The sequence below is a fragment of the Nicotiana tabacum genome, chromosome 5, assembly GCF_000715075.1.
Source record: "Nicotiana tabacum cultivar K326 chromosome 5, ASM71507v2, whole genome shotgun sequence".
Taxonomy (NCBI): Eukaryota; Viridiplantae; Streptophyta; class Magnoliopsida; order Solanales; family Solanaceae; genus Nicotiana; species Nicotiana tabacum.
The window spans coordinates 35,491,588-35,563,676 of record NC_134084.1 but is presented as its reverse complement, the minus strand read 5'-3'; the positions used below and the strand labels follow the sequence as shown (position 1 = coordinate 35,563,676).

The 72,089-nt window shown below is 38.8% G+C and overlaps 2 protein-coding genes across 4 annotated transcripts; both read right to left on the bottom strand.

Moving 5' to 3' along the window:
- Positions 1 to 16,938: 16,938 nt before the first annotated feature.
- LOC142181134 (uncharacterized) lies at positions 16,939 to 32,159 on the bottom strand. Its single transcript, XM_075253469.1, has 8 exons — positions 32,033 to 32,159; positions 21,033 to 21,141; positions 20,226 to 20,361; positions 19,751 to 19,806; positions 19,373 to 19,672; positions 19,159 to 19,281; positions 18,297 to 18,986; positions 16,939 to 17,442 (listed from the first exon to the last, which is right to left on the bottom strand). The coding sequence occupies exons 1-8, from the start codon at positions 32,146 to 32,148 to the stop codon at positions 17,269 to 17,271; spliced, it is 1,704 nt and encodes a 567-aa protein (XP_075109570.1). The 5' UTR covers positions 32,149 to 32,159; the 3' UTR covers positions 16,939 to 17,268.
- LOC107783362 (uncharacterized) lies at positions 21,033 to 69,809 on the bottom strand. Of its 3 annotated transcripts, XM_075253472.1 has the most exons (11): positions 69,719 to 69,760; positions 66,088 to 66,239; positions 62,635 to 62,874; positions 59,529 to 59,675; positions 58,805 to 58,883; positions 44,588 to 44,771; positions 40,563 to 40,628; positions 33,930 to 34,160; positions 32,946 to 33,152; positions 32,416 to 32,789; positions 21,033 to 21,187 (listed from the first exon to the last, which is right to left on the bottom strand). In XM_075253472.1, the coding sequence occupies exons 2-10, from the start codon at positions 66,215 to 66,217 to the stop codon at positions 32,442 to 32,444; spliced, it is 1,632 nt and encodes a 543-aa protein (XP_075109573.1). In that variant the 5' UTR covers positions 66,218 to 66,239; positions 69,719 to 69,760; the 3' UTR covers positions 21,033 to 21,187; positions 32,416 to 32,441. The 3 variants fall into 3 exon arrangements, with proteins under 3 accessions (XP_075109573.1, XP_075109571.1, XP_075109572.1); XM_075253470.1 differs by lacking the exon at positions 21,033 to 21,187 and having other exon boundaries at positions 32,397 to 32,789; positions 69,719 to 69,809; XM_075253471.1 differs by lacking the exon at positions 21,033 to 21,187 and having other exon boundaries at positions 32,397 to 32,789; positions 69,632 to 69,726.
- Positions 69,810 to 72,089: the final 2,280 nt, after the last annotated feature.

Here is a 72,089-nt window from a genome sequence, read left to right as displayed (position 1 = left end):
TTACACAAAGTCAACGCCCGATAAATGTCTAAGAGAATGATCGGGGCAAGAGTGTGATGTTCTTTGGTAGTGAGGACTTGTACGACTCTGGCTATGCGAATATCAATCATTCGCTGTTTGTTTTGCAAGACCATGATTCTCAGAAAAGCCACCATAAAAGTGAAGTGACGGTGAATCTGCCAGGTGTCCTTGTTTTGTTTATTAGTAAGGCCCTTTTCATGAATTTCAAATCCATCCGGCTTTCCGAACCTTGAATATAGGAAGTTGAAAGAACAACACCCTTTGACAACGTTGCTTTTTTTTATTTGATTACTGATATTCAGAAGACCAAAGAATCGGTGTACTGAGGGAGCCTTTGGGAATATAAGATTCTGGCTTCTCAAATCTCCGTCAAAACCGGAATATCTAGCTATTTCTTCTAATGTGGGAGTAAACTCGAAATCAGAGAAGCGAAAGACATTGTGAATAGGGTCATAAAAAGTCACTAGTGCCGTAATCAAATCATCGCGTGGTTTAACTTTCATAATATCTGTGAGAGCTCAATACTTAATGACCCATTTCTGACCATCTCCTCCTAACTCATACCACCACATCTGAAGCCGAAATAGAAACTCATCTACATCTGTGAACGGTGGGTTCTGGATGGTGCTCATTTTGTACCTGTGAGTGATTTTAATTTTAAAAACCAAGATCAAGACTAATTTTGAAAAAATAATTAATATTTCTAAAAAAAAATTCATATAAAAAAACACTCCGATGAAGAAGATTTAAAGGTTGTGTTTGCTAACAGGCAAAAAAAAATTGAAAAAAAAAACGACCAAAGGCGGCTGTTCTTGCAAAAACAGCCTTCCGGCGCCCTTTTGGGGACATTCGGCATATTTTGGACAAGAATGGCATCGCCTTACTTATGACAACACAATGACATTTATGTACACACATTTTTATTTATTTATTATCTATTTATTTTTATTTTTTTTTAAAATAGTTGGGCCCGATGTGGGTTGCCTACGTATCTCACACCCGACGAGAATCAAACTTACGTAGTTCGTATAATAAAACTATTTTTAAAAGAAACACAACATTTCCTTCTCTCTTTTTTTCAAAATTTCGACAGAATTTCAAAATATTTTGGAAATTATTTTTTTTCGAAAAAACAACCAATTTTCTTTCTCGGTTCTCACATTGATTTTCCTTTTCTAACTTTTTCCTATAAGCTGGTTAACATGCAAATCCAAAACAAATGAATGCACAAGTAGCAAGTAAGATACATCAGGATGGTCTTTTCATTTCGGGTACACCTGTCCTAGATAGACCCAACCCCTGTGTTGCGTCTCCGAAGTCAAATGCACATGATGCATACAAACATTCCTACTAGGGATCCGGCATGAAGCTGAGTTATTCTAAGTGTAAAACCTGGGGTATACTGTTCTAGACCTGGCTTACCCAAGCGGACGGCTTGAGCCGAAGTGGGGGCAACGTACCGGGAGCAAGAAAGTCTACCCGGCCTAGTTACTTGGCCCAACTTCGTTCTATTTGGTATGACTTCTAACAGAAAGGTGGGCCACGCGCACGTGTGCACCATAAATTCAGAAGACTCAGAAAGAAGAAGGGTTTCATAACAGTTTATATATACAATTCAGATAATATCAAAGCGGTAAAAAGCAAAATTTCGCATATTAAGCACAAACGTGTGAACAAAACTAGATAAAACAAATAAAGCCAAATATAACAATTATTCTAAGCTCAAATTCTTGAACCCTGAACCAAAGATTCTGGGTTCGGTCCCCAGCAGAGTCTCCAGAGCTGTCACACCTCCTTTTTACTACACCCCGTAAAGGGTATAAATACAAGGGAGTTTTTCCAATTGAAGGACAATCGAAACGGGATTATTTACGTTAAATTCAGAGTCGTCACTTGGGAGATTTATGGCGTCCCAAGTCATCGGTTTAAAATCTCGAATCGAGGAACGGTTGACTCTGTAATACAGTCCGCGAATACAAAACTTTGGGTAAGGAATTCTATTAACCCGGGAGAAGGTGTTAGGCATTCCCGAGTTCCGTGGTTCTAGCACGGTCGCTTTGATCATACTTGGCTTAATAAAATTGTTTAGTTACTGATTTTTAAAAAAAACCTATGTGCATTTACCTTTCAACGCTTTTTAATCAAGAAAATTATCTTGAAACTGGTTACGCGCACGTATACCCCATTTGTTTGATGCGTCAAAAATCATGTCACGCGAACGTGTCCACAATTAATAACGTTTTATTAATGTTAAGAAAATTGGGCCGAAGTTGCGCATATTCCGATTTTGCTTTTAGAATGGTAATTATGTTACACGAACATGTACGCAATCACGATAGTATTTTATTAAGATTAAGATTGTTTCGCTCAACATTGCGCGAACGCATACGTTGGTCTTGATTCTGGAACCCGTAATCGTGCCACACGCAACAGAAAAAGTTATTAAAAGGTTTTACGCCTATCAAGTTCTTTCTCGACCTATTCATTCATAGAGTTTAGCCCAATAGACTTCTCTTTATTTCAATATCTACCAGATTAGCTCACAAAAACAAACCAAATAATCATTCTAACAGGCACATCATGCGGTATTGAATTTAGAAGCTCTTTGTGATCAAATCACTTTGAAACTGCCTAGGAGGAATTAACAACATATTGAGATTTGAGACCAAGAGAAGTCCGTATCGTTAAGCGTACGAAATCATTAGCCTAATTACTAAAGCTCAAGATTTTTTGCATCAATATGTAGTACTTTAGATATGAGCAAGAATCAAAAATATATTTTCTTCCTACTAATTAGCAACCATCAAATTAAAGGGACATAATTATTTGCCCAATTGGTATGGTAATCCCTTTTAAAGAAACTAACACAATTGATTTGTAACATTGGGGAACTGGGCCAATCTTAAAACGAAATTGTACCAACCCCAACTAACAGTGAAGAACCCTGTTTTGAAGTAAATAAAAGAAAACTTATGCAGCAGGGCCTATCACTTTCATTTCTTATTAATTTTAAAATTCTGGGCCCAAATTGAGCCCAAGCAGAAGGTCCAAATTCTTTTAAAGCCTCAGAACCAACACCAATTAGACTCGACATCGAGTCTGTATCGTGATCCAGTGATGGCTGAGCAGCAAAAGTTCAGAATGAACCTAAACAGCTAGTCACAACATACAAACACCTCCAAGATTTTGAAATAGAAAACAATTAAGGATCCAATTCTTGAGAAACTATACAGCATATGATTCTAAATTTTCAAGGCCCTAAATTAACTTGAAATGCTGATATTTGAACCTTAACTAAACCTCACGTTGACAAAACTTGTAGAATATAAAACAACCAAATCTACTCAATTGACATACAAACAACAATAGATAACCAGTGAATTATTTTCAACATAACTAAAACAACTTGAATTTCCCCTAACACTGATAGTCACCAAACCAGTACATTAGAATCTGGTTCTCTCATGAATTCCAGAAAATCATACTAAAGGTTTCAATATAATCCTTAGACATTTCAAACCCATTCAGGAGCAAATGTAAACACAGAACATGCTTGCAAAATACTTCGAACCATACTGATCTCAAATAAGAATCATACGTACATGTCTAGTTACCTATACATACAACTATTGAACATACACAACAGAATCATATATACATGTCCAATTACCCATTCATATAACTACTGAACATACACATCATTAAATGTGCAAATGATAGCTTAGATAACATCTAAAACTACATATCTATTACAGAATATTAAAGTTGTATGAGAAAAGGGGGAAATTAAGTTCAAATGCAGCCTGCATCCAATTAGTATTCCACCTGATTTACATGTTTACAATCAATCATTATTCAAGAGCTAAGAAGGTACCTGAGATTGAAGGGACAAAGAAATTAAGAATGATCAACATTTTTTAAAACAGCAGAAATCGACAGCAGCAACAACATAGCCCTAATTCAGCAAATGAAACCATAAAATTGATTTACAATCCAATGGAACAGTAGTCTTTAACACAATTTGATCAAAACCTTCTCAAAAACTAGTATCAAATCAACTCAAATCCCATCACTGAACATTATTGTTTCCAGAGCTTAAAAGAATCAGGAATTACTGAGGTTCAATGGTACAGTAGAGAGTTTTCAGCTGATTGATTGGATTCTTATTTCTAAAAAAAATCTGTATTTTTCAATACTTTCAGAATATCAGAATGCTCTTCTCCTCTCTGTCAGAATGTTCTCCTATGTGTTTCAGAGTACCAGGCTCTCTCTTCTATATCTCCCTGTGTGTTGATGTTTAGCCCCTTTAAATAGGCATTTAGCTTAGTGCCTTCTCCATTACCAATTGACTTTTTCATTTCTTTAATCATCTACTCAATTGTCCACTCAATTATACACTCAATTATCCACTCCATTAGTGCAATCCTAACCCTACTATGTACTAGAAACTTCTTTAATTAGGTAAACACTTGAATTAAACTTACATTAATCAGTCGATTATTATACATATTTAACTAAAATCAAGCTAATCCTTAATTTAACTGACCAAATTATGACACGAGATATGATTTCTAAATTCTAAACAAACTGACCACACGAACTTATGAAACCAAAAACAAATTTACCAAACATTCTGAAAAACAAAACAACGAATAGAAGATAGCTTATACCAGAAGATTGGTTGAGTTTTCAATTGAAATCGACCGGAGAAAAAAAAGATGGGGAAAGACAAATAATAGAATAATAATAACGAAAATAAATAAAAACTAGGAAAGAACTCACCAGCTAAACTTGAATTTACCCTTGATACTCTGACTCACCCCAAACTGATGCTAATAATTTGTTCTTTATCAAGAACAAATGAACAGCATCGGTTTTGTAGTGAATCGATCTTCTAATCACGAAAAGCTAGAGGCTTGGATCGATGCATGTCATCAGGTTCAACGGAAACTGATTTTGAACTTTTAAGGTTCGAACTTAGATATAAAATTCAACGGGTTCCGGTCAGATTCGAAGGAAACCAATGATGTATTTGGTATGAGGGATTATAGGGGTTATGTGGTGTTGATTTGGGGTCGATTGGGTAAGCTAGGGTTCAGGGATTTTGGGACCAGACAGCTTCAATTGAAGATTCGAGAAGTACTAGGGTGATTCGAGGGAAACTAACTACAGATTGGGGACGAGGGGACGTAGAGGGTCTTGGGGTGTTATTTTCAGGTGGGTAGGAGCCGGCGCCGCCACCGGAAGGTGGTGGGGAAGGGTGGCAGCTACTAGGGTTACTCGTCTCTGAAGAGACGTCGTGAGACGAGTGAGAGGAGGGGGTGTTCTGAGGGGGGTGGGGTCTGTTTGGACAAATATATACTAGGGGCGACGTTAAATCCAGGCCGTTCGATCAAACGAGATCAACGGCTTGGATTATTTGATTAATTTGAACGGTGTCGTTTGTTAGGGTTAGAGGCTGGATCGGGTTTAGGGGGAAATGGTTCAAGGTCGGGTTAAACGGGTAATGGGTTAAGTCCTGGCCGTTGGATGTGGGGAATAGACGGTTGAGATTGGTTGACATTGAAACGACGTCATTTGAGTCGTCTTTGAGGTCTGAATTGAATGGACCGGGTATGGCATGGGTTTGGGCTGGTTTTGGTTGGGTATTAGGTGTGTTTGATTTGGTCTTGGGGATTAAATTGAATTGGCCCAAGAATTCTTTTCCTTTTCTTTTCGAATTAATTCCCCTTTTTCTTGTATTATTTTTTCAAAAATTAAAATCCTAAATTAATTTATAAAATCAAAATTAATCTTAAAAATACTGATTAACTCTAAGATAATTATCACGAATAATTAAATACTAAATTAAAAGAAAATCACACAATTTGATCAAAAATACAAAAATATGTTATTTTTGTGAATTTTTATTTTTGTAAAACACCTAATTATTAATTAATTCCAAAAGATGTAAAAAATCAAATCTTAAATGCAAATGCTATATATTTTTTGTATTTTTAATGCATTAGTTAAACATGCCTACAAATATATGCAAACAATCAGGAAAATCACACAATAATTCCTAAAAATAACACATAATTAAAGAAAAGACCTAATTTTGGGAATTATTTTGGAGTAATTCGTATGAGGCAAAAATCACGTGCTCACACTCCTACTATTTATTCTGTTCCAGTAGTGTGAGACTTTTCAGATATCTTTCCTGCAGATCTGCCGGGCATACCACCCGATAGGACATTGATTTTGGTATTGACTTGGTGTTGGGCACTTGGCCCATTTCTATTCCTCCGTACTGTATGGCACTAGCAGAGTTGAAGGAATTGAAAGAGCAGTTTCAGGAGCTTCTTGATAAGGGGTTCATCAGGCCTAGTATGTTATGCACCGATTTTATTTGTGAAGAAGAAAGACGGTACTATGCAGATATGCATCAACTATATAGGTAGTTGAACAAGGTTACAATTAAGAACAAGTATCCTTTGTCGCGCATTGATGGCTTATTTGACCTACTTCAGGGAGCTAGAGTGTTCTCTAAGATTGATTTGAGGTCTGAGTATCACCAGTTAAAGATTCGGGACTCGGATATTCTGAAGACGACATTCAGGACCCGTTATAGTCACTATAAGTTCCTTATGATGTCTTTTGGGCTGACCAATGCCCCAGCAACATTCATGCATCTAATTAATAGTGTGTTCCAGCCATATCTCGATTCGTTTGTCATAGTATTTATTTATGATATCCTGGTGTACGCACAAGATCTGAGGATTGTACTACAGAGGTTGAGGGAGGAGAAACTTTATGCCAAGTTCTCCAAGTGTAAGTTTTGGATCAGTTCGGTGGCGTTCTTGGGGCACGTGGTATCCAGCGAGGGGACTAAGGTGAATCCAAAGAAGATAGAGGTAGTTCAGAGTTGGCCCAGACCATCTTCAGCTATGAAGATTCAGAGTTTTCTCAGCTTGGCCGAATATTACAGTCTCTTCGTAGAGTATTTCTCGTCCATTGCATCGCCTTTGACCGGGTTAACCCAGAAGAGTGCTCCATTCATGTGGTGAGGCGAATGTGAGGAGTGATTTCAGAAGCTCAAGACTGCCTTGACCACAACTCCAGTACTAGTTTTGCCTTCATCATCGGGTTCTTATACAGTGTATTGTGATACTTCTCGAATTTGTATTGGGTGTGTCCTGATGTAGGCGGGTAGAGTGATTGTTTATGTTTCACGCCAGTTGAAGCCTCATGAGAAGAACTACCATGTTCATGATTTGGAGTTAGTACCATCGTTCATGCATTGAAGATTTGGTGGCATTGTCTCAACGGTGTGTCTTGTGAGGTATTTACGGATCAATGGAGTCTTCAGCGCTTTTTCAAACAAAAAGATCTAAATTTGAGGCAGTGGCAATGGTTGGAGCTGCTGAATGACTATGATATTACCATTTTGTATCATCTTGGGAAGGCCAACATAGTGGTTGATGCCTTGAGTAGAAAGGCAGTGAGTATGGGTAGCCTTGCATCTATTCCTATTGGTGAGAGACCGCTTGCATCAGATGTTCAGGCCTTGGCTAATCATCTTGTGAGGTTAGATGTTTCGGAGCCTGGTCGGGTTCTAGCTTGTGTGGTTTCTGGGTCTTCTTTATATGATTGCATCAGAGAGCGTTAGTATGAAGACCCCCATTTTCTTGTCCTTAAGAACACGGTTCAGCACAGTGATGCCAAGGAGGTTTCTATTGGGGATGACGGGGTGTTGCGAATACATGGTCAGATTTTTGTGCCTAATGTAGATGGGTTACATGAGTTGATTCTTGAGTAGGTCCACAGTTCACGGTATTTCATTCATTCGGGTGCCGCAAAGATGTACCAGGACGTGAGGCAACACTACTGGTGGAGGAGAATGAAGAAAGACATAGTGGAGTTTGCAGATTGGTGCTTGAAATGTCAGCAGGTGAAGTACGAGCATCATAGGCCAGTGGTTTGCTTCAGAGGCTTGAGATTCCGGAGTGGAAATGAGAGCAAATCACCGTGGACTTCATAGTTGGGATCCCACGAACTTTGAGGAAGATTGATGTTATTTGGGTGATTATGGATCGGTTGACCAAGTTCGCGCATTTCATTCCAATTGGGACTACCTATTCTTTGGAGCAGTTGGATGAGATCTATATCCGTAAGAGATTTTGCTTTCATAGTGTGTCAGTGTCTATTATTTCAGATCAGGGCATGCAGTTCACATCACAGTATTGGAGAGCAGTGCAGCGACAGTTAGGCACACAGGTTGAGTTGAGTATAGCATTCCACCCTCAGACGAACGTACAGTCCGAGCGCACGATACAGATATCGGAGGATATGATGTGTGCTTGTGTCATGGATTTCGGGGGTTCTTGGGATCGGTTTCTGTCGCTTGCAGAGTTTGCCTACAACAACAACTACCAATCAAGTATTCAGATAGCTCTGTATGAGGCCTTGTATGGGATATGGTGTCAGTCTCCAATTGGTCAGTTTTAGCAGGGTGAGGCTAGGCTATTGGGTACTGACTTAGTTCAGGATGCTTTGGACAAGGTTAAGTTGATTCAGGATCGGCTTCACACGGCACAGTCTAGACAAAATAGTTGCACCGATCGGAAGGTTTGTGATGTTGCTTACATGGTGGGAGATAAGTTATTGCTTAGGGTTTCACCCATGAAGGGTGTTATGAGGTTTGAGAAGAAGGAAAAGTTGAGCCCTCGATATATTGGCCCCTTTGAGGTGCTTGAGAGAATTGGGGAGGTGGCTTACAAGCTTGCATTTCCACCTAGTCTGTCGAGTTTTCATCAAGTGTTTCATGTTTCCATATTCCGGAAGTATTTTTGTGATTCGTATCATATTTTGGACTTCGGCACGGTTCAGTTAGATGGGAATTTGACTTATGCTCTGGAGCAGATGGCCATTTTGGATCTACTGGTTCGAAAGTTGCAGTCAAAGAATATAACTTTAGTGGAGGTGCCGTGGAGAGGTCAGTCAGTCCTGGAGGCCACTTGGGAGACCAAGAGGGAGATACGGAGTAGATATCCACACCTATTTGAGACTCCAGATATGATTCTAGACCCGTTCGAGGATGAATGTTTGTTTAAAAGTGGGAAAATGTACCGACCCAAGCAGTCGTTTTGAGTATTTTAGCCTTGTTCCCCCATTTATTGCCTATTCAGTGCTTGTTTGTTGTTATATGACTTGCTGGGTGGTTGGTTTAGATCCGGGTATGTTTCGGAATGGATTGGGACACTTAGTTCCAAGGTTGAAAGCCCAAGTTGTAAGAGTTGACTGGATATTAACATTTGTGTAAATGACTCCGGAATGGAGTTTTCATAGTTTCGATAGCTCTGTGTGGTGATTTTAGACTTGGGAGTGTGTTGAATATTGATTTGGAGGTCCGTAGGTGATTTTGACTTGAATTGGCAAAAGTTGGAAAAATAGAAGTTTGGAGAGTTGAGAAGTTTGCTCGAGAGTTGACTTTGTAGTTATCGGGCTCGGATTTTGGTTCTGAAAGTTGTATAGGTCTATTGTGTCATTTATGACTTGTTTGCAAAATTTGAGGTCAATCGAAGCTGGTTTGATAGGTTTCAGGCTTGATTGTAGAAGTTGGAAATTCATTCATTTCAATAGGCTTGAATTGGGGTGTAATTCGTATTTTTGATGTTGTTTGATGAAATGTGAGGCCGCGACTAAGTTTATATCATGTTTTAGAACTTGATGGTATATTTGATTGAGGTCCCGGGGCCTCGAGTGGATTTCGGATGGTTAACGGATTGGAATTTGGACTTAGAAGATTGTTGATTTTCTGTGTTCTAGTTTCCTTCTTCGCGATCGCGAGGATAGGTTTGTGATAGCGAAGGGTCTTTGAGGATTGTTGGATTTTTTATTCGCGGTAACAAGGTGAGGGACGCGATCGCATAAGTTAAGGAACTTGTGCTTCCACACGTGTACAGTGGATCACGTTCGCATATAAGGAAGTGAGGTAGCTAGGGAGGCACGCGATGTTCTTCGCGTTCACGAATGTTGGACCGCGATCGCATAAGCTTGGAAAGGTGGTTATCCGCGTTCGTGACTGGGTTCACGCGATCGCAAAAGAGGATTTGTGAGCTGGGCAGAGTTATTCTACGCGATCGCGATTGTTGGTTAGCGATCGCGAAAGCCAATAACTAGGCACCATAGATAAATTTCAAAAATGAGGGTTTGAACCCATTTTTCATATTTTGAGCTAGAGACCTCGGATTTGGGCGATTCTTGAAGGGATTTTCAAGGGGTTGATTGGGGTAATTGATTCTAACTCAATTTTTATTGTTACACATGAATCCATCATTATTTTTGCCATTTAATTAGTGAATGGAGTTGGAAAATTTGGGGGAAAATGGTAAAACTTCTTAGACTAAATTTTGGGGATTTGAGGTCGGATTTGAATAATTTTAGAATGGTTAGATTCACCATTGAATGGGTGTTGGATTACGAGACGTGGGCCTGGGGTTGAGTTTTTGACTTGGGTTAAAGAACTTAGCTTTATCATTTGGAATCAACTCATATAGCTTATATTAATAGTATTGCATTATTTTTTATTAGGTTTGAGCCTTTCGGAAATTGATATGCGTGGAAAGGGCTTGCTTATTGAGTGATTTGATTTGTTTGAGGTAAATATCTTAGTTAAACTCGATTGAGGCATTAGTTGCCTGAATTGTTGTGTGGGTTGCGTGTTATTGGGTGCGCACATGCATGGGGATGAACCCATATGTGGGCACCGAGATTATGTATTCATGTTCGAGTTGTGCTCAGGCTCCTATAAGCCTTGAATTTGACTATTAAACCTTAAGCTATGATGCTTTGCCCATTTGTGACAATGTTGTGAACTATTTGAGCCATATTTGAGGCTACATAGGGGCTTAATTCTAGAATGAACTGATAAATGTTATTCTTTGATAAAATTGTTGGTTTGAGTTATAATAGTACACTTGCACATGCTTACTCTTAGCATATCGTTTATACTAGTCCCGGAGTATGAGATTTGTTATTCACTCATTTCATACATGTATACTTCTTTATTTGCTCCTGTATAATATGTTTGGACTGGGGGCCTGCGATCACACCAGACGGATTGTGTTGTTGTGCTTGTGACCATGCCGGGCGGATTATGTTGTTGGCACGTGAGTTGTCTGTGCAGGTCTATTTATTAATGTCATTACCGAGTTTATTTACGATACTTATTGAGTACATTGGGTTTGTTGTACTCATACTACATTCTGCACTTAACTGTGCAAATCTTGGTGTAGGGACCAGTTATTAGCAGTAGGTTGCTTTTTGGACTATCTGCTAGAGACGAGGTAGAGTTGCATCCTTGGTTGTAGTTTAGCCTGTATTTTACTTTCATACTATTGCTATAGTTCAAACCGTATATTTAGTGCTTAGTTTTAGACTTGTATCTCGTTATACATAGTAACTCATTACTTCGTACTTACCAGTTTCTACGGGGGTTTACATTGTATTAACAGTTTTTATAGTATTGAGACTTCTGGTTTATGCTATTTCTATGAATTTTATTATTATATTGCCTTCGTTATCCTATTTCAGCTTGCCTAGCCGATGTGTTAGACACCATCACAACGAGTTGGGATTTTTGGGTAATGACACTGCTCTTGACCATTTTTCGTATCCATCATCAAATAGATATTCCTGCACCCTCTTATCAATTGTTTCAATCTCTGCCATTTGGTCACTAAACTCGTCAATTAGGTATGCTTTGGCCATTTTGAAGAATATTTGCGTAAGTTGATTATGACTCTTCTTGAACTTCGCCTTAATGTTGTTCCAGAGGGGGAAATACAGAAACAATGGGGTACCTCTAGAAAGATAGTAGAAGCTCCCTTTGTGATACTCCCATGCATATCTGACACTATGTATATGCCATCCCTAAGGCCATGTGTATCCCTGAATTGGCTGAAGACTCATTCTTAGGATGCATTGTTATTGAATCAACTACTGAATAAGCAAGAGGAAGAATTTTACTTGTATAAAAAGATTTCAATTATTAAAAGTATATCATCAATTTAAAAAAATAACTTTATAAACAGTATAATATTTGATGATCTATATATTACCTGATGCATCTTGCGTGCAAGATGTGATTAAGGTTCCTCTATGTGATGCTTTCCATAAAGTCTCATCAACTATTAGAGTAGGCCAATAATATAGCCATCCTTTAATTGTTGCATAAAGTGCCATAAATAGATACATGAAGCATCCATCTTCCGACTTGTGTAGCTTGGTAACAGGTCTTAGATTACTTACCTCCAACATATAAAGATATTTTGCCAATTTCCCATATGAACTACTTGGGTTTCCTCTCAATGGTCAAGAGTCTTTTCCTTTATTCTCCATGTTTGCTTGTTTCTCCAACAGTGTATACTGGCTTGGGTCAGTATACTTGTATTTTACCAAGTTCTCTATAACTATTGACGAATCCTGATGTGTATCAAACTTTTCATCAATTGGGCATGTGTGAAGTTTGTTGAAGCTTCTAACTTTGAAAACATGAGATTTCTTTAGCCTTGATACTTTAAAACCCCAAAAATAATTCTGATATACACAATCAATGAAGAACCTGACATTTATATAGGTATGGTGTTAGTTTCTAACATATGGCAATTAAAATATGATATACTATCATAACTCTAAAAGTTAACAATAAACAGTAAACCTAACTTGGTGAAACTAAGACAACAAAAACTACATTAGGCAATTACATTATTAGCTAGTATCTTTGGTGGCAGAGTCATGTGTTGGTAAACTCATTCAAATTCTAATCTCATACACACCTTCTCGAACATGATTTTCGAACATTAAATTGAAATTATTTTTGATTGCATGGTATTTCATCACATTACGTATGGTCTCCTTATCTTTGAATAACTGACCCACTTCAACTTTTTTGTGTAAAGTATTTGTAATTATATTCATATCATTGACTTCTATATTCTTATCACTCTCTGATTTCTCTGTTGTTAACATATCAACAGCTTCAATGTCATGGTGTGATGTTGCGTTCATAGTCATGCTTTGTATTGTTATCCTTGGCGTTACAACTGATCATATAGTCGAGCAACCCGCATATGTATTATTCTCCTTGAATGTAAGACATAGGGGAAAAAGTCACATTTGAATTTGTCTCTTCCATCATAATATACACCTTCAAAATCATATCACTATTTACTGTTAATGGTGGATAACCATCTTAACAGTATACTTGACATCAATTGTAGACGTACACTTCTTATGAAGATACTTTACAATCTCGAACTGAAAATCATCAATATTCCAAATCGATTTAATCAACATTTCATCAGCTTCAAAATCTATAAATCGATTATCATCAGACATATACCCATTGTGTTGTAACAATGTAGGTATTTCTTCCATTGTTATATTTCAGCTTTGAATAAAAAAATTTAATCCGAAATTTGTCAGAGCGTCAATTTTCCTCAAACGTTTTGCCCAAATTCGTCTGCTCACCAACAAACGCGCAGACAGTATGAAATCAACGTAGGTATTTTAGCCATTGTTATATTTCATCATTGAATCCAAAAAAATATCGCAAATTTGTCAGAGCTTCAATTTTCTCCCAAGTTCCTCTGCTCACCAATAAACGTGCAGAAAATAAGAAAATTCTTAGGTTTTATTTAGGTTTGCAATTTATATAATCCATAGGCAGCAAGAAATGCGCACAAAATCATGCGTATATCACGTTGGGGGAAAGACGAGTATCAAGTGGACAGATTTTGGGGGTACCGACGGTAATTAGGAATTTTAAGGGTATGGCTTGTCATTAAGTTTTAATAGTAGGGTATATCTGCCCTTTCCCCAATTTTCTGTTTATCCAAACTGAAATGGGTTTAACATAAAATTTCAATTTTCGTGGCAGAGAAATCAATTTATGTTTGCAAAAGTTATTCCATTCCTAGCAATGGTAGGGAAATGACTTCAAGAAAAATATCAATTAGCAATGGCATAAAGATTATTTTTTTGGGGGGTCAATTGTAGGGATAAAGAGAAGAAAAAGAATAAAAAGGTCAGAGAGAGGAAGTCAATGAAGACTTGACGAAAGAAAAGAGACAAAATGGCCTCGTGCCCTCCTCCCTTCTCTAACGTTTCCCCTGCTTTTCTTCTCCCTCGTCCTTCCTCTCCTCTTTCCCCATCCTAGATCGCCGGATCTAACCCCCCCCCCCTTCTCTTTATCCCCCCTATTTCTGCCTCCTCTTTCTTCCTCTTCCACATTTCCTCTTCTCCTCTACCCTCATCTTCTTTTTTCCAGCTTTTGTGTTTTCTTTTTTTGTTTCTTGTTTTTCGTTTTTTCTCTGCCAACGCGTATCTCCGCCGGGAAGCGACGTCCTTCTTGGGTGGCTAGGCTTGCTTGGTCGTCGTCTGTCCTTTCCTATTATGCTGCTTGTTGAATGTTTCAGCGTAGCAACATCGGAAGAGGATTTTGTACAAGGGTAATTTTCTGGTGAGCCTTGAGAGGCTAGTGAGGCCCAGACGCGGGTAGCTGGAGGAGAGCGGCGCGTAGGTATTTTTAGACTGTAGATGTTGTTGGTCAACACCATTTTGGCATCCGTAGACATTCCAAGTTCTATCATTCCTGCTTCGTATTTGTATCTTGCATGTTTATAGCTTTGTTGCTTGCCTTTTTTCCTTGAGTATTGCATTAGTTGTCTGCCTTTGTGGCGTGCTTACCTTTCCCTGCCATTAGCTGCGTCACTGTATCTTTTGTGTGATTAAGAAAATGTTTTAGTCTACATTGAAGCTTTTCAACTTGTCTGCAATTGCAGTAGTTTTAGCCTTAATTTGTAGTCCTTAGTTTCTTTATTGGTGGGGTGGCTAGTCGGAATGATGGTAGAGTAGGGTCATGTCCTCAGGTGGGGCGGGGGGCAAGGGTGGCAAGGGGGGTAAGAGATCTAGTAGGCTGAGAGTGGGGTCGTGGAAGATAGAGACACTGACGGGTAAGTCTATAAAGTTAGGGAAGATTATTCATAAGAGGGAGATTAATATAGTATGTGTTCAGGAAACTAGATGGAAGGGTACAAGGGCACGAGATGTTAACGGGTTTAAGTTATGGTATTCAGGAGGAGGAGCGGGCAAGAGTGGGTAGGTATTTTAGTTGATAGGAATTTCATGGAGATGGTAGTGGCTGTTAGGAGGGTGAATGATAGGCTAATGACTATTAAGTTAGTGGTTGGTGGGTCACTTTTAACGTGATTAGTGCTTACACACCTCAGGTGGGCCCGAGCGAGGAGGTCAAAAGGCGCTTCTAGGATGATTCGGATGAGGTTATATGTGGTATTCCACACTCCGAGAAGCTCGTCATTGGGGGTGATTTTAATGGCCATATTGGGGTGACTGCTAGGGGTTATGACGAGGTGCATGGTGGGTTCGGTTTTGGAATTAGGAATGAGGTTGTACCTCTTTGTTGGATTTTGCTAAAGCATTTGGCCTTGTGTTAGCCAATTTGTGTTTCTAGAAGAGGGATAAACACTTGGTCCCTTTTCGGAGTAAGGTTACCAGGACTTAGATTGATTACCTTCTCTTTAGGAAGGGTGATCGGGGCCTTTATACTGATTGCAAGGTTATCCCGAGCGAGTGTTTGTCGATACAGCATAGACTCCTAGTAATGGACTTGGAGGTCCAGAGACTAAGGAAGAAGAGAGCAGTGTTTGGCCAGCCGAAGATTAAGTGGGGAGCCTTGACTAAGGCAAAGGTGCAGGAGTTGGGAGAAAAGCTGTTGGCCATGGGGGCCTTGAAAAGTAATGGGAACGCAAGTAGTATGTAGACCACGATAGTGAAATACATTATGGAAGCTGATAGAGAGGTGCTAGGGGTATCGAAGGGTTATTCGGGAGGTCACAAAGGGGACTGGTGGTGGAATAAGGAGGTCCAAGAAAAAGTGAAAGCTAAGAAAGCGGCATATCTGAAGCTAGTGGGGAACACTGATGAGGAGGAGCAGAGGATGTATAGGGAGCATTATAAGATGGCAGGGAAAGAGGCAAAATTGGAAGTCACAACAGCTAAGACTACAGCTTTTGAGTGATTGTATGGAAAAGGAGGCAATAGGAAGTTGTACAGGTTAGCCAAGATTAGGGAGAAGAAGGCTCGGGACTTGGATCAAGTGCGGTGCATCAAAGACGAAGATGGTTGTGTTCTGGGGGAAGAGGCGTGTATTAAGCGTAGATTGCAAGAGTACTTTCATAAACTCCTGAACGAGGAAGGGTGCAAGAACATCGTGCTAGGAAAGTTGGAAGAATCAGGGAGTCGGAAGGATTTTGGTTTTTTAGGCGTATTAAGAGCGAGGAGGTTGAGGGACCAATGCGGAAGGTGAGCAAGGGTAAGGCAACTGGGCCTGACGAGATCCTAGTAGAAAAATGGAAGGAAGTGGAGCGGGCAGACTTGGAATGGCTTACTGAGTTGTTTAATGTCATTTTCAGGAGGGAGAAGATGCCCGAGGAATGGCGGTGGAGTTTGATGATCCCGTTGTACAAGAACAAATGTGATATTGCAACAACTACAGGGGTATCAAGCTGCTGAGTTATACTATGAAATTTGGGAGAGGGTGGTGGAGAGGAGGGTACGATGTAGTGTTACTATTTTCATGAACCAGTTCGGATTTATGCTAGGAAGGTCTACTACAGAAATCAGTCACCTTGTTAGGAGATTGGTGGAGCAGTATAGGGAAAGAAAGAACTTGCATATGGTATTCATAGATTTGGAGAAGCCTATGATAAAGTCCTGAGACAGATCCTATGGAGATGTATAGAGGCTAGCGGTATCCCGGTGGCGTATTTTTCCGAATTTTGAACAATGTTTTCGTTCAGATTTATCTTTATATGAGAAGCGGCTAAATTTCGATTACTTTTGAAACTATGGCTATTTTTGAATGACCACTTGTAAATCTGACAATTTTTAAATTTCTCCCAGTATAATACTCAACAATCTGTAGGGAAGTACTATAATACACTATCAATAGAAGAAAAAGCAAAAAAAAAAAAATGAAGTTTACTTGAGGAAAGAAGATTAACTTATGTGCAACAGCTCTGATTAACTTATGTGCAACAACTCTGTTCTTCAAGTAAAAGGATCTGCAGCCTAAAGCGGCTTTCACTTCAGCGACACGCTTTATTAAGTCAGAGTTCCAAATTTGATGAATTCCATGTGCTGAAAGTGAACAATGCAAATGATACTAAAGAAAGTCATCAATAATCACTCCTCCAAAAATTGGGACTTGTAGATATCAGCTCCAGTGGTTGCTGCAGTTTTTGGGAAAAACCTTATGGAGAAAGAGTATGGCACGGCTGGAATAAGGTATTCGTCATGAACACAAGGGGACCAGCTATCGTCTCCTCCCAGACCCATGTGCCGATGGTCAAGATGCACCTGAGATGCAGAAAATCAAAAAAATCCTATTACATAATTTCAAGTTTAATCTGCTACAGCAGCACACTTTTTTGATAAAAGAAAAATACTCGAATCATATTTCAGCATTTGATTGGATATACAAGTCAATGGCATGTATAGTAGCGTAGGGTGGAGGGTGCAGCATGGAGTGTGTTGTTAGGTGAAAGAAAATAATGTTTACAAGTTGGTGAGAGAAAGCAACATGGGGTAATGAGAGTTGTACTACAAATGTTAACACCCTTATAGGACGTAAGATATTGATGTTGAATATTTTCTTCAAGAAACACATGTTCAAAAATATAAGACAACCAAACATCCAATAAAAAAATGAACAAGGGAAACATTGTTTTGAAATACCAAATGGAGCCTTTGAAACAATAGATTGTAAAAGGAGAAGTGGCCGCAACAAGCTAAGGGAGCTAGCATCCACCCCATCGCTCTCCCAGACACTCTAGGGAAACAAATACATTTTGTTTTTTTTTTCTTTTTCCCTCATTATGATTATAAACGCGGCGTCCTATTAATGCGCAACTTAATTCCAAATGCATCCTTCAACAAAAGAGGTACGGTTTACTCTGCTTATATAGTTAGTACTTTTCTGACCCTTGAATCCAATGGATGGATATTGTAATTCTTGTGTCAGAGACCAAAAAGAAAGATGCTCATTCTCCGAAATGGTCCAAAAAGTTGGTTTTGCTCCTCGACTAGTAAACCAAAAGCCTCGAGTAAATTGTTTTAAGAGGCAAAAATAGCCAGTGAAAGCTCAGATGAAGTGTACAAGAAAGTTAAAGTTGGAATGCAACAAAGCGTGCACAAGTCAGGAAATGAAGTACCTCGATGTTTTCACTTTTCTTGAGGTCCTCATTATGTGTAGTTCTCTCGAGCTCAGCGGTGCTGTAGTAGCTTGCATTCATTTGCATGGTTGGAGAGTCTCCATGCATGGAAGCATAAAGTCCCTCTCCATCTTTGTTTTCAAACGTCACCCATCTAACATCTGCTCTGCCTGAGCATTCCCCGGGAACAACATATGGCACATGCATTTCGCCAACGGTTTGCTCATAAATACTTAAATGAGCAGCAGATTTCCGGTCTGGGTAACATTCAAATGGCCCCCTTCCATACCATTTAACCTGGTCTATAGTTGAATCCAACTGAAATTCAACCCCCACACGTGGCAAAGGTGGAAGATCAGGACAGGGCTTTACATTGCACTCTAGCACAACATCTCCTGAACCATATATCAAATACGTCATGTCAACCTCAAACAGAACACTGGAAGTTGCTGCATTTGAAGGAGTTTGCTCCTCTGCTTTTGCAATGCCATGATAAGTAGCTGATATTTTGACTTCGTGACCGTTCATACTTTCAATGGAGCAACTTTTGTTCACAAAGATTACCTTGTCAAGATTAGCAGCCTTCCACCTAGATAAGTAACTCAGAGACCCTCCCCCTTTGTCATTATCTGTTGGTGCTCTCCAAAAGCAGGGATAGATGCCTTTATTCATTACTGAAACTCCTTTAACCTGCAATCATTTGGGGATGGGTTATTTCCACATATGGTCATGTACAACCCTCACTTCAAGAGCTAGCTTTTGGGAGTTAGACTCAAGGTCCATTTCTTTAAATAATCAAAACCATATAGTCTTTTGTACAATATTGTACAACGCTCAATTTATTGAAGCACAAAGTATTTACCTTCCAGCCCTCTATACCACCAGTTCGTTTGTTAAATTTCAGCTCCCAGTAGTTGTTCTGGCCAACCTTTACCATGTCATCAAGCACTTCACCAAGTAAAGTCGCATCGGTGCTTTTAATGATCTAAGAAAATAACAGTTCTTAAAATTGTCAGTGATGTCTGAGAAAAAAGACTACCAGACTCAAGAAGAAATCTAAATTAAGAGCGACGTACACGAGGGACAACTCTCCTTCTGTTAGGCAACAGAACTTGTGTGGACGAAATGAGGTGACCATAGTTAGCCCACCGAGTAGTGTGCAAAAGCTTTGCAGTAATTGTTAAACAAATTTCTGCTGCAGAAGATGAAGTCCATGCAGAAAACCATGGGCCAGATTCCCATTTTGTTTCATGGCTTCTCTGGGGTTCTATGACAGGTAGAGGGAGGATCCCAGAGCCAAGTTCACACCCATCTCCATGAAGTACCCAGTTAAACTCCAACGCTTGTGTAGTATCAAAGAAATGCATGTTTGTTATCTGAACAGAAAAAACTATTTATTGTGTAAAAGATATTGATGTAAGTGAACAGAAAGTTTAAGTGGTATACAACATTACCTTAACAATGCCTTCTTTAAATGAGACCTTGATTGGCTGGTAAAGAAACTTAACCTCTGACAGCAAAAATGTTAAACAGTTAGACATGTTCAAGTTTAGCAAGCACCAGTACTTTTGTGAAATTCAGGTTACATCGTCCAACGCAGATCACATGCTCAGGCGTGTTTGTACATGCTTTGTACATAGTGCCCAATTGTTCCCTCCTTCGCCCTCCCCATAAATTTCCAGACACAACGGAAAAACTTGCAAGACTCCCAACATGTTAAAAGCTTTACCCCTAAAAGTACGTAAGAGAATACACAACTGAAACAACAATTACTTATTCAACATTGCTTAATGTTCCATATTCATACCCTACACTTTTTGAAGAAAAAAAAAAGGTTAGTTAATGTGACTTATTGCTATTACTCTTGCAAAGCTTTTTGTAAGACAAGGGGAAAAAACAAATTATTAAACAAGAGAACTGTCGACTCACCATGTAATGCAGGATGAGGACTTCGATCAGGCCATACAATGCCATTTAGGCAGAAGTTTAAATCATTAGGAATGTCCCCAAAATCACCTCCATATGCCCAGCACATTTTTCCACGTGGACCTTCCTTTAATAATCCCTATTGGAAGTGCCAAATGATAGTGTTCAGTTAAAGAGGAAGCACAACTGAAATAACGAAAGATATAACATCTCCACAACTACTACTTTCCGGGCAGGAGTTGAAGCTTTCAGCAACTGTGTAGGCTTCAAAATGTCACGCAACAATTATGCAGACAGATGGTTTTAGTGTGGTTCTCCGTGTGACAATGTTGCAAATAGCAACGACATGCCTTTCACATCAAAAGTTACCTTGAAGCACAAAATGCTAGATCCAAAATCAAAAACCTTGTGTCATCTAAACAGGATATGAACCAATTCTGCTTTTTGCAATATACACTAGACTAGAGGTACACCCACCAAGTTCCTTTTTCATCTAATTAGAGCAGGCATTAGTCGTAGTATTTGAATTTACATTCAACTATCTATCTTGATAGGAATCTATCTTACACGGGGTTTGCATGTCTAAAAGTAGGTCAATAAACATACATTTGCGTTTAACTCAAAGGAACAGCTTGAAGCCATAGAAACAGAGTAACGATAATGTTTTGGGAAACCAACAAACTGGGAAAGATGTTGAGGGAAACAACTGCAATGCAAAATTGTTTTAGTGACTGCATTAACTCCTCCAGGCAGTCAATATTGTTAAAATATGTCCTAAGTTACAGGACCAATCCTAAATCATGAACAAACCTGATCAGCCCAATCCCATATAAAGCCTCCTTGCAGACCAAAGGTACTATCTATTGCTTCCCAGTATTTATGGAGATTCCCATTGCTGTTTCCCATTGCATGTGAATATCTGAACAGTTTTACACCAACAATTTTCAAAGTAAATTAATTGCATACTTTTCAAAATTAAAGAGCAGTGAAATTGACCAAGAAAAAAGATATGGATAATGGAAGACCATACTGAAAAGATTCAACAAAAGCTCATCTCTACAGGTCATGTTAGAACTGGAGATCAATTGGGAGACATTTTCACAAAAGCTTTGAATGGAGCTCGAGTTGAATATATCTGTAACAAGTTGGGCATGATCAATATATATGCTCCAACTTGAGGGGGAGTGTTGACATACAAGTTGTCTAGCACATGTATACACATGTACTACATCATAGCTAGCACATGTATATGAGTTGTATAGTAGGTGTAATACAAGTTGTGTAGCACATGTATACACATGTACTACATCATAGCTAGCACATGTATATGAGTTGTATAGTAGGTGTAATTAGGTGTATGGCAACTAATAGATTAGGTGAATTAGTATTATAAATAGGCCTTGTAATCTTCTCTTCTAGATATGAAATATAGAACTTCTTTGGTTTTTAACATGGTATCAGAGCATTAAAGTTTTTTCATCAGTTTGTTGTTGGGAATTTTTTTTTTCCCCGTTCGAATTATTTTTGTTCAGAACAGTTTTTCGCTGCTTTGATTCTATTTCACTATTTCCGGCCATTTTTTCCTGACAACTTTCATTTTCCAAGATCACTGTTCACTGCACTGTTCACTGTTCAAATATTACTATTCACTGTCCACTGTACTGTTCAAATATCACTGTTCACTGCACTGTTCTTGACTATTTGATTCTGCTATTATTCGGGTGCAAGATGACTGAAACGAAACCTACCGTTGATGTCATTCCGGTTATGTCCAAAATTACGGAGAATAAGTTCATGGGTTCCAATTACATGGATTGGAGTAAGACGATCCGTCTCTATTTGCGGAGCATCGACAAAGAGAACCACTTGGTTGATGATCCACCCAAGGATGAGACTAAATCAGTCTGGTTAAAGGAGGATGCAAAATTGTTTCTCCAAATCAAGAATTCGATGCACAGTGAGGTAAATGATCTAGTTTCTCATTGTGATTATGTGAAGGATCTAATGGATTATTTAGATTTTTTGTACTCTGGCAAAGGAAACTTGTCTCGCATGTATGATGTGTGCCAGGCATTTTACCATCCATCCATGCAAGATCGCTCTCTCACCACTTACTTCTCAGAGTTTAAGAAGGTGTATGATGAGCTTAATGTTATATTGCCGTTTAGTCCAGATGTGAAGGTACAACAGGCTCAGCGTGAACAACTGGCGGTCATGAGTTTCCTTTCTGGTCTTTCTCCCGAATTTGAAGGGGCCAAATCGCAGATTTTATCTGGGACTGCTATCTCTTCCTTGAAAGAGGCCTTTACAAGAGTGTTGCGTACTGAAAAGTCTCATCCAGGTCCGACAGCCACGATCGATAGTGGTGCTCTGCTTAGCCGCGTCCAAAAGAATAGGAGTCATAGTAATCGCAATCGGAGTAGCGATAGTCGAGACCTAAAGCAAGGGGAAGTTGAATGTTTTTATTGTCATGAGCTCGGTCATACCATACGTTATTGTGTGAAGCTTCAGAATAAGAACAAAAGATTTCAGTATGCCAACATCGCCACTTCCGAGACTATTTCACCATCTCAGTCATCATCTCCTCCTATCAATACTATCCCCGAGTCAGGTAAAACCACTAAGTGTCTTCTCTCTTCGTCATCCAAATGGGTCATTGATTCTGGTGCCACAGATCATATGACAGGTAACTCTAAACTCTTTTCCACTTTTCAGTCACATACCCAATGTTCCACAGTTACTTTAGCCGATGGGTCTACCTCATATGTTTTAGGGTCTGGCACTGTTAACCCAACATCTTCTCTTTCCCTTAGTTCTGTCTTAAATTTGCCTGATTTTTCTTTCAATCTAATATCTGTCAGTAAACTTACTCGTACTCTAAATTGTTGTCTCATTTTTTCCCAATTATTGTCTTTTTCAGGATCTTACGACGAAGCAGATTATTGATAAAGGTTCTGAGTCTGGGGGTCTCTATGTTCTTGAAGCACAGGTGCCGAAATCCATTTCTTGTTCAACTGTGTTGTCTCCCTTTGATGTACACTGTCGATTGGGTCATCCATCCTTGTCTAGTTTGAAGAAGTTATATCCTCAGTTTCAGAGTATTTCCTCTTTAGATTGTGAGTCATGTCAGTTTGCTAAACACCATCGCCTTCCTAAAGTTTCTAGAGTCAATAAACGGGTCGACTTACCTTTTGAGTTAGTTCACACCGATGTTTGGGGTCCATGTCCTATTATCTCTAAAACTGGTTTTAGATATTTTGTTACCTTTGTGGATGATCATTCTCGTGTTACTTGGTTATATTTAATGAAAAATCGTTCGGAGTTGTTTTCAATTTTTTGTGCTTTTTGTGCTGAAATAAAAACTCATTTTAATGTTTCCGTTCGTAATTTAAGGAGTGACAATGTAAAAGAATATTTTTCGGATTTGTTTAAAGATTATATGGCTACAAATGGTATTCTACATCAATCTTCTTGTGTTGACACCCCTTCTCAAAATGGGGTTGCGGAACGAAAAAATAGACATCTTCTTAAAGTAGGCCGAGCATTCCTCTTTCAAATGGAAGTGCCAAAATGTTTTTGGGCTGATGCTGTCTCTACAGCTTGTTTTTTAATAAATCGTATGTCATCTTCTGTACTTCATGGTAATATTCCTTACAACATTCTTTTTTCCTCTAAGCCATTATTTCCTATTGAACCCAAAATATTTGGTTGTACTTGTTTTGTTCGTGATGTTCGTCCACGGGTAATTAAATTAGATCCAAAGGCCCTTAAGTGTGTGTTCTTAGGGTACTCACGTCTTCAGAAAGGTTATCGGTGTTATTCTCCATATCTCAAAAGGTACTTAGTGTCTGCCGATGTCACATTCCATGAAAATTATCCGTTCTTTTCTTCATATGTTTATAACAGTTCTGAGGAAGAAGATGATACTTTGGTCTACACTGTCACACATCCAGTTAGTTCTCCAACACCTCTTCCTCAGTCACCCGTTTCCCTCGATCGACCATCCGAGCAGCCACCTGTTCTTCGTGTGTATACCAGGCGACAACAAACCTCAGAACCCGATCCTTTACCTACTTCTGCTTCGTCGGTAGATCCAACCTCCTGTGTTTCAGATCCTAGTTTGGATCTTCCTATTGTCATTCGCAAAGGTACACGACAATGTACTTATCCTATTTCTTCTTTTGTGTCTTATGACCATTTGTCTACTTCTTCTAGCTCGTTTATTGCATCATTAGATTCTGCTAGGATACCTAAAACTGTTCGTGAAGCATTGTCCCACCCAGGTTGGCATGATGCAATGATAGAAGAGATGATGGCTTTAGATGAGAATGGTACTTGGGAGTTGGCCGATCTGCCCACTAACAAAAAGGCTATTGGGTGCAAGTGGGTATTTGCTGTTAAGTTTAACTCCGATGGGACAGTAGCTCGCCTTAAGGCACGCCTTGTTGCAAAAGGGTATGCACAGACCTATGAAGTCGACTATTTGGATACTTTTTCCCCGGTCGCCAAGTTAGCTTCTGTTCGATTATTCATTTCCATGGCAGCTACTTATGATTGGCCTCTGCATCAGCTTGATATAAAGAATGCTTTTCTACATGGAGATCTTCAGGAAGAAGTATATATGGAGCAACCACCTGGGTTTGTTGCTCAGGGGGAGTGTGGAAAGGTATGTCGTCTTCGAAAATCTCTTTATGGGCTGAAACAGAGTCCCCGTGCTTGGTTTGGCAGATTTAGTGAGGTTGTTCTAGAATATGGGATGAAGAAAAGCAATTGCGATCATACGGTGTTTTATAAAAAGTCTGATGATGGTATTCTTTTATTGGTAGTATATGTTGATGACATCGTTATTACTGGAAGTGATATTACAGGAATTTCAACTCTAAAGTTTTTCCTTCACACTCAATTTCAGACGAAAGATTTAGGGCAACTAAAGTATTTTTTGGGAGTTGAAGTTACACGGAGCAAGAAAGGCATCTTTTTGTCCCAAAGGAAATATACTCTTGACTTGTTAGCTGAAACTGGAAAGTTGGGATCTAAACCATGCAGCATGCCAATGGTTCCTAACACACAACTCGTGAAAGAAGACGGTGAGTTATTCGAAGATCCAGAGAAATATAGGAGATTGGTTGGGAAACTGAACTATCTTACAGTAACTCGTCCCGATATCGCATACTCTGTCAGCATTGTGAGTCAGTTTATGTCTTCCCCAACAGTCAGGCATTGGGCGGCTCTGGAGCAGATTCTTTGTTATCTAAAGGGATCTCCAGGACGGGGTCTAGTATATAAGAATAATGAACACACTAACATTGAGTGTTTCACAGATGCAGATTGGGCAGGGTCAAAAGCCGATAGGAGATCCACGACAGGATATTGCGTTTTTGTTGGTGGAAACTTGATTTCGTGGAAGAGTAAGAAACAAAACGTCGTATCTCGATCTAGTGCGGAAGCAGAATACAGAGCTATGGCACAATCTGTGTGTGAGGTTGTATGGGTACATCAACTATTAAGTGAAGTTGGCTTCCAAACTACATTGCCAGCAAAGTTGTGGTGTGATAATCAAGCTGCTCTTCATATCTCCTCTAATCCTGTATTTCACGAAAGGACTAAGCACATTGAAATAGATTGTCACTTTGTTCGTGAAAAGATTCAACAAAAGCTCATCTCTACAGGTCATGTTAGAACTGGAGATCAATTGGGAGACATTTTCACAAAAGCTTTGAATGGAGCTCGAGTTGAATATATCTGTAACAAGTTGGGCATGATCAATATATATGCTCCAACTTGAGGGGGAGTGTTGACATACAAGTTGTCTAGCACATGTATACACATGTACTACATCATAGCTAGCACATGTATATGAGTTGTATAGTAGGTGTAATACAAGTTGTGTAGCACATGTATACACATGTACTACATCATAGCTAGCACATGTATATGAGTTGTATAGTAGGTGTAATTAGGTGTATGGCAACTAATAGATTAGGTGAATTAGTATTATAAATAGGCCTTGTAATCTTCTCTTCTAGATATGAAATATAGAACTTCTTTGGTTTCTAACATTTTATAACTTGACACATCAGGAAACAAGTGTGTTAATGTCTTTTGACCACCTAGATGATCCACTATAACACAAATATCACATGCAGGATAATAAAGTATATTACACACTTAGCCACTGGTCCTTGATTTTTACTTTCTTCAAGTGAGCATCCAAAACAGAACACTTGGAGTGAAAGTTCGGTGACGAGAATCGAAATAGGGACATGGTAGTGTCACTTGACAACCAAGTTTTCCCCAAGAAAGGAAGTTTCAAATACGTAGGATCAGTAATCCAAGGTAATTGGGAGATTGACGAGAACGTCACACATCGTATTGGAGCGGGATGGATGACATAAAGACTCGCATCCGGTGTTTTTGTGATAAGAATGTGCCGCCTAGACTTAAAGGTAAGTTCAACAAAGTGGTAGTTAGACGGACTATGTTATATGGGGCAGAATATTGCCCAGTTAAGAACTCATATATCCAAAAGATGAAAGTAGCAGAGATGAGGATGCTAAGATGGATGTGCAGACATACCAGGAGAGATACGATTAGGAATGAAGTTATTCGGGACAAGGCAGGAGTGGTCCCCGTGGAGGACAAAATGCGTGAAGTGAGGTTAAGATGGTACGGGCATGTGAAGAGGAGAGGCGTTGATGCCCCTGTGAGGAGATGTGAGAGATTGGTCGTGGTGGGCATGAGGAGAGGTAGAAGGAGGCCTAAGAAGTATTGGGGTGAGGTAATAAGGCAGGACATGGTATAACTTCAGCTTAATGAGGACATGACCTAGATAGGAGGTGTGGAGGTCGAGGATTAGGGTAAAAGATTAGGGGTAGTTGAGTGTATTCCTTTGTCATCCCAGTGGCAGTAGTATAGTCTTGTATTCTTTTTCTTTTTCTCTTTCTCTTTTTTCGTAGAGTTATATTTACATCTGTTATTTCTTTCGCTTCAGTTATTTTATGATATTGTTGTTGTTACTGCTTATAGCAACTGCTCCTTTTCATTTTTTCCTTGAGCGGAGGAGGGTCTTCGGAAATAGCTTCTCTACCTCCACAAGATAGGGGTAAGGTCTGCATACACACTACCCTCCCCATACCCCACTTGTAGGATTATACTGGGTATGTTGTTGTTGTTGTCAATTGAGCATCCTCCTGACTTGGTTCTCTAAGGGGTATTTACAAACATCAGTCAGTAATTTTAGTCATTCAGATATTTGTACTGTTCTGATCATTTTTTTTTATAAGGTAAATTGTATTAATCCAATAGAAAGGGAAAATTCCCTTTTAACAGAGTTATACAGAAAAGTAGAGAATTTACATCAGAACATGATTCTCTACAAAAGACGCCCAAAGATCCACACAAGTGAGGGCTACATGAGTACACCAATAAGCAAGCAAAGATAAAAGACTATTACTAATATTTGAAAAAGGTGATTCAATTCCTTCAAAAACTCTCCTGTTTCGCTCCCTCCAAACTATCCACATGAGAGCTAGTGGTGCGAACTTCCACGCCTTTTGTTTTCTTCGCCTGCGTAGACCTGCCCAGCTCTGTAGCATTTCCTTAACAGAGCTTGGCATCACCTATTGGACACCAAAAAGATGTAATATAACCCTCCACAAGGCCGAGGAGACACGGCAGTGCAACAAAAGATGATCCACATCTTCCCCTGCGCTTTTGCACATGTAGCACCAACTCAAAAGTGTAATTCCTCGCTTGCGGAGATTTTCTGTGGTCAAGATCACATCCCTCGCTGCTAACCATGCAAAAAAACACACCTTCGTGGGCGCTTTAGGGATCCATATCGATGAGTAAGGAAAAGTGGCCTCCCTCCTCACAAGCAAACTCTGGTAGAAAGACTTGACGGTGAACAAACCATCGGCACGCAACCCCCATCTCCAAGAATCACTAGATTGGTGGTACGTGCCTTGCCCATATAGTAGTGCCAACAGGTCTTGGAGTTCCTCGATCTCCCAATCTTGCATGTTCCTTCTAAAAGATAGGTCTCACACTACCACCCCTTCATGCTCCTTGCGAATCTATTGAACTGTCATTTCCTTCTGGTTTGAGACACTGAAGACGTTAGGGAAAGAGGCCCTCAGAGTATTCTCTCCGCACCACCTTTGATTCCAAAAGCTTATTCTCCTTCCATCGCCCATCCTTTAAGTTATGTTTGCATTGAATGCTTCCCAATTCTTCATAATGCTCCTCCACATGCCGCATCCGAAAGGCGCTGTGATTGCCTTGGTCCTCCAATCCCCTACTGTGGAATCGTACTTTTCTACTACTACCTCTCTCCATAAAGCGTTTTCTTCTACCCAGAATCTCCACATCCACTTTCCTAACAATGCTCTGTAAAATATCCTGAGGTCTTTTACTCCAAGTCCACCCCACTTCTTTGGGGTGGTTACTGTCTCCCAATTCACTAGATGAAACTTTCTAGTGCCATCTGCCGCATCCCAGAGAAAGCTCCTTTGTAGTCGCTCCAGTTTTTCTATGATGTTCGCAGGGGCTTGCAACAACGACAAGTAGTAGATGGGGATACTCGATAAAGTGCTCTTAATGAGCACTTCCTTACCTCCTTTTGAAAAGTATCTTTTCTGCCAGCCTGCTAATCTTTTCTCCACTCTTTCGATCACTGGATTACAAACTGCAGTATCTTTGTACAAGGATCCTAAGGGAAGTCCCAGGTAAGTAGTGGGAAGGGAGCCCACCTTGCAACCGAGGACATAGGACAAAGCATCAATGTTAGCAACCTCACCAACCGGGAAAATCTTGCACTTGCCGAGGTTGATTTTGAGTCCTGATATAATGTGGAACCACTGTAGTATCTGCTTCAAGTTTGTAAATTGATCCATATTGGCATCACAGAAAACCAGAGTGTCATCGGTAAAAAGCAGATGAGATACTCTTCGGTCGCTGATAGCTCCAATTGGAGCTGAGAATCCTATCAAAAAACCACCTGCCGCCGCACGATCCATCATTCTGCTCAGGGCATCCATCACTAGAATGAATAACATTGGGGATAGGGGATCGCCTTGTCTGAGTCCCCTGGAGCTGCCAAAGAAACCGCACGGGCTACCATTTACCAGGACTGAGAATCTGACTGAAGAAATGCATAACTTGATCCATCCCCTCCATCTTGCCCCAAAACCCATCCGCATCATGATGAAATCCAGAAAATCCCAATTGACATGGTCAAATGCCTTCTCAAGATCCAGCATGCATAGTAATCTAGGTTCTCTATTTTTCCTTCTGAAGTCCACAAGTTCATTTGCCACCAAAGCGGCATCCAGGATTTGCCTACTTTCCACAAACGCGTTCTGGGATGACAATACAGTCACATCAAGGACCTTCTTTAGTCTGTTGGATAGCACTTTAGATATAATCTTGTAAATGCTCCCTACAAGACTAATAGGCCTGTAATCTCTAATAGAGGATGAGCCTTCTTTTTTAGGCACAATGGTAATAAAAGAAGCGTTGATACTTCGCTCGAAAACACCATTCTCGTGGAAGTATTCAATGGTTTCCAACAACTCCCCCTTAATGGTATCCCAACATATCTGGCAGAAAGCCATCGAGAAATCATCAGGCCTGGGTGCCTTATCACCAGCACAACTTGATACAGCATTGTGAACCTCATCCTCTCGAAACCCCTCTCTAGCCATTCACTGTCTCCCTCCCCTATGTGACTGAAATCTAGCCCGCCCAGAGTAAGCCTCCAGCTTTCTTCTTCTTTGTACAAATTCTCATGAAACCCCATTATCGCCTCTTTTCCCTCCTCAACCCTCACCCCATCCACATCTAAAGAATTAATGCAGTTTCTCCTTCGATTTGAGACCGCAACCCTATGGAAAAACTTAGTGTTTGAATTCCCCTCCTTTAACCAGAATGCCCTCGATTTTTGCCGCCAACTAGTCTCCTGAGCTATTGCTAAATCGACTATTTCCCTCTTGACCTCCCCCAATCTCACTTTCTCGGCATCTTCTAACACCCTCGCCCTTTCCCCTCTCTCTAATTCCCCCAATTCATGCATGAGCTCCCTCATTCTAACCTCTACCCTCCCAAAGACCTCCTTATTCCACCTAATGATGTCTTCCTTGAGCAGTTTTAGTTTCTTTGAAAGGCGAAATGAAGGTGTTCCTATTACGCTGTAGCTTGTCCACCATTCTCTCACTTTGTCGAAAAAACCTGGCACTTTCAACCACATGTTTTAGAACCGGAAAGGAGCACGCACCCTCTCCCTCTGCAACCATCTAGCATCATTGGCATATGATCCGAAGTCAGCCTTGGTAAAGGAAACTGAAGTGCATGTGGAACCAACTCATCCCAGGATGTCGAAATCAGAAATCTATCAAGTCTAGACCTTGAATTTGACTCCCCCGCCCTGGCCCAAGTGAATCTTTCCCCTGACAGAGGAAGATCAATGAGAAAGTGATCATTAATAAAGTCAGAAAACTCCTCCACGGCCCTCGAGATCAGATTACATCCTAATCTCTCCTCCGGAAATCTAATAGTGTTGAAATCTCCCCCTAGGACCCATGGAATGTCCCACTCCCCCACAACATTCGCCAATTCCTCCCAGAAAGGTGCCTTGGTCCCTTCTCCCACCGGACCGTACACTCCCCCAAACCCCCACTCCACTCCATTCGCCCTATCTTTAACTAGGACTACTAGAGAAAAAAACCCCTTCTTAACCTCTTTTACCTCCAAACTTCTATCATCCCACATAAGAATAATGCCCCCTACACTTCCCACTGCTGGAACTCAATCATATTTTACCCAACTACCTCCCCAGACACTCCTCACAATCGCATCTGACAGAAATTCCATTTTCGTCTCCTGGAAACAAACTAGATTGGCACCCCACTCTTTAACTCCCACTTTGAGGATGACCCTTTTGTTTGGGTCATTCATCCCCCTCACATTCCATAAAAGGATCTTAACTTCCATAAGCAACGATGTCCCCCTTTCCCTCGGCCCCCCTCGCGGAACTCCCTTCCTCCCTGTCGCTCACCCGGCCCCTTCTCTGGTACACCACTACCTCCCCTAAATTTTGTTGCCTGGCCCCTTGACCCAACTCTTGCCCTTTACCATGAAAGAAAGACTGTTGCTCAATCTCCCTCAACAGTTTTAACACCCTATCCTCCTTTCCTTCAAAAGAAACACCCAAAAATTTCCCAAAGTTTAAAAGTTTTTCCTCCATCCAGAACGACAAGCCCCCTCCACTCCGTGTCGAAAGTGGACGTGCATCTTCGATAAGTACCCCTTTCTTGCTCCCATCCGAGGAATACAAGACCATAGCATTGCTGCTAGAATAGTCCTTAGGTGACGGAAGAGTCTCATTAGTGCTATGAGAGCCATCAACCTCTGAAATTAACACCTTCTGCTACAAGACTTTCCCGCAATGTCAACATGATGATGTGAAGGAAGGGAGCATGGAATATTTGGTGCCTCATTAGCTTTAATAGCGGTTGCGGTACTATCAACAGATGGGGCATTCACAGCAAGCTTTCCAGATGATTCAGGAGGTTGCATTGTTGCCGCAGCACTGCTTAGTACAGTAGCAGATGTAGGGGTGGTGATGCTGGATCTAGCAGTGGCTGTCGGTCGAGGAGTAGCACCATTTTCTTTAGCCAGTTCTGTCCCTGATGCATCGGACTCGTTGTAGGGCGTATGATACTAGAGCTTGGTGGTGAAATACCACTGTGACAACCAACATTGGCAGCAGAAGAAGGAATAGCTGTTCCCATATTCTTAGGAGCTTTATCAGCCGCAACATTAGATGAACTGGCCCCTGAGGATCGATTATGAAAGAATTGGGAAAAGTTGCAGGGCCCATTTGTGAAGGCCCTTGCATATGCCTGTTGGATAGTCGCCTTCTGATCATTAAACTATAACCAAATCTACCTAGCAATTATAGATGCAACCAATATATCAAACATGCCTTAGGAATGTTAGTGAAGTATATTAAAAGTTGTCCCTTCAGGGATGGTTTTGTGGCTAAACTACTGTTCCTCTATAAGTAAGAGATAAATTAATTCTCCTATAGCTCAAATGGGGAAAACTGAAGAGTAGCATCTGTTTTTGAAGTTGTGCCCACACGTATATGCACAAGAAGCAGTGTCCTTACATCCCTTGGAAAGCTTATTAGCACTTTACTTTTTGAAGAACAAAGGGTTCTTAAAACAGAAAATGGACAGTAAAAATAATGAAAAGGTATATACCAGAAAGTGCTGCATGATTCGGTCCATAGCTTGCCTCATTCCCTATGGACCATATTATAATAGAGGCATGATTTTTGTCCCTTTCAACCATGCTGACCACACGATCCATCATGGCAGCAGCCCAGCATGATTCCTGTGTAGGATGCTTATAATTTGGATAATCAAAAAAACCGTGTGTCTCGATATTGGCCTCATCAATCATGTACATGCCAAACAGATCACACAACTCATACCAGCGTTGATGCTGAGGATAATGGCTGTTCCTGACAGCATTAATATTGTTTTGTTTCATCAAAACCAAATCCTACAAGAAGTAACAGGATAGTATGATTTGTCTTCAACAGAAAATAGGAAGATATTAAAATGATAACCTATAAGTATGCCTGCAATTTGACAGTGAAGAGCAACATATCAAACGTTTAAACAAAAAGAAAAAAGAAAAAGGAACTAACAAACAAACCTTGACCATGCAGGACTCCAAGTTTGTCTTTCCAAGACGTGGATGGTGCTCATGCCTGTTCACTCCTCTTATTACTACTGGATGCCCATTTACTAGCAGCTGTTTTGGGGCTTTTGATATTTTTCTCATACCAACTTGGCATGATTCACAATCAACCAAGTTCCCTGATGCATCTTTTAGGGTCACAACAAGAGAGTAGAGATTTGGCTGTCAGCAGATAAATGAAATGGATAAGGCATTTCTTCAAATTTGCAGCAAGTGCATTAGAGTAAATTAAATCTATTTGAGGTCAGAGAGGACCATCTGAAATTCAGTCCTGATAAATTGAAAGACTGAGCTCAATCCCTAGAAAGAGATGATAATAGGGTCAACTTCTGCAACTACAAGCCAAGTCTCATCGTGCCTAAGCAATATGTCAAAGCTGACTTCCTAATACAATGTTAATTTTCAAATGTGAGATTGATATAATCATGGAGAAGGCTGTATATTCAGTATCATGGCGTACTTAAAACCCAATTTGCTAAGGGAATCTAAGAAAGAGTGAAGTTTATACACGGGGTATCAAAAGTTTTCCATCATTTCCTAGTTATAGCTGGAAATACATCATGCAAATCTTAACTAAAGCTTCGGAATTCAATATATGACAGGGTCATTCAAAATGTAGAAGTCGAATTTCATGATAAAGCATCCAGGAGAAAGATTCCTTGCACTCTAAGCTTCCCTGCAAGGGAGTGCAGGAGAAAAAGCAGACTACCAGATTATAATAAATGATTAACATTGTACTACTGCTACTAATATGTAATGGAACATAGTATAAGTGCTAAACCCGAACCCTATTTCAAATGAGTTTTGAGTGTAGCATCTGATGAGTGTGCAATAATTGCGTTTAGAAAAAAAAATGCCCTATATGAAATATCAAACAAGGAAAACAGCATTGTAAAACATTATCATGGTTTGGATTTAAAGTTGAGAAAAATCACTTACTTGCTCTGCAGACCAAAGTTTAGGTGCTTGCACCTTCCCCACAAGCATGTAGCCTTTAAATCCCAAACAAGGATCAGAAGACAGCACTAACTCTAGATCAGCAATGTTAGCAGAAAGCAAATCAATACGGTCTGAGCGGCTAAGCCAATTTCCGTTGTCATAGAGTGAAGCTTCAATAGTGAAGTCGACAATGTCTTTATTCTCGAAAGAATTATCAATTTTTACTTCCACCTGCATTATGGACAGAATAAGGTAAAATCAGCAAAATTATGTCACAAGCTTTCAATATTCCCTCCTTCCCATAAAAATGACATCCTAAAGTGATAAAAATTTCTCGTTGTAATGATTAAACCATTATAAGTTGTTGCCACTTTATATTTTGTTAAATATGGCAAGAATTGATACTATGTAAATATGAAAAAATACACAAATCCCTGTAATTAAGTAATTAGGAGATTTTGTAGGCTTGTAATTGTAGTCTTTCCTTATTTGTATTTCTGTCAAAGATTATTTAAACCCAACAACTTGAGGGAATAATCAAGCACTCTATTCACCATCTTTCTTCTCTTCTTCTTTCTCATGGTATCAGAACTAAGGTTCTTAGTCCCTGCTCCATCTCATTTTTCTTTCTTGAATTAAAAGACTATAGAAGAACCAGATCCTCCTTGGTCGACTCATCAGTTTTCTCTATTTCTTCCTATTTTTCTTGTTTTGTAGTTACTCTCATCCACTACTTTCAGCAGTTCCTGTGTAATAAATACAACAATGGGAGATGATAAAGCAGTTGAAAATCAAATTACTGGAAAGTCGATTCTTTCCTCTTCACCATCTCCAACAATTACTACTGTTAAGTTGGATGGTAGTGGAAATTATACCTCTTGGGCAGCTTTTGTACAACTGTGGTTTATAGGTCAAGGATATGAAGATCACTTGATCAAGAATTATACAGAGATTGGAGCATCTCATACCCTCATACACCAACTGGAGTTAAAATAGATGCTCAATTATGCAGTCTTCTATGGAACTCTCTTGACAGTAAGTTACTTAAATCTTTTTCAGTCATGTAAGACATGTTGCAGGGTTTGGAATAAGGCCAAAACCTTGTATACAAATAACATACAACTTATTTACAAGGTAGTTTCAGACATTGTCCACCTGCAACGGAATCAACAAGACATGGCAAGCTATCTTGGTCAGGTAGAATCCTTAAAGGATCAATTTGATTCTCGTATGCCTTTTACTGACAAGTTGGATGATCACGATAGACAGAGAGATAGATCTTTTATGGTTCTAGCCTTGATTGGATTAAGATCTGATCTCTCCTCGGTTCGAGACCAGATTCTTGCTAGCGCATCCGTTCCTACCTTGGAGGAAGTATCTGCCAAATTGTTGCGCATCACATCTACACCGGAGGTAAACTCATATGATACTTCCATAATGGTTGTACAAACTAACACTTTTCAAAATGGACTCAGAAAAGAAAAAGGGAAAAGCACTAAACATTGCACATACTGTGATAAGGGAGGGCATACACGTGATGTTTGTTGGTCGCTTCATGGTAAGCCTCCACGTAACAATGATCGTCCTCGACATGCAATCAATGTGGCTCACAGCGAAGATGGTATTCTACTTGCACCAGATGTCAAAGGATAGATCATCTCACTCTATCACTTTGACTGGAGCAGATTATAATGATCATCTTCAGTACCACACATCAAAGCAACAGTCATCTACCTCATTTACACCTTGCACAGTGCAACCTAGTAACTCTTTTGCCTATGTCGCACAGTCTTCCTTTCCTGGACCATGGATTCTTGACTCTGGTACTACTGATCATATATCTGGTAACAAAAATTTTCTTTATATCCTTAATTCTCCATCTGTCTTTTCTACTATTACCTTAGCTAATGGATCAAAGACTGCTATCAAAGGAATAGGTGCAGCTCACCCTCTACCTTCTTTACCTTTAACTTCAGTTCTTTTTGCACTCGAATGTCCGTATAATCTTATTTCCATTAGTAAATTAACCAAGAACCTCAAGTGTCTTGTAATCTTCTCTGAGAATTCTGTTTTTTTGCTGGATCGGAGTACGAAACAGGTGATTGGAAGAGGACATGAGTCACACGGTCTGTACAAACTATCCATTCCAAAACCAACAGTTGCCTTCACTTCCGCTATTTCCTCTGATTTGCTTCATAGTCAATTGGGACATCCAAGTCTTTCAAAGCTACAGAAGATGGTCCCCAGTCTATCTAGTTTATCTTTGTTAGAATGTGAGTCATGTCAGCTGGGGAAACACACTCGTGCTTCTTTCCCAAAGCGTGTCAATAATAGGTCTTCCTCTTTGTTTGAAGTTGTTCGCTCGGACATATGAGGTCCAAGTCGTGTCAGTTCTTCACTAGGATTTCATTATTTTGTTACACTTATCGATGATTATTCTCGGTGCACTTGGTTATTTTTAATGAAAAACATATCTGAATTGTTCTCTATTTTTCAGAACTTTTGTACTGAGATTAGCAATCAATTCGGTGTTTCCATAAAGAAATTAATCAGTGATAATGCCCGAGAATACTTCTCTTCTTCACTTTCTTCCTTCATGCCATCACAAGGTATATTACACTTGTCTTCTTGTGCACATACTCCACACAAAATGGAGTTGCAAACAAAAGAACAGACATCTCATTGAAACGGCTCGGACATTACTTATTCACAATCATATTCCTTTACATTTTTGGGGTGATGCAGTTATTACTGCTTGTTATTTAATTAATCGTATGCCCTCCTCTGCTTTGCAGTACAAGAGTCCACACTTGGTCCTTTATCCAGAACAACCTATGTTCCCACTTCCTCCACGTGTGTTTGGTTGTACTTGTTTTTTCATGATCTTACCGTGGGAAAAGACAAACTTCAGCAAAAGGCTATCAAATGTGTCTTTTTAGGGTACTCTCGTCTACAAAAAGGATACAAATGCTTTGATCCCTCTAAAAATAGGTACTTAATCTCAGCAAATGTTACCTTTTTTGAGACTTCCCCGTATTTTTCTCCTAATACATTAAATCAGAAGCCCATATCCATAGTTCTTCCAGTTCCAACCTTTTCGCCTCCCAACTCCAGCTCCAGATCCACCACTCCAAGTCTATTCTAGACGCCCTCGACCTAATTCTCAACCTACTAATCCAGTTGATGCTTCTGATCCTAATGCAGGTACACAAAGCCCACCGGGTGACTCATTGCCTTCTCCAGCAATGTCTCATGCTTTGGTTGAGCGCCCATCTGATGTCACTGATCTCCCCATTGCTCTCCGAAAAGGTACTAGAACTACTGTCAATCAAACTCCCACTTATACCTTTTTAAGTTATCATCATTTATCATCTTCATACCATGCTTTTATTACTAGCTTATCCACTGTCAAGGTTCCAAAGACTGTGGAAGAAGCAATGTCCCATCCAGGTTAGCGTCACGTTATGATTGAAGAGATGACTGTGTTGCACGATAACCATACTTGGGAGATAGTCCCTTTACCTAAAGGGAAGACCACTGTTGGTTGTCGATGGGTGTTTACAGTTAAGATAGGTCCAAACGGAGCGGTTGATCGCCTTAAAGCAAGACTGGTTGCTAAAAGGTATACTCGGGTGTATGGCGTTGATTATGGTGATACTTTTTCACTAGTTGCAAAGATGGCATCTATCTGTCTTCTTATCTCTTTGGCAACGATGAATCATTGGCCACTTTTTCAGTTGGACATTAAGAATGCATTCCTTCATGGAGAACTTGTTGAAGAAGTATATATGGAGCACCACCAGAGCTTGTTGCTCAGGGGGGGTCTGGATTAGTCTGTCGGCTTCGTCGATCTCTTTATGGTCTCAAGCAGTCTCCTAGGGCATGGTTTAGCCATTTCCGAACTGTTGTCCAACAATTTGGAATGACCCGAACAGAAGCTAACCATTCAGTATTCTATAGGCATTCATCTCATGGCAAATGTATCTTTCTAATTGTTTATGTTGATGATATTGTCATCACAAGTGATGATCATGAAGGTATTATCCAACTTAAGCAGCATCTTTCAAGTCAATTCCAGACTAAGGATCTGGGCAAACTAAAATATTTTCTAGGCATTGAGGTGGCACAATCTAACAGCGGCATTGTCATCTCACAAACGAAGTATGCCTTAGATATTTTGGAAGACACTTGTATGTGAACTGCAAACCTGTGGACAGTCCCATGGATCCAAATACTAAACTTGTTCTGGGACAAGGAAAGCCTCTAAAAGATCCAAGAGATATCGGAGACTTGTTGGCAAACTCAACTATCTTACGTGCACGAGACCTGACATCTCATTTGTTGTAAGTGTTGTTAGCCAGTCTCTCCAGTCACCTTGTGACAGTCATTGGGATGCAGCAATTCGCATCCTAAGATATGTCGAAAGTTCTTCGGGGCAAGGTTTATTGTATGAAAACAAGGGACATGCAGACATTGTTGGGTATTCTGATACAGATTGGGCAAGTTCTCCCTCTGATAGGCGGTCCACTTCAGGTTATTGTATTTAATTGGAGGCAACCTAATATCCTGGAAAAGTAAAAAAGCAAGATGTGGAGGCTAGGTCAAGCGTAGAGGCAGAATATCGGGCTATGGCATTGGCCACTTGCGAGCTTATATGGCTAATGCAACTTCTACATGAGTTAAAGATTGGAGGGGACAAGCCGATGAAATTGATTTGTGATAATCAAGCCGCATTATATATCGTTTCAAATTCAGTATTTCATGAAAGAACGAAGCATATTGAAGTAAATTGTCACTTCATTCGACAAAAGATTGAGTCTGGGTGCATAGTTACGAGTTTTGTCAACTCAAAAGACCAACTAGCAGATGTCCTCACAAAATCACTCCGAGGATCCAAAATTGGCGATATCTGTAGCAAGCTAGGAGCATATGACTTGTACGCCCAGCTTGAGGGGGAGTGTTAAATATGGCAAGAATTGATACTATGTAAATATGAAAAGATACACAACTCCCTGTAATCACAGAAATCCCTGTAATTAAGTAATTAGGAGATTTTGTAGGCCGCTTGTAATTGTAGTCTTTCTTTATTTGTATTTCTGTCAAATGTTATTTAAAACCACCAGCTTGAGGGAATAATCAAGCACTCTATTTACCATCTTTTTTCTCTTCTTCTTTCTCAATATTTATTTGAATCAGAAGTGGCATTCTTTCCTTTTGTACTTTATACATTAGCAACTTTCTTTAAACTTCTCCTCAATATAACAATCTATTCAAATATTTCTTACTTCGTCAAAAACAAAAATATTAACAAAATAAAACAAGAACAATCTATTCAAACATTTTGCTCTTACAGTATTACAGTCTGTGCAAGTCAAAGTAACTCTATATATTAGGATGAAGCAAATGGATTTTAAAACTAACGCTGTAACAATAATTTCAAATTCATGAAATAACCATTGTGATTTATATGTTAGTAAAAAGTATAAAGAACTTCTAGTGCTTTTTGATTTAATTTTTATTTTAATTTGAATAATATTGGACTGAGATAAGCTTAAATGGAGCTACATATGGACAGTGAGGATTCATATAGCTGACACCAACTTGCTTAGGATTGAGGCCCAGTTGCTATTGTTGACTAAAGAGATCCAATCTTTGGACATGTCCATATTTTAAGACAACTCTGTTGACCAGCAGGATACGAACATAGGCAAGAGAATTTATTTACTTATTTTGTCAGAACCAACCGAAAAGAACAAAATAAAGCCAACCAAAAAGGGCTAACCTGCACTTACCTCCGCAACCCAGAAAAATAAAAGAAAATAAATTTTGCAAAAACAGAAATAAAAGTAAATGGAAAGAGTGTAAGTTAACAAAATAGAAGCACAAGACTGTAATCCTCTTCGCTAAGGAAACAATAACAAGGGAAACCAATTGATGGAAATTGGTTGTGTGCTGCATGACACAATGTGAACATAAAGACATAGCAAAAGTTATCCTTATAATCACTTCCTATATGGACTAACTTACATTTTTCTTCTAAGTCAAAACAAAATCATAATGTCCATACAAAAGAATCAGCCAGGAAATGAGGACCAACCGAAGTTAGTAAAACATTGGGTAAATTCTTAACCTGAGATGCTAGTAAAGATTGACAAGATATATTGGCACACAAAAACAACACTTTAAAGAAACACAGTAAAGCCCCAGGGCTTTGGTCTGGTAGTAAGAATGCAGCTTGTGGTATGTCACGAGTTTAAAACCTCCGACAAAAGCTTGGTATTTAAGTGGGGAAGGGTAGAGGGGCATCCATTATCCACTGAGTTTTGAACCATGCGCCACTAGTCCTCGGAGATTTCTCAGTTATCCAAAAAAACAAAAACAAATAAAGTAAAAGTCAAAGGTTCTATCAGGCTTAACATTTATTAGCAAAAATTCAGGTCTCTAGGCATTTTCTCACTCAGCCACTTGCCTCTCTACCTTCTCCGCATCTAGTAGGGTGATGATGGTTTCTAAATTCCAGCAAATTTTCCACAATTCGGTGACAAAACTGTATACATTTTGTATGATCTATGCACAAGTAGGACAGTGAAAAAGAAAAGGGAATATAAGAAGCCATTGGCGTTCTATGATTACCTCTACGTCTGCATAAGAAAAATCTTCGGCCATGTTTGTTCTAAAGAAATAGTCAGCAATAAATGTCTGCATCAGAAAAGTTAGGTAAGAAGTCAGCAATGACCTATCCAAAACAGAGAAATTCCGATAAAAGACAGAGAACACTAAGAGGGAGAACAAGTCAGTCATAGTGATATAAAGAATGGTAAAAAGGAGATGAGCTGTTCTCAACCAAAACATTGCATAAAGTCTTAATAAAACAAACTTTCCACGGTTCCTATACACTTGCCAAAAGTGTAACTAAAAAGAGGAAAAACTGCACAGGATACACAGAAATAAATATGGTTCAAATGACTAGGACTGATTCTCAAGCTAAAAGAACTGCATCATTTCCAGATAGAGATAGCAAAACCTTCCGACACTTGATTCAAGGAGAGAAAAGTCAATCTTGACACTTCTGGTATTGCACTTTAAGCAAATGCAACATGCTATTGCTAATAAAGCATCTCATTAGTAAAATTCCTACTCCCTTTAACCCAAATTTAATATCAATATTTAACGGCATGGTCTCATGATAAAGTCCATTTTCTGAAAAGGAAAAGTCTATGCATTTTTTAACTTAAGAACTATTGGGTAATTGATTCTTAATATACAACAACTATGCCTCCCGAGCAAGTTGGGGGAATCAACTCTTACAATCTTACCATAGTTAACTTTAGTTTCCCATAACTTTTGCTTTCTAAAAACCAAACGGTAAGTAGCAGTCATAGCATATTCACCTATTTAGTGTGCCACATTAAAACAGGAAATTAATTTCATGGAAGGATCCCCATTCTTGCTACAGACGAAGTCACAGCAGCTAAAACTCATCAACTGAAGACATTTAAGGGGTCGTTTGGTTTAGATATGAGTTATGCAGGAATTAGCAATGCAGGTATTAGCAATGCAGTTATGCAAGGGATGTACTGTTGGAATATTTTATTTTATTTTTTGGATATTTAGCTTGATCTATTACAAATTAATATATTGTGTATAATTTAAAAAAAGAATTTACTTGCAAAGGAAAAGCTTGTTCACTATTATGAAGGTTAGTTTTGTCATTTTAATGTTTTAATGACATACTGGGTAGTATTTAATACCCATAGGCTTATTCCACATTCTACCCCACGTAAAATACATAAATTTTTCATTAATTTATGTCGGTATTATGTATGAAGAAAAGAAGAAAGCCAACGAGCTAACGAAACATTATATATACTATGCTGGATTTTATACCAAGATTAACTCTCCTTAAAACACCAACCAAACAATGTACTATATTATGCTGATTTTTATACATAGATTAATTCTCTTACAACACCAACCTAGCGGCACCTAAATTTATGTATATATTGGGACAATGATTCTTAAATTTTTCGGAGTTATATTTTACACATTTAGAAGCTACATAAACATATTTAAAAAACACAATTTTTTAAAGTTTAAAGTATTCAAAAACTTTGAATTCTTGTAGTCAAAGAAATAATTGTTTTTTTATGAAGTGGAATATCATTAATTGAAAGCATCCAGTGGATGTAAAACTTACAAATCAAAGAAATAATTGTTTGACTCCCAAATGATAACATTAACATTCTTTCCTGGATGGAGTACAAACAAAAACCAGGTCAATCAATTTCAAATCCATTTAAACATTCCGATCCAGATGCAAAGATGTAATTTTGAGTTTTCCCTTTGAATTTTGGGTTTACTTTTCTTATACTAAACTTCTAATTTCTTGTGCTCACTAAAATAATCATCCATAACATTTTTTTACCAATTCATACATTACTTTGCTAGCTACATTGTTTAGTTCTGCCCTCCTCTATCAGATGGACTCTATGAGTGTTGAACCATTGGTACCACACACTGAAGTCCACCAAACCGAAGCGAAGCCCAGCATGAATTACACCTAACTTCAGGGTTTAAGTGTGCCTCGAGCACGTCATAATTCAAGACTTCAAGTCACATTTGTACTCTACCATGGCTAAATCCATACCTAGCCACCGGGGCGGAGCTACAGTAATGAGTGTGGATTCGGGCGAACCCGGGGGCTTTTTTCCGGACCCTGTAACTTTATTGAAAATTTCACTGAACTTATATAATCTTTGAACACCGAACCCAGTAACAAGGAGGTTTTGGGTTCAGCGGTAAGGGCTCTGGGTTCTACGGTCACCCATGTGGGTTCGAGTCTCCCAAAATGTGTTGCCAACTGGTTCTTTTTAACGATGTTTTTCTTTTCTTTTTTGAAAAAGAACCACAAACCAATTAAGGCAAAGAAGAAAAGGACAGAATCTCCAACAAAGAAGGCCCACTCTCCCCGTCCTTCACTTCTTTGACAATTGACCATATCAAAATCAAAAGAAAAGCGAGTGAAATAGAGAGGGTTGTAGAAAAATTTTGGCATTGTTCAAAATCAATCTAAAGCCTCAGCTGGTCACATTTTTCTTCAAGGTTAATCCCTGATTTTTCTTGTTTGCCTTTCTTTTGTCTTTTGATTTTTACGTAGATTTTACTTTTATTTTAAAACTTTTGATTCCAAAGGTTGAATCTTATATTTGTATTATTGTGCAATGCTTCCCCTAAAATTTTAAACCGGTTTTTTCACTTTGTGTCTCACCATTGCCATGTGAATATGATTTGTGTATTAATCGGAGGCTAGGGACCATATATTTTATTCTTTTTCATTTCTGATTTTCATAAATTTTAATAGTTTATTATACATGGCCTCACAAGTTTAATGGAAAAATATTAAGCAATTTAAATCTTCAATTTTATTTTTATTTTTTTATTTTTTTGTCTTATGATGCAAGATCAAATTAAAGTGAGATATTCAACTTGTAAGGGTAGACTACAAATAGTTTTTCTTAAAAAAAAGGTCGTTTTGTATAGCAATATTTGTTTAGGCCAGAAAAGGATGTGCACATTAAGTTGGCGAGGGAACTTTGCACATCTGATAACTTTCTTCATATATTAGCTAAAACAGAACCTTATTCATATCAATAAGGAAAAAATAAAGGAAAGCAAAAAGTTTTTCTATGCATCTACTATCATATGCAGTGAACTATAAAATCAAATATGCACAAGATATGGAGACTTGTTTATTTGTTTATGTTTGCTATTATATGTCGCTAATGCAACGGTGAAAAGTGTTCTTTTTAAATGAAATTTATTAAAAATGACTTGCATTGATAATAACTTTTTAAATGATTGTTTAGTTTGATATATAAAGAATGAAATATTTGAAACTTGAAAGTGCCTAATGCTGCAATCATTTATCGGTCTACAAAATACGACAAGTCATCGAATGTAACTGTATGATAATACTAAAATTCATATATTATGTTTATATTATTCATTACTTATTGAATATATAATATTAAATATTGGTACTCGTTCCTTGTCTTGTTATTATTGTATATTAGTTTGATGTCGCGGTCCTGTCTTAAAATTTAGAACCTATACACTTAAAATCTTGGCTCCGCCTCTGCCTAGCCACCATTTATTTCTACCTCTACTTTTATTCAAATTCACGTTCATCGTTTTAATGATTCTTCCTTGTTATTCTATTGCTTGTATTTATTACTTTTTCTTTGTAATATAAGCAGTAACATTCCAAAAATTCAAGATACTAGATAATCTGAACTGAAACAATTGCTTTCCCAGGAAGCCTTTTGCAGGTTTTGGCAAGGAGAGTGTTTTAACTTTTTTTATAAGGAGAGATTTTGCCTTCAGCTAGGCGGATAAAATGAAAGAGAAAAAAACGGAAGGTGGTGAACACAAAGAAGGTGATCATACTGAAGGCAAGTAAGATAAGAAGGACAAAGTAGCTGGAGGCAGTGGATGTGAGGTAAGTCCTTAGCAAAAGAGGGTACAGTTGTTTTTTCTGTATTTATATCGTAACATTCAGAAAAACACCTTGGAAGTTAGTTTTCTTATCATATCCAGATTCCCAAAATATTCCAGAGAAAGAGGAAATACGAAACTCATTTAAAAGGAAAAGTTCACACCTTAGGCTTTGCTAGAAGAAGCACGTCGCGGTGTATGCCCGACAACCACCAATGATCCTGATCTTCAAGATAGGAACCATCACACCATCTCATCACTTGAACAGCCAGACAATTTCTTTCCTCCGACCCACATGGATGGCAAAAACCTGTGATCTCAAATTCGGCAGGGAGCCTGCTATCCTGGCTGAACCATTCAAATAAAAGTTACATCAATCATCCATTACAAGGATCCATGTAACTGAGACTTTCGTCTATACTTTAGCTTCAAGCCTCTCAGTTCAGCATGAGATAACATCATAACTGTACCATGTTCGAAATCAAATGAAAACAAGTAAAAATCAAACAAAAGCAAGTAAATATCACCATAAGCTGAGAAATGGAGGAGTCGAGATATATAACATTATTGATAGCATAATGAAGAACCCCAGAAACAATCCATGTACTTGGAATGCGTTAGGAGTCAAAGTCAAGAGAGTAATTATCAATAAAAATACAAGAAATAAATGAATAGGGCATGCCTTTAAAAATTGATAAGTTAGGTATTTTATGGTTCTTTCACATCACAATTATCACTTTCCTATGCTTAGATTCATGATAACAACAACAACAACAACAAAATCAGTATAATCCCACATAGTGGGTCTGGGGAGGGTAGTGTATTGTGTACGCAGTCTTAACCCTACCTTGTGGAGATACAGAGGTTGTTTCCAATAGACCATCGGCTCAGAGAAGCATAAGCACCACATTAAAGAAGAGAAAAACAAGAAGCGCAACAATTAGAAGGCATGTAAAAGAAGCACAAATAACAACCAAATAATCAGGTGACCGCAATGAAAGAAATGACCGGTAGTCATAGAAATCTAATGCCAACAGAATACTAAAGTACGTACTAATACTACCGGTACGATGGGAAGAACACTAAACTAACTACCCTACTACCCTAATCTTCGACCTACACACCTTTCTATCGCGGGTCATGTCCTCGGTCAGTTGAAGTTATGCCATGTCGTGCCTAATCATCTCACCCCAATTCTTATTCGGCCTACCTCTACCTCTCCTTAGGCCTTCCAATGTCAACCTCTCACACTTCCTAACCAGAGCGCCTGTGCTCCGCCTCCTCACATGTCCAAACCATCTAAGTCTCGCTTCCCGCATCTTGTCATCTGCTAGTTTGATAGTTAAATAGTAATAAATAACCCTAATCTCATATGTATTAGGAGTATGACATGTATTATATATATAGGGCTCATTGTATCATTGTCAATATTAATTAACAATATATTTTTCTCCTGTGCATTCTTACATCCTCAATTGGGGCCACACCAACCCTGTCTCGTTGTGCAGTTACCAGCGAGTCCGGGATAGTCACCATGCCATTTATCCGGTGACTTTCAGGCTCTTTTTTTGCGAAATCCCTCCGGTGGGATTTTTACGAAAAATAACACCACCAGCAGGTGCGAGTTTCTCAGGCGACCAAACCCCAAAAAACCACACCGGTAGAACAAGTCCACGCGCTCTCAAGCGCCTCCAGATCTTCTGACACCGGCGGCGCGTCAGACTCACGCGCCGGCGCGTGAACAGTGTTCCGGTCATCTTTTTGGAAAATTTCTTCAGGACAGTCCTATTTTCTAGTAATTCCGACCAGGCCCATACTGTTTTCTTTTTATTCCGAGCACTTTGAGATTTTTCCGGCGTGAACAGTAAGTTTTATGTAAAGCATAACAGTAATTCCTTGAAAAATTTTGCTTTTTTCCGGCACAATATTATAATGGCATTCGTATCAGAAGCCTTTAACTCACAATCCGTTGGATCCAATGCATTGTGTGAGAAGGCACGGGAGAAAATATGATATATTGATATTGTGTGTTCAATACAATACAAGAGGTCCTTATTTATAGCTATACTATACAAGGACATATTACTCCTATTCCAATGTGGGACAAGACTACATTACGTACATATTTAACACTCCCCCTCAAGCCGGTGCATACACATCATATGTACCGAGCTTGTTACACATGTAATTAATACGAGAACCAGTAAGAGACTTAGTGAAAATATCTGCTAGTTGATCATTCGACTTTACAAACTTTGTAACAATATCTCCTGAAAGTATTTTTTTCTCTGACAAAAGTGGCAGTCGATCTCAATGTGTTTAGTCCTCTCATGGAACACCGGATTTGACGTAATATGAAGAGCAGCTTGGTTATCACACACTAGTTCCATCCTGCTGATTTCTCCGAACTTTAACTCCTTGAGTAACTGCTTGACCCAAACTAACTCACACGTTGCCATAGCCATGGCCCAATATTCGGCTTCGGCGCTAGATCGAGCAACTACATTCTGTTTCTTGCTCTTCCACGAGACCAAATTACCTCCTACTAGAACACAATATCCAGATGTAGATCGTCTATCAAAAGGTGATCCTGCCCAATCAGCATCTGTGTACCCAACAATCTGCTCGTGGCCTCGATCTTCGAATAGTAATCCTTTGCCTGGAGCTGACTTTATATACCGAAGAATACGAACAACTGCATCCCAATGACTATCACAGGGAAAATCCATAAACTGACTTACAACACTCACCGGAAAAGAAATGTCAGGTCTAGTCACTGTGAGGTAATTCAATTTTCCAACCAACCTCCTATATCTCGTAGGGTCTCTAAGAGGCTCCCCCTGTCCAGGCAGAAGCTTTTCAGTCTGCAACCCATCATGATTGACGTGCCACGTGAAATTTTCCATAGGAAAGTCAAGCTCCCAAGTGCCACTCGCATGTAAAGCAGACATCTCGTCAATCATAGCTCGTCGCCATCCAGGATGAGATAGTGTCTCACCTGTAGACTTAGGAATAGAAACAGTGGACAAAGAAGATATAAAAGCATAATGAGGTAACGACAGACGATGATAACTTAGACCAACATACTCAGGATTAGGATTAAGTGTGGACCGTACACCTTTGCAGAGTGCAATTGATTGACTAAGAGGAGACAAGTCCGCAGTAGGTGCAGAATCTAATGCAGGACGTGAATCACCTAAGCCTGATGTTGGATGTGGACAACGATGATAAGTCAAGAGTGGCGGAGCTGCAGAAGGTTGAACTGGATTATGTGGAGGAACTGGACCTATAGGTGATGGAACTGGAGCTATAGATGGTGGAACGGGAGCTATAGATGGTGGAGCTGGAGATGTAGAGGAAGATAGATGGGAGATAGCGACTGAATCTCCAAAAGAAGAGACTGGTAGTACCTCAGAAATATCTAAGTGATTACCTGGACCTGTGAAGTATGATTGGGTTTCAAAAAAGGTAACATCAGCGGACATAAGGTACCGCTGGAGGTCAGGAGAATAGCATCGATACTCCTTTTGCGTTCTCGAGAAACCAAGAAATACGCACTTAAGAGCACGGGGAGCTAACTTATCTGTTCCTGGGATTATCACTACGATTGATGAATAATCCCATGAGATTTCATAAACTGCTGAAATGGGGAAAACAAATACTCTCGGGCATTATCACTACGAAATGTGCAAATAGAAACCCCAAATGGATTTTGATTTTCAGCGTGAAAGGTCTGGAAAATAGAAAACAACTCAGATCGATTTTTTATCAAAAATATCCAGGTGCACCTAGAATAGTCATCAATGAAACTGACAAAGTAGCGGAATCCTAATGTAGAACTGACCCGACTAGGACCCCAAACATCTGAATGGACTAAAGTAAAAGGTGACTTTGTCGATTATCAATACGTCGAGGGAAATGAGAGCGAGTATGCTTACCGAGCTGACATGACTCACACTCTAGAGCTGACAAGTGAGATAAACCAGGTACCATTTTCTGAAGTTTTGACAAACTGGGATGTCCAACCGTTTATGAAACAAAGCTGGTGAATCAGTAACAGGACAAGTTGGTGATGGAAGACAAGATGTGAGTCCATGTGATTTAGCAAGGATAAGGTAATAAAGTCCATTTGATTCACGTCCGGTATCAATGATCCTCCCTGTACTGCGTTCCTGTATAAAAACATGATCATCAAGAAATAAAACGGCACATTTAAGTGATTTGGCTAGGCGACTAACAGCTATGAGATTAAAAGGACTATTAGGGACATAAAGAACTGAATCTAAAGGTAAGGAAGAAATTGGGCTTACTTGACCTATTGCAGTTGTCATGGATTGAGACCCATTGGCCATTGCGACTCTTGGGAAGAGATTGAGAATACGAAATAGTAGTGAAAAGAGATTTGTTACCAGAAATATGATTTGATGCACCTGAATCAATGACCCAAGACATAGAGGATGAAGATTGAGAGACACAAGTCACGCTATTACCTGTTTGAACAACGGAAGCTATCTCATAAGATGTCTGCTTACCTGTTTTGTACTGAAGAAACTCAATAATCCGCTAAAGAAACCATCCGACTATTCGAAGTATTGGTTCCCATGTCGCTACAATTAATAGTAGTAGGGTTAACTTGAAATAGTGGAAATTAGTAACTCCTTTGGGAAAACTGAAGAAATCGCTAAGAAAACATTGTTTCTCCACTGGAAACTTAACATTGTTCTGCGTGGAAAACACTTTTCATGCCAGAAATAATGTAGCAACCGGAAAAAATTCAAAGTGGTCGGAATGAAATAAAAATAGTAGGGTAGGATCGGAATTACTAGACGACCCAACTGTTCTGAAGAAACTTTTTCAAAAAATGGCCAGCAGTCCACTTCTGAAATCACTGTTCACGTCGGAAAATATAAAAGTGGTCGGAATTTGGTGTAACCTGGATGGGTAGGCTCGGAATTGCAAGGGGAACAATCTGTCCTGAAGAGTCGTCGCCAAAAAATGGCCGCAAGGTGGCCCACGCGACGTTGGAACTTCGCCGGAAAAGTTTCTTCCGACAGCTACAGTGCCGCCGAAGATTTTCACTGGGGTTTGGTCGCCGGACAGTGACTACTCTTGTGGCAGTATTGGATTTTGCACAACACTGACCGAGACAAAGCAGAAGCAAAACAACTTTGAAAAATCGCCGGAAAAAAAGGGTTTCGGTGACTAATTTCACTTCCCGGAATCGCTGGAATTTATGCATAGCGATAAATCTTTCACGATAGCTCTGATACCATGTGAGACGGCACGGGAGAAAATATGATATATTGATATTGTGTGTTCAATACAATACAAGAGGTCCTTATTCATAGCTATACTATACAAGGACATACTACTCCTATTCCAATGTGGGACAAGACTACATTATGTACATATCTAACACATTGAATCCAATCCAGATGGTTTCTTTACCGGATTATATTGAGTTCCTTCAGTACAAAGCACGTAAACAGACATCTTCAGGATTAGCCTCCGTTGTTCCAACAAATAGTAGCATGACTTGTGTCTCCCAATCTTCAACTTCTGAGCAGTGTTTTGGAAAGCGTTAAGCGCAAAAAAGCGACGAGGCCTCGCTTCACCGAAGCAAAGCGAGAAGCGCGAAGCAAAGCGAGAAGCGCGAAGCAAAGCGAGAAGCCCGAAGCGAAGCGCGAAGCGCGCGCTTTTTTCATGTGAAGCGCAATTTAACACACAAATAAAAAAATAAGCATAGATAAATGGCTAAGAACAGTGAGCACTAGCAGAAAAATAGAGCAGAAAACAGAAATACAGAAAACAGAGCAATAAAACCAGAAAAACAAAGCATAGTTTTAGGGCACAAAAAATAGAGCAATAAACCAGAAAACAGAGCATAGTTTTAGGGCACAAAAACAGAGCAATAAAAAGTGAAAAAAATAGAAAGAAGAAGAGAAAAATAGGGCAGAAGAACAGAGCATAAATTAGATGTCTAGAACAGAGCAATATAAAGTGAAAAAAATAGAAAGAAAAAGAGAAAAAATGAGTCGAACAGAAGAAGAAGAAGAGAAGAGAAGAAGAGAGAACAAGAAACTTACAGAGAACGGGAGAAGAAGCAGTCGTTGGAGCAGCAGTCGTCGCTGGAATTGGAGCAGCAAAAGAGCGTATGTTTATTTGGAAACTGACAGTTTATTTGCCAAAAATTTTTAAAAAAAAACCCTAGCAGATGCCTTCACGTCGCTTAAGCACGTTTTTTTGCGCTTTTTCCATCGTGGCGCTTCTCGCTTAAGCGGTTAAAGCATGAGCTTTTTTTTATGTGAGTCGCTTTTGTAGCAGAAAAACGATAGAACAGCGCCTCGCGTCGCTTCAGCTCTTAAAGCGAGAAGCGGGTGCTTTTAATAACACTGCTTCTGAGTCTTGGGTCATTGATTCAGGTGCATCTGATCATATTTCTGGTAACAAATCTCTTTTCACTAGTATTTCATATTCTCAATCTCTTCCAACAGTCACAATGGCCAATGGGTCTCAAGCCATGGCAACTGCAATAGGTCAAGCAAGTTCACTTCCTTACCTTTAGACTCAGTTCTTTATGTTCCTGGCTCATAGCCATTAGTCGCTTAGCCAAATCACTTAAATCTGCTGTTTTATTTCTTGATAACCTTGTTTTTATACAGGAACGCATTACAGGACGGATCATTGGTACCGGCCGTGAATCAGATTGACTTTATTACCTTATCCTTGCAAAATCACATGGACTCGCATCTTGTCTTCCTCCAATAACTTGTCCCATTACTGATTCACCAGATTTATTACATAAACGGTCAGGACATCCCAGTTTGTCAAAACTTCAGAAAATGGTACCTGGCTAATCTCATTTGTCCACTCTAGAGTGTGAGTCATGTCAACTCGGTAAGCATACCTGCTCCCATTTCCAGCAACGTCTTGATAATCGAGTAGAGTCACCTTTTACTTTAGTCCATTCAGATGTTTGGGATCCTAGTGGGGTCAGTTCTACCTTGGGATTCCGCTACTTTGTTAGTTTCATTGATGATTATTCCAGGTGCACTTGGATATTTTTGATGAAAAATCGATCTGAGTTGTTTTCTATTTAACAGACCTTCCACGCTGAAATTCAAAATCAATTTGGGGTTTCTATCCGCACATTTCGTAGTGTGATAATGCCCTAGAGTATTTGTCTTCCTCATTTCAGCAGTTTATGAACTCTCATGGGATTATTCATCAAATATCTTATCCGCACACATCCCAACAAAATGGGGTAGCTGAAAGAAATAATAGACATCTTATTGAACTGCTCGTACCCTACTCATACAATCTCATGTTCCGTTGCGTTTTTGAGGATGCAATTCTTACATCTTGTTATCTTATTAATCGTATGCCATCTTCAGCTATCCAAAATTAAGTTCCATTTTCTGTCATGTTTCCCCACTTACCTTTGTTCTCTCCTCCACCCCGTGTCTTTGGGAGTACGTGCTTTGTTCATGACCTTACTCCAGGAAAAGATAAGTTAGCTCATCTTGCTCGTAAGTGCATATTTCTAGGTTACTCGAGAAAGCAAAAGGGATATCGATGTTATTCTCGTGACCTTCAACGATTTCTTATGTCTGCTGATGTTACCTTCTTTGAAACTCAATCATACTTCACAAGTCCAGTTAATCACTTAGATATTTCTGAGGTGCTACCAGTTCCTTCTTTTGGAGATTCAGTCCCTATCTCCCATTCATCTTCCTCCATAGCTCCAGTGCCACCACCGAGTCCAGCGCCACCACCTAATCTAGTTCCACCAACTATAGCTTCAGTGCCACCACCTAGTCCAGTTCAACCTTCTACAGCTCCACCACTTCTGACTTATCATCGTCGTCCGCGCCCAGCATCAGGCCCAGCTGATTCACGTCCTGCACCTGACCCTGCTAATACTGCGGACTTGTCTCCTCTTAATCAACCGATTGCACTACGAAAAGGTATACGGTCCACACTTAATCCTAATCCTCATTATGTCGGTTTAAGTTACCATCGTCCGTCATTATTCCATTGTGCATTTGTGTCATCTTTGTCCTCTGTTTCCATCCCTAAGTCTACAGGTGAAGCACTATCTCATCCCAGATGGCGACAGGCTATCATTGACGAGATGTCTGCTTTACATACGAGTGGTACTTGAGAGCTTGTTCCTCTTCCTTCGGTAAATCGACTGTTGGTTGTCGTTGGGTGTATGCAGTCAAAGTTGGTCCAGATGGCCAGGTTGAACGACTTAAGGCTCGTCTTGTTGCCAAAAGGTATACTCAGATATTTGGACTCGATTACAGTGATACTTTCTCTCCCGTGGCTAAAATTGCATCAGTCCGCCTTTTTCTATCCATGGTTGTTGTTCGCCATTGGCCTCTCTATCAGTTGGACATTAAGAATGTTTTTCTTCACGGTGACCTTGAGGATGAGGTTTATATGGAGCAACCACCTGGTTTTGTTGCTCAGAGGGAGTCTAGTGGCCTTGTATGTCGGTTGCGTCGGTCCCTCTATGGTCTAAAACACTCGCCTCGAGCCTGGTTTGGTAAGTTCAGCACAGTTATTCAAGAGTTTGGCATGACTCGTAGTGAAGCTGATCACTCTGTATTTTATCGACATTTTGCTTCAAATTTTTGTATTTATCTGGTCGTTTATGTTGACGGTATTGTTATTACCGGCAATGATCAGGATGGTATTAGTAAGTTAAAGAAACATCTCTTTCAGCACTTTCAGACTAAGGACCTGGGGAGATTAAAGTATTTTCTGGGTATTGAGGTCGCTCAATCTAGCTTAGGTATTGTGATCTCACAACGAAAGTATGCCTTAGATATTCTTGAGGAGACAGGAATGACAGGTTGTAGACCTGTTGACATTCCGATGGATCCGAATTCTAAACTTCTGCCAGGACAGGGGGAGCCTCTTAGCGATCCTGCAAGATATAGGCGGTTGGTTGGTAAATTAAATTACCTCACAGTGACTAGACCTGACATTTCCTTTCCTGTGAGTGTTGTGAGTCAGTTTATGGATTCTCCCTGTGATAGTCATTAGGATGCAGTTGTCCGCATTCTTCGATATATAAAACAAGCTCCAAGCAAACGCTTATTGTTTGAGGATCGAGGCCATGAGCAGATCGTTGGATACTCAGATACTGATTGGGCAGGATCACCTTCTGATAGACGTTCTACGTCTGGATATTGTGTCTTAGTAGGAGGAAATTTGGTGTCTTGGAAGAGCAAGAAACAGAATGTGGTTGTTCGGTCTAGTGCAGAAGCAGAATATTGAGCAATGGTTATGGCCACATGTGAGCTAATTTGGATCAAACAGTTGCTCAAGGAGTTGAAATTTGGTGAATTAGTCAGATGGGACTTGTATGTGATAATCAAGCTGCTTTTCATATTGCGTCAAATCCAGTGTTCCATGAGAGAACTAAACACGTTGAGATAGACTGTCACTTTGTTAGAGAAAAGATACTTTCGAGATATAATGCTACAAAATTTGTGAAGTCGAATGATCAGCTTGCTGATATTTTCACCAAGTCCCTCACTGGTCCTCGTATTAGTTATATATGTAACAAGCTCGGTACATATGATTTATATGCACCAGCTTGAGGGAGAGTGTTAGTTTGATAGTTAAATAGTAATAAATAACCCTAATCTCATATGTATTAGGAGTATGACATGTATTATATATATAGGGCTCATTGTATCATTGTCAATATTAATTAACAATATATTTTTCTCCTGTGCATTCTTACATCCTCAATTGGGGCCACACCAACCCTGTCTCGGATAACTTCATTCCTAATCCTATCTAACTGTGTGCCCGCACATCCATCTCAACATCCTCATTTCTGCTACATTCATCTTCTGGACATGGGAGCTCTTGACTGGCCAACACTCAGCCCCATACAACATAGTCGGCCTGACCACTGCTCTGTAGAACTTACCTTTAAGTTTTGCTGGCAGCTTCTTATCACACAATACACCGGAAGCAAGTCTCCATTTCATCCATCTCGCCCCAATACAATGTGTGACATCTTCGTCGATCTCTCCATCCCCTTGTATAACAGACCCAAGGTACTTAAAACTTCCTCTCCTAGGGATGACTTGTGAATCCAGCCTCACCTCCCCTTCCACTTCCTAAGTCACCCCACTGAACTTACACTCCAGGTATTCTATCTTAGTCTTACTCAACTTGAAACCTTTAAACTCCAGGGTCTACCTCCACATCTCTAACCTCATGTTAATGTCGCATCGTGTCTCGTCAATCAATACAATATTATCTACAAATAACATGCACCACGGCACCTCCTCTTGGATAAGCCACGTCAATACGTCCATTGCTAGGGCAAACAAAAAGGGCAAAGAGCCGACCCCTGGTGCAACCCTATCATGACCGAGAAGTGATCCAAGTCCCCTCCTATTATCCTTACCCTAGTCTTAGCTCCATCATACATGTCCTTAATCACCCTAATTTAAGCAACCGGTACACCTCTAGCCTCCAAACATCTCCACAGGACCTCCCTCGGGACTTCATCGTATGCTTTTTCTACGTCGTTGAAAACCATATGCAAGTCCATGTTCCTCTCTATACTGCTCCATCAATCTCCTAACAAGGTGAATGGCTTCCGTAGTTAAGCACCCCAGCATAAACCCAAACGGGTTCGACACACTCCTCCTCGCCCTCTCCCAAACTTTCATAGTATGGCTAAGCATCTTGATACCTCGATAGCTGTTGCAACTTTGGATATCACCCTTGTTCTTGCACACAGGAACCATTGTACTCCACCTCCATTCATCGGGAATTTTTTTCGTCCTTAAAATGACATTAAATAATCTAGTGAGCCATTTCAAGACGCCCTGCCCGTACTCTTCCAAAACTCCACCGGGATTTCATCTAGTCCGGTAGCTTTTCCCCTGCTCATCTTACGCATAGCCCCCTCGACCTCCTCAACTCTAATCCGCCTGCAATATCCAAAGTCACAACGACTCTCGGAGGATTCCAATTCCCCCAGCACGACTCTCCACCTACAATATGCTTAGATTCATAATCTTGGAGAATATCTATGGGCAACTTTCCAATTATATTGAATATGGAATTCTAAGACGGAAATGAGCTTCAAAAGGAGGACTACCAAAGAAGAAAAGATCAACTTTACGGCCTATGCGAAGTTAAGAGTGGCTTACCTTCTACGGTGTTGATGGAACACAGTGAAAGAAAGTGAAACACTGCATTGGAAGAAGCCAAAACTCCACAAAGTATTCAGCAGCCATGATGTGGCACATTAGAAGAACAGTGAGGCGCCGTGTGATTGGACGATAGAAACTTCACGTCACTTTCATATATTATAGATGTGTCACAACATATAATGGTGAGGGACCCATCAGACGACAGAACATTTGAAGATGAATCTTGGATAGAACTGAAGCTACGCTAGAAAGGAGAGTCACGCGTTGCATGAAGAATAAAATTGTCCGAGCTAGCAAGGGAACTGATGTTGTTCGTGAAAAATTAGTATTTGCTATAAATAGAAATTTGTACACTTGTACTAAAAGATCAGTGTTGAGTCCCCCATCGGTGGGACTTGGATTTCTTTGTCTTTTTATATGGTCTTGGACAATCTACACCTCATGAACTAGCTTTTGAGGCTGAGTTAGGCCCAAGGTATTTAACATGGTATCAGAGTCATCCCAATTTATTTTTACCGATGATGAGCCCCCATTTATGTTGTCCACGCTCCACTTTGCACGCCTGGGGCATGAGGGGGATGTTGAGTTCCACATCGATGGGATTTGTGTTTCTTGGTCTCCTTATATAGTCTTGGCAATCCTCACCTCTTCAACTAGTTTTTCGGATTGAGTTTGGCTCAGGGTCCATTTAACAATCAGCTTTCATAGGGAAATGGTACTTATCAGTTGACAGTAAAGATTGAAGAAGTTTTCCAAGCATGGGATAATTAGTTTGCAATTTCTTCTCTCTTACTCATTGCCATTCATGGGATTTATATTTTGAATGCTTGTAATCCTTAATTCCATGAGTAGCTAAGCTTTGTGCTTAGGATTTATGATGAATCCTCGAACGTAACTATGTACTGAATGTGATGAATACACACAATTGTTAATGGGTATTTGATTAGATGCTCTATTTGGCATTATTAATTTGGTACGGGCTCTACTTGAAATGTTTCTAGACTATACTTGACTTGAGAAATGAGAATTTGAGTTGGAAATGGAATAGGGAAACTACACCAATTGATTAAAAGATTAATTAGGGATTTAGTGACTTTGATATACACACTTCAAAGCACTCCAAAGCGGCTCACTAGTCCAATGGACATTCCCGTCTTTTCTTCCTTGGTTTTAAGTTCCTCCTTTCCACTTATTAAAAAGCTCGACACCTGCTGCACCTTTTTTAGACATTATCGTCTCTTTTATAATATATTAGAGCAGTAAGAGTTTTCCTTCCTCTTCCATCTTTCCCCTTATTGAATTATGTAACTATCTCATCTAAAAGGTCTTCAACTTTTAGAGAGAGTATACCTTTATTTACTAAATTATGTCTTCGCACGGTCCTTTACGTGTGCGCATAATTCTCTTTCATGGATCAAGCATGTGAAATGCCTTTTGATAATGGGTGGTGGTGAAACTTGAACGCGGGACATTTGCCTGTTCTTATACCATGTTTACTTGTATGACCATCTCATCAAAAAGATTAAGTTGTTATAGAGCATATGTATGACCTTTGCTTGTTCTTATACCATGTTGACTTGTACGACCATCTCATCTAAAAGCTTAAGTCATTATAAAGCTATGTTTTTATTTACTTCATTATGCTTCAACACCCCTCGCCCTCTTCTCCTCCCTATTCCTTCCCACCTCATCTCCCTTTCTCCTCCTAACTCCGTCTTCTTTCTCCTTCTTCCTCTCCCCTTATCCCCCCCTTATCCTCGTCTCCATCACCCATTTCCCCTCAAAAATCTCGGTTTGGAACTCCCAATACAACCATAGCCTAAACCATGCTTATCGTCTTCAATAACTACCGAATTGGGATTCTCCCTCCTCTGCTCTCAACACCTTAATCTTAGATACATTAGACATGCTACACATGACATCCCCAAAACCTCACATACGTTCCCTATCATCGCTAGAGATGTGTTGGAACTCCAGCTATGTTAATGATATAATCCACTCTCCTTTGTTGCCCTGGCTTCCACACATAAAGTTCACTTACTCCATTATCACAATTTTACGAATTATCTCCCCATCCATCTTGGCCTTCATAGGACTCTGATGGCTTCCTTTTCATTGGCAAAGCGAAAGAGGAACCTGGAGTCCCTATCAGCCAGAACTTAAGGCCCCTTCTTAATTCTTCAAGCCTACATTGCCCAGAAGATCACAACTTCCGACGAACTGACCATTTAACGAAGCCTTCAACCAAGCAAGTTATCAAAAAAATTCTCTTTTGTGAGTATTCATGAGGCACATAGAAAATAGGTTCTTTTTCCAATTTTCTACAGCTTCCGTCCAAGTCTAGCACTAGCCATGTTAAAGCATCCTTGTATGTAAGTGGCTTGAGCTTGTGAGACATTAAAGGGAAAAAAACCATCCTTTCTAGCCATTTCATAAATCTTTGCTATCTGCTCGTTTTACCATGGGTAGACATGGGCGACGCCCAAATGGGTCAATCCATATGAGGAGTCAACATGCAAACAGTAAATACCTCATTGGAAAGTGGTTAGAATCTGACGCACAAACTGGCAAGTATAGTAAACTCGTCGAAGTTCTCTTCTCGGCATGTGAAGGAGCGTAGGGTCGCTGGTAGGGTTGAGCCTGGTTGGGTTTATGGGCTTAAGTTGCACCACTGCTCCAAGGCCGTTGCTGTGCCAAAACTCTTGTGATGCTGAAATGTTCAATTCATGTTACTGGAGAGTTCGCTTGTGTTCAGGTTCTCCCTCCTTCAAAGGTCATATTTTTAGAGCTCACTACACTCACCACAAAAGTACAACAATAAGCACAAAAGGCCCTAAACTTTAATGGATAAGTACTCATCACATAGCTTGGACGAAATAACCGCTTTCTTGGGATCAAGAACCTCATGTGGAATGGGTGCAATCTCAAGCTCGGGAACGTGTGGCTTTGGTTCTCTCGCAGGATTCCCCCGTAGTGAAGGAAAAGGATAAACTTGTGCTTATTTCACCAATGGAAATTACAAGCCAAAAAAGTAGAGTACATGACTCACCTCAATGTAGAAAACACCTATGATAATATGTTCAATAGCAAGACCACTAAAAAAAAGAGAATCTAAAATAGGGATATCAAACAAGTATTTAATTAGAAAAGAGAAAAGGAGCCGGGAGATATCAAAGCAACACAAACCTGTATCCAACAGGAACTCCATTGACCCAAGCATAGAAGGCTGAATCAACTGCTTCAAAATGTAGAAATATCCTGCGACCTGTCAAAAAGCAGTTGAAGCTCACATAACATTATTGACAGCCAAATGAAGATAATGAAAATGCATCACATTTTACTTAAAAAGGGATAATGAAAATGCAAATGTCCACATACGCTTATTGTAATGAGTGTGATGAGGATTGAGGACAAAGGTGTAAAGATCAAACCTCAAAGGACTATTTAATAATCAATAAAATACCATAAAAAGGGACCAGAAAGTTTTACTCTCCAATTATCCCGCCTCGAGCATCTTTAACCCTTGGGGCCTTAGGTTTATTGACGAACATGGACATTAGATTGGATGGCAACCCAATCCAATGTCTGGTCACACGTAGGGCATGTGACTGAAGGGGGCAGCTCGTTCTCAACTTGGTGTATACCTGTCCTTGTTATTACTTAGCCATGAAGGGATTTGATTAGAATCTTTATTTTGTAATCGTACACTTGCCAAATGTGTACACTGTACACATTGTAATAGCTATAAATTGCTAACCAAGCTTGAGGGAATTATCATTCAAGCTTTTCTGTCTAATTCTCATTCTCTACAATATGAAATAGGTGAATCTATAAGAGAGAGATGAGATTGGAATAGGAAACAAGCAGTAAACTTTAGGGTGACACAAACTGAAGAAGCATAAAACCTCACCTTCCCACTCTTCTGGAAGGAAGAAAAAAGTTCTGTAGCAGCCAGTGGGATTATCATCTGGAACTGTAGGTGGATTGAAAGCAAATGGATATATTGTATTTGTGTAAATAGGCCGGTCGTACCCATGCATCTGCCAGTTCGAAGGAACTGTATTGATTAGAAAAACACAAAAGTCAGAAAGACAAACCCATCCAAAAGAAAAGTCAGAAAGAGAAAAATGGCTTGCTAAAGACAGATAAGTCTACTAGTAGGTAGTTTCCAGCGTAAACATGAATGTATATCATAAATGAACAAGAAAAAATTAAATAAACAATTAGAAGGGAAAAAAAAGATTACTTTTGTGAGGAAAAGTGTTTTGACAGCTTCATGCATTTGAAGATATTAGTTTTCAAATGCATTAAAATTGTTTCTATCATGCACAAATGTATGGCAACAACAACGAACCCAGTGTATTCCCATCCATCTATCATGCACAGATGTATGGAGATCTATAATATTATGACAAAATTACATAATAATACACTCCATAAGTTGACCTTGCATTATTTTAACCCACTTACAAGTTTGCAAATGTGTAGCCAAATATCAATAATCTTAGATCTGAACTTTTTTTCAGTTTTTTTATTCTCTATATCTTCAAGCGAGAAACATTTCCATTCTCTTTTTTCCTCAAGTTTCTACATACCTATCACAACTACGAAAATTCTAAAACAGATGCGAGAAATCTAAAATCTCGTCTTCTTTAATGCTAATCTTGTTAAATTTTGTGAGAAATTTGGACTGGGTATTGTTTGAACTTATTATAATTAGTCTAAGTAGACTGTATACAAAATTTAGTCATTTAATGGAATTTTGGAATAGTTTAAATGAAGAATTGCAAGTGAAAATCCTACAAAAGGTTCGTCAGATGATACTTATACACTTTTATACAGTACTATATACTTTTATACAAAGGGGTATATTATATATATAGTTGTGTATAAAAGTGTATAAAGATGTATAAGCACAGTAGTAAAAATGTTAGTGATACACCATGTATATAGGTGTAGTAGTTGAAGAAGAAGAAGAAGAAGAAGAAGAAGAAGAAGAAGAAGAAATGTGAGAAATCCACCAAATACCTGTAAATAATGTACCAACCTTGTAAATAATGTATAAGAGGTGTTTATACATTACTTATACAATATTATACACTATTATACAAATGAATTATATTAATGGAGCTTCACGGGTTCTTCTTTTTCGTTGGGCATCTTCTAAAATTCAACTCAAATCTAGCTCAAATCTGCTCCAAATCACTTCAAATTTGAGTTTTGAACTCCCCTTGACGATCCCAATCAATTGAGCCAACACCCAATCCAAACAACTAACAAAATCGAAAAATCCAATTTCTGAAATTGAATCTCCGAATGACCTTTAATGGTGACTCCAAAAATAATAATGCTCTTAAGTGGTATTTTTTCTTCTCATCTTAATAGTGATTATCAACTTTGAATCTGGAAGGAGAATAGAAGAATATATATAATGGTAGAAAATTTTGGGGTGCAAAGTCGTGAAAGAGGAAGAAGAAGAACGAAGAAAAGAAAAAAATAATTAAATAGGGTGGGGTAAGTGGTGAAAAATAATTTTTAGATTATGTACAACCTGGGGCATATCAGATAAGGGTTTCAAACGTAGGCCATTTTTTAATGAACTATTGGGCCAAGTGACAAGGAGCGTAATTCCCCCTAATATTATTCTCGTGGCTCGAATTAACAATTGACCAAAATAGCCTCTCTGTCTCTCTTTGATCTCATTACCCCTTTGTCACATTTGTTGAAAATTGTTTTTTTACACATTTCACCTTGTTTAAGTCCTTACTTATCTTCTCTCAGTCGTGCTAGTATAAAAATTTCTTTCTCCCCTTCTCGTGTAACCCTAGCTTTTGTGTAGACTCTTTTTTAGAAAAAAGAGTGTTGATATTAGATCTATTACAAGGATCCTCTTTCACCGTTGACTATCGCTCCGGAGTTCAGTCAAAACTAACAGAAGTCCAAAACATACAGTAAACTTGAGTGAACATTATGAAAGCGGTAGGGCCTCTCAAGGCTCGTAATCCTCCATTTTGACAAATCTTATGAGTATCACCAAATCAAGCAGTCACAAGTTTTCTGATCACCCAACACAAAATAAAAAGGGTAAAGGGCTTTTCTGGGATTAAAAGGTTAAGCAAGCTTTACACTCCATATCAACTCAAAAGCAAGCAGGCTAGCGGTTCCAAAGTAGGTCGGCAGAATGTCGAGGAAAAAAAACCATCAACTCACCAAGCAAAGGCAATACCATCCAATCATTTCTTGGTGATACACACTTCTTCTAGCAACAGCAATTGTTAATTGTTAGTTGTCAAGTCTGACCCTAGATGTGTGACTTACCACAGGATGGAAGTGTTAAGGAAAAAAATGCCATACATCAATCAACTTTAAAGGTGCTTCATAAGGATTTGCTGAGAGGTTTTTGGTTAACTTGTTCATGCTATTTCACTAAATGGGCCTTCCATGGTGAATGCCTTTTATAGTTTGTCGTTTGAACATATATGAGTGTGTAAATATAGCCGACCGCAACTTGTTTGGGATTGGGGCAAAATTGTTGTTGTTGTTGTCCGTGTGTGTTTTATTTTGTTTAATTCTCTTAAGTTAGGAGGAATGCAGATGAAGAAGACAGAGAAGGGCAGTGCAAAAGAAAAGCTAACAGGAAGCCGCATAATCCGTAAAAATGGTAAAATCACATTTGTCACTCTACCATCATTTTCTTTGAGGAAATCCAATGGTAGATCAGGAACAGCAGCGATTAGTTGTTTTATTTGAACCAAGTTGATGATACCTTAGAAGTTTGAGAGTATATTTGTAAAGTCCAACAATTTACATCTCCAAAAGCCAACATATCTACTATTGAGAAAAACATCCTAATAAAGGAAAAAGTATGGAGGCTATCCGCAAGCAATAGAGGTACTAATAGTAATGGAGAAATAAGTGCTCAAAAAATTCAATCATTCAAGATATTGAAGATCAGTGAAGGGGTATGAGCTGAGCCAGGTACCATTTTTTTTAAAGTGAGTAGCGCTCTATCATACCTGGTATAGTTCCCCATGAAGAATCTTGAAATGAGATATCACAAAAATTCAATGGAATGTCACTAGGGCCAGGAGCCAGCCAGAATTTCCAAAAGCCAGACAAAGATTTCACAAAAGGTAAACCATTAACCCAGTAAGCAGCACAATCAAGAGCTCTAGAAACAGCATCATCATCCCAAACTGCTGATTTTGATGCCAATAGATCTACTTTGTTGCGCTCATTCCAGTATCTCAGAGATCCTAAATAGCAACAGAATATCATTAAAAGCTATGACGTAGGAGCATCAAAAACAATAATCCAATAAAGTAGATTTTAAAAATGATAATCAAGTCTATCAGTAAAAAGTCAAAAGGTGACACAACTTATGGTGTTTATATTTCTTCAACTACCAAACGTTTTTTTTTAAATCAAGAGAGAGAATTTCATTAAAAGGCATCAAGAAGATGCACAGCAAAAATATACAACATAAGAGTGTCTGCTCATGTACAAAAACTTATTGAATAACTAAGGAGCAGATACAATTACAGGGACCTGATTGGACCAACTAAAAAGGCTGATTATACTATTAGCTTTAAGAGTGTGAATAGGAGAGAAATCCCATCAAAGCATCTACAATTCGTCTCATTCCAAATGCACCAAAAAATAGAAGCAGACACCATTTCCCAAGTTTTTTTGATGGTCTTCCCAACTCTCCATGAACACCAGCTCTCATATGCATCCTTAATACTGTAAGGCATGACCCAGGCAAGTCCAAAAACTGATAAAAACATACTCCAAATGCCAGCTGCTACTGTACAGTGAAGAAACATATGTCTCACACTCTCAGATCCCCCTTGACACATATAACATCTATTCACCGTCGGAATGCTTCTTCTGCTAAGGTTTCCTTGAGTAAGGCAGGCCTCGTACAAAGTTGTCCAGGTAAAACGGTAAAACCAATTACTTTTATAGGGAGTTTGGTCTTCCATATAAGTTTCCATGGCCATTTATCCATCAATTACTTGTTGTAGCATAGATTGTCATATCCACTCTTGACAGCGTAGCTTCTATCTTTGGATTCTCCCCATTCCAACCTGTCCTGCACCTGAGAGTTTACCTTTTTTTTGATAAGGTAAATTGTATTAATCAAAAGGGAGAGAACTCCCGTATATTTATACGGGAAGTATACCAAGAAGTAGAGAATTTACATCAGAACATGATTCTCTACAAAAGACGCCCAATCTTCTATACAAGTAGGGGCTATATGAGTGCGCCAAAAAGCGATCAAAGATAAAAGACTATTCTTAAGATGTGAAAAAAGGAGACTCAATCCCCTCAAAAGCTCTCCTATTTATCTCCCCCAAACAATCCACATGAGAGCTAACGGGGCGAACTTCCACGCCTTTTGCTTTCTTCTTCTACGGAAACCGGCCCAGCTATATAACATTTCCTTTACAATGCTTGGCATCACCCATTGAACACCAAAAAGATTCAGGATTGCCCTCCAAAAACCCGAGGCTAACTCAGCAGATCATTTAGCTTCAGCTAACTCAACAGGTCATTTCATCTACCACGCTTATACGAGCCAAAATCAAAATCAGGCTTCATCTACTTTCCTAGAACATAATGATCCCGGGATTGCATTATGGTCCTATTTAACATAAACAGGAGAAGAGTTGTAAGCACTATGACAGTTCACAATCTTCATGACGGGTACTATCAAGAACAGAAGATTTGTTCAAAGACAATGAAGATGGAAGAACATGAGACATGGCAAGTGCAAGGACTCTGGAAGCGCCAGAGACCCTGATATCTTAGGCAAGTTTCTAGCATGTTGTGAGATCATTCAGTCTTATCCGTTAATTGTAAAAACACTGCTTGACAAATAACAAAGGTTTGGGTGTGTGCAGCTTCCAATTGATCTTCATGGCTACTATTGGAAGACTACTTATCTGTTACTCACGGATTATATGGGTATTAGCAGGTCGCAGCAAGCAAACTCACTATTCAACCTAACAACTTTCTTTCAAGAGGATCAGAACATCAGAACTGACTATTTAAGCAATCAATACAGCTTGAAGCAATTGAATGGAGAATTCTGCTGTTTCGGGCAATCAAAAGCGACCAATGGCGAAAACTCAACCATGTATTTACGAAGCCACCTTATAGTTAGTTATGCCAAGTGAGTCAACTGTCCAAACTATGGCCTCCATGTTCTTGTTTCATGTATCAGATCTCAATTATTATCAGGATTAGAAGTGAGGAAAGCAAAACCAGCACTCCCTATAGGATTTTAATGGCTACCACAAATTCTGATTCATCAATATATTCAAAGCAACAAAAGGAAAAGAAAATTCAAAATTTGAAGTCCAATCGATCATCAGTGCAATCAGCAATGTATTGTCTGAGCTCATCACAGTAATCCAAAATATTTCTTATGATAATATCTCAAAAGTACATTTAAGTTCATCTCAACACTAAGCTAACCTGAAGAGAAGCTCCTTAAATCTATCATAAAGGTATTTAGATAAATCCTATTTGGAAAGGGGACAGTAAAGGATGCTTCGTTGAAAAATCATTCTACAAGTTTCTATCAACAATAGAAAACCAAGCTAACGTTGGTTTTGGATACATCGATGAAGGATAAAAGATTCCTTATAAGATATCTTGTTTTACACATGAGAACCTTCAGAAAAGAGGCTATCAGTAGATGTTACTTGTGTGACAAAAACCCAGAAAGTAGTCATATAGTTTTGCTTTGTCTTGTTACACTTATTTCGGCAGCTTTTTTGGAACATCCTGGGATTCTGCTTGGTAATTCCTAAAACTGCACAGGACCTACTCAGATGCTGTAATAGAAGAGGCCTTAACCAGGGCATGCAACAAAATATGGAATACCATCGCTGCTTGTATATGGTGGACAATTTGGAAAGAAAGAAATTTAAAATCTTTTGAAGACAAAGCCAATTCAGTTCTGAAAATAAAGTTTAACTGTATGGTTTTGCTGTATTTTTGGAAACAGGAAACGATGAATGAGGAAGAATCGGTTTTAGAATTCATAGATTTCCTCCAAGGATAGATAGGGAGGCTTTTGCCTTTTGGGTTCATTCCTGTACACTGTATAGTGTATACAGTACAGCACTTTGCCACTTTCTTAGTGCTGATTGGTTCAAAAAAAAATTATAATAATAATAATAAACCTCTCAGCTACTTCTTGCGATTTCAAAAAAATAATAACAACAAATCTCTCAGCTACTTCTCTCTAATTAACATCTAATTTCACTGCAATAGGAACATAAACTGCAACAACCCCAAAAAAAAAAGTATCGACAAAATAAATGAACAATACAGCTAGTTATTTGTCACAATAACATTGTAAGCTTCAATTCTACTCATATCAGTAAACAAAATCATTGATAGGCATAAGAGCAGAACTCAAACAAGAACACTCCTTAGATGCAATTCAGCATTACCTTCAACTGATTCATGGCAATGGAGTGGGACATGAGAATCTCTTTTCCTCCACTTGAAAAAATTAGGATCTTCCCATGCCTTGTAACCATTACTTGATGGAAGAACCATTTGACTGATTAAAGAAGACATCACTTTATTTGGAGTTACACCTCTGCAAATACAGATTTATGTCTTTAGCCTTGAAACTCTGAATAAAACAAATGTACAGGATCTCAGCTATTGATGAATCTTGTAAGATGGATCTTCTCATAACCAAAACAAATTATGAATAAAACACATGTACAGATTTATGTCTTTAGCCAGGAATAAAGATCTTCCCATGCCTTGTTAACCATTCCCAGTGAAGATATACCTTCACATGTTTTTATCTATGTAAGTATTTATGTATATCCATGTTAACTGTAAAGTCCACAATAAAAGACAAACTTATAATTTTATTTTATTTTTTTTTGTTTTTGATGAAGTAAGGGAATTTCATTAAATGGCATCTAGAAGATGCATAGCAAAAATTATAAAATAAAGGTATTGTCCGCTCATATACAAAAACTTACAGGACAACTAAGGAGCAGACAAAATCCAGAAACAGTTCAACACTAGTTACAGGAGCCTGATTGAACCAACTAAATAAGTTAATTAAATAAGTGGCTTTAAGAGTGTGGTTGGGAGTTGAAATCCCATCAAAACATCTACGGTTTCTTTCATTCCAAATACTCCAAAAAATAGCACCAGGTACCATTGACCAAGTCTTTTTGATGGATTTCCCAACTCTCCAAGAACACCAACTCTCATAAGCTTCCTTGATACTGTTTGGCATAACCCAGGCAAGTCCAAAAACTGATAAAAACATACTCCAAATATCAGCTGCTACTGAACAATGCAAAAAAAGATGCCTCACACTCTCAGATTCCACTTGGCACATATAACATCTATTCACAGAAGGAGTAACAGTCGGTATACTCCTTCTGCTAAGATTGCCTTGAGTAAGACAAGCTTCATACAATGTTGTCCACATAAAGCCAGCTACTTTTGAAGGTAGTTTGGTTTTCCATATAAGCTTCCAAGGCCATTTGTCGATCAATTCCTTGTTGGAGCATAGATTGTCATATCCTCTTTTGACAGTATAGGTTCTGTCTTTTGATTCACCCTATTCCAACCTATCTTGCACCTGGGAATTGACATTAGCACCTGATAATTTATTGAGCAAACCCAACAGATCATCCAACTCCCAATCTTGGATGTCTCTTCTGAAATGTGGAGCTCAAGCACTATTTTGCCAAACATGTGAGATAGTTGCATCTTTATTACTAGCAAGTAAAAATAAAGCTGGAAATTCATCTTTCAGGGTCTTTGTTCCTAGCCATTTATCTTTCCAGAAAGATATATGAGTCCCGTTCCCTAACTTGAGTGATGACTTGAGCTTGAATTCTCCCCAAAGCTTTGAAATGTGTTTCCAGGGGCCTGAACCATGTGGAGCTCTCCCCCGCCTAGTGCACCAGTTGTTTGCCACCCCATACTTTGCTTGAATAACTGTTTTCCATAGCCCTGAACTTTCCATGTTGTACCTCCAATGCCATTTCATCAATAAACTCTTGTTATGCAAGGCAAGATCCTTTATCCTTAGCCCTCCATGGTTCTTAGGAAGAATAACTCTTGGTCATTTAACTAGATGGAACTTGTGAGTGTCATTGTTGCCTTCCCATAAAAAATCTCTTCTTAACTGACCAAGTCTCCTTTGTACCTTAGCTGGGATTGGGAATAAGGACATGAAATATGTTGGTATGCTATCTAGCACACTATTGATGAGTGTAAGTCTGCCTCCAAAGGATAGGTATTGCATTTTCTAGGAAGCCAGTTTCTTTTCAAATTTTTCAATCACTCCATTCCAGATGCCTTAAGACTTGTATCTAGCTCCCAATGGAGCCCCATATATGATGTAGGGAAAGATCCCACTATACAGCACATAACCTCTGCAAGCTCATCCAGATTTGGGACTGTGTTAACCAGATAGATAGTGCTTTTCAGCATGTTCATGTGTAGGCCTGAAATAGCTTCAAAGATCATCAGCGTGAGATTAAGATATAGAACTTGTGATTTTTCAGCTCCACAAAAAATCAGAGTGTCGTCTACATATAGCAGATGCGACACTATCACAGAATTGCCCTCTTTATTGCCCACCTTAAAACCCTCTAGCCAATGGAGCTGGTTAGCTTTGTCTAACATTTTGCTTAGGCCTTCCATAGCAAGAATGAACAAAAAAGGTGACAGTGGATCTCCCTGTTTGAGGCCTTTTTGGGGAGAGAAAAACCCAACAGGTCCACCATTGATTAGAATTGAGTACTTCACTGTGGTAATACAAAATTTAATCCATCAAATCCAGCGTTCTCCAAATCCATCTAGCTTTGTCTAACATTTTGCTTATAATTTTATTTTATTATTGATAACAAAGAAATCCCTGAGGCCCAAATGGCACACGGTTTGAACTCGATGGATAATAGGCACCATTCTCTACCTTTTTGCGCTTGAGCTTTTGTCCGCGGTCAGTGAGAGGCAGAATTTCCTTTAAGGGGGTTCAAAAAAGAAAAAGTTTAAAAATTAAAAGAGATTGTGGCTAGTGGAAATTGAACCAGCAACTTCATAAAGGTTTGAACCCCCTTAACCACTTAGCTATGTTTTTGAGTTGTATCAAGGGGATTCAAAATATAATATATAGAGGCACAAAACGGATTTTGCTTTATATGTACAATGATATTTTTTTATGAATGGGGCCCCCTTGAGCCCCCTTAAATCCGTCCCTGTCCGCGGTAGGGTTCGAATTTGAATCCTTCACATACACCTAACTCACACAACACGGGTTGTGCTCTTACCACTAGACCAATGCCCTTGGGGCAACTTATAAATTTTTAAATTGGGCGGTTAGAGCTTTATGAAAGGGAGCTTTGGCGTAATTGGTAAAGTTGATGTCATGTGACCAGGAGGTCATAGTTCGAGCCATGGAAACAGCCTCTTGCAGAAATGCAGCGTAAGACTGCGGACAATAGACCTTTGTGGTCCGACCCTTCACACTGACTCTGCGCATAGCGGGAGTTTAGTGCACCGGGTTGTTGGTGCTTTATCAGGTGGGTATATATGTAGTGCACAAATAAGAACATAGCTTAAAAAATTTATACTGCATATTATACAAGCAATATACCCATTTTAGGGATTACATTGACCAATACTCATAAACGTCTTCAAATGGACCATATATCATTAAGTAAATCTCTGTAGACACATAGTATTAGACAAAGGCACACAGAAAATGGGTATTAAAAATTATCCAAAGGATATGAAGTATGGATATACACTTCTTCTTGAAGTTGCCACACTGAATAAGAAAATTGCTTCGTGTGTCAGTACAGGCAAGTGATGAAAGTTCTTAATAGACCATCTAAATTGTTCATAGTTCTCAAAAAATCAAAATAAATCAAGAACAGTTTCAATGGATATTTAAAAGTAAAAGTAGGGACGAAGACTGCTATAGATCTAACTTATTGAGATTCTTACCCAATAATTGAAAATAGCAAAACTCAGACGAATTAGAGATGGGATATTGTGGGGAAAACAATACTAATAGAGAAAGTTGACACTTACCAGTTGCCACTTTGGAAGTGGGGGGCATAGCAGGTGTATGATGGAATATACTGAACGGGTGGCATATGCAAGTTAAACGACTTGTTGCGTGGGTGACCCCACTTTAATATATGAAATTAAAAAGATTTAAGGATAATACATAAGTTCTTTTTTCACTTATCCGAACTTTTTTAGTGAATACCCTAAAACACCCTAATTAGTTACCTATTTAGCTAGCGTTTGGCCATAAATTCTAAATTTGTTTTGAAAATTTTAATTTGGGTGAAGTTTGGTTTGAAGATGAAAATGTGTTTGGACATACGTTTTCAAAACATATTTTCCAACTTTATGTTGGAAAAACATGTATATAATTCCCAAATTTTGAGATTTTGGCCCAAAATAAGCAATTGGGGTGATTTTGGAATTTGGGGTTTGGGATTTGGGATTTTGCCAAAATGTGGGCAAAATTTATGGTCAAATATGAGTTTTGAAAATAAATCCCAAATTTATTTTGGCCAAACGGGGACTTAAACTATTCGGATCCTCAAAACCCCCTTAAACTATATTTTTCTAATATATATTAAAAAATACGTCATTATTTAAACAGTACTATATTTTTCTAGTATATATTCGTTGAACTCTTAGAAATATGTCGGGTACATGCTCTTAATAAACTAAAAACGTGTCATGTGGTACTACACGTAGCTATCTAACTCAGCCTAAAATCCTTCAAAACTATCTTCTTTATTAGTTACCTACTTAAACTATCTAGTGTCCCCAGATTTTCTGAACTATATTCATGCATATAGTAAACCCACACTAAAGGTGTGTGTATAACTATATTAATTTGTCTTTTATACTAAGTATTTGGTGTAGTTTACTCGTGGTGTATTACTCTTGAATGACTGATTTTGGGCTTTAGCCAAAGTAGGATCTAATGCAATGTGTTGTATAACTATATTAACTTGTCTTTTATACTAAGTATTTGATGTAGTTTGCTCATGGTGTATTGCTCTTGAATGACTAATTTTGAGTTCTAGCCAAAGTAGGTATAATGTGATGTGTTATTATTAGTTTTAATTGTGGTTGTACTTTGTGTTAGATTCTTATTGAATAAATATTTGTTTACATTCACTTTACAGAAGAAAAATAAATAAATCTTATTACATTTTTTGAAAAACCATCTTATATTACACAAATTATATTACACAAACAAAAAATCAATCAGCCAGCACGTACATTCTCTAATTTTAGATTACACAAATAAAGTCCAAGAAATTCAACTCCATTCACTATAAAGTGTTGGATTTAATAACATGATTTAAAATGAATATTCTTTCAATAATATGGATTAAAAATGAAAGACGATTAAAGCAAGAAAGAGAATAATAATTTCAGAGAAAACGTGAGAGAGAGAAATTCAAGAGGAACCTATGGAGAACGGAAGAAGAAAGGTGGAAAAACGAAGAAGAAATGTGAGAAAATAAAGAAAAAATACTAGAATATTAAAAGAAATTAAAAAAGTTTAAAAATATTTTTTCTAACAGGTAAGCTTAGTTAGTCATTACATACGATTAGGTGAGGCCATGTGATGGCTATCTTCATCCACCACGCGCCTTTTGGCTAGTCATATATTTTGCTAGATAATCAACGGAGAATTTTTAATATATCGGAGAATATAATTCAGGAGTGTTGACGGCTAATTTTGGTCCTCCCTTTTAAAATTAATTTATTTATATTTAATAATTTACAATAAATATTTTGAAAATATTTTCAATTAACAAATACCTATTTTTTACAAAATTAACTAAGTATTAGTAGTTGTGAAATAAATAATTTAGTATTAGTATTATGTAATTACAAATATACTTACTATTTTAAGATTATTAAAATAACTTTTATATACATCACATAGGATTTATAATTAATTTAACGAATTACTTCTTAATTCTAGTTAATTAGACCACTATGTTAATAATTCGAAATTATTGCCATACTTTAGAAGACAAAGTATTTACAAATAATTAATTACAATAGTAGTATATTTGATAATTATAATTTTACTACTCCCTCTGTTCCAATTTATGTAAACTCATTTCCTTTTTGATCCGTTCCAAAAAGAATGACCCCTTTCTAAATTTAGAAACAATTTAGCTTAAACTTACAATTCTACCTTTAATAAGAAGCTTTTATAACCACACAAATACTCTAGACCCCTTTTTAACATGTTTATGACCACAAATTTCAAGAGCCTTCATTTTTTCTTAAACTTTGTGTCCAGTCAAATATGTTCATATAAATTGGAACGAATGGGGTATATTTTGTTGAAAATAATTAAATTTATTTCAAAGAGGTTAAAGATCAAATGTTTATAATTGCAATTGCACTCCTA

Coding starts and splice junctions, on each gene's coding strand:
- LOC107783362 (XM_075253470.1), bottom strand. CDS start 66,217: ATGTCTTCTTTAATCAGTCAAATGGTTCTTCCATCAAGTAATGGTTAC. Junction 62,875..66,087: donor TTGCCATGAATCAGTTGAAG/GTAATGCTGAAT, acceptor GTTGCTATTTAG/GATCTCTGAGATACTGGAAT. Junction 32,790..32,945: donor TGGAGTCCTGCATGGTCAAG/GTTTGTTTGTTA, acceptor TACTTCTTGTAG/GATTTGGTTTTGATGAAACA.
- LOC142181134 (XM_075253469.1), bottom strand. CDS start 32,148: ATGATCAGAAGGCGACTATCCAACAGGCATATGCAAGGGCCTTCACAA. Junction 18,987..19,158: donor GTGGTATAGAGGGCTGGAAG/GTAAATACTTTG, acceptor AAATGATTGCAG/GTTAAAGGAGTTTCAGTAAT. Junction 17,443..18,296: donor AGAAAAGTGAAAACATCGAG/GTACTTCATTTC, acceptor TCTGCATCTCAG/GTGCATCTTGACCATCGGCA.